Source organism: Microtus pennsylvanicus, chromosome 7 (assembly GCF_037038515.1).
Source record: "Microtus pennsylvanicus isolate mMicPen1 chromosome 7, mMicPen1.hap1, whole genome shotgun sequence".
Taxonomy (NCBI): Eukaryota; Metazoa; Chordata; class Mammalia; order Rodentia; family Cricetidae; genus Microtus; species Microtus pennsylvanicus.
In genome coordinates, this window is record NC_134585.1 from 112705224 (window position 1) to 112777131 (window position 71908).

General features: G+C 44.9%; 1 protein-coding gene across 2 annotated transcripts; it reads left to right on the top strand.

Annotated features, from left to right (window-relative positions):
* The first annotated feature begins 5597 nt into the window (after positions 1–5597).
* Positions 5598–58644, top strand: Slc22a15 (solute carrier family 22 member 15). Of its 2 annotated transcripts, XM_075981778.1 has the most exons (12): positions 5598–6060; positions 16558–16770; positions 25799–25931; positions 26576–26740; positions 31767–31896; positions 36412–36627; positions 38792–38932; positions 41296–41381; positions 53850–53970; positions 55608–55680; positions 57699–57887; positions 58424–58644. In XM_075981778.1, the coding sequence occupies exons 1-12, from the start codon at positions 5974–5976 to the stop codon at positions 58511–58513; spliced, it is 1644 nt and encodes a 547-aa protein (XP_075837893.1). In that variant the 5' UTR covers positions 5598–5973; the 3' UTR covers positions 58514–58644. The 2 variants fall into 2 exon arrangements, with proteins under 2 accessions (XP_075837893.1, XP_075837892.1); XM_075981777.1 differs by lacking the exon at positions 58424–58644 and having other exon boundaries at positions 5792–6060; positions 55608–55684; positions 57699–57817.
* Positions 58645–71908: the final 13264 nt, after the last annotated feature.

Sequence of the window (71908 nt, forward strand, 5' to 3'; positions counted from 1 at the left end):
CAGAGCCATTGGACCAAAGAAGATATAATGGGTACCATCTTCCTTTACAATCTGCTTTGGCCACTGTTTTGATTTGGGATTGATTTCATGTTCAGATAACAGAGCAACTCTGTAGTTCTCCTAAGCTACAACGTCTTCCTCTTCCTTGCTCTCAACCCTCTATCCCATTCAGCATTACCAGGAAGAGGAGGTCCTAACCAGGAGTCTAAGTGAGCTCTGTGGTCGGAAACTGCTCATTTGTTTCCCGGCCTCCCAGACCTGAATAGTCACACAGAAACTATATTAATTACACGGCTGTTTGGCCAATGTCTCGGGCATATTTCTAGTTAGCTCTTACATCTTAAATTAACCCATTTCTATTAATCTGTGTATCGCCATGAGGCTGTGGCCTACTGGTAAGTTTCTGGCACTCCAGCGTCTTTCTCCTTCAGCTGCTACATGGTGTCTCCTTGACTCCACCTACTCTCTCTATATATATCTATATCTATATCTATATCTATATCTATATATATATATATATATATATATATATCTGTTTAGATTTCCCACCTGGCTTTACTCTGCTAAGCCATTGGCTGAAACAGCTTCTTTATTAACCAGTGGTAATAAGACATATTCACAGCATACAGAGGGGAAACACACATCAGAGCCCAACAAGATAAGGACTTTACCTGGTTGAATGCTTTTGTTACTGCTAGAGCAGACTAGCTTTTACTGAGTGGGCTATCAGCAATGCTGCAATGATGGGAAAACGTGGGAGATTTTCAGAATCATGACAGTTTATTTCTGAGCCTGAGTAGACCAAGCATATTAAACTCCATCCTCTGAAACCTACAGAAATTTCTGTTTCCCAAAAGCAATAACATTGCTCTTCTCGATTTCTAAACCAATGGTGGTCAGCTCAGTGATACATGGATTATTTTCACCCTTGTGCAATACTCCACCGGCTGTGCTGGCTTGGGGTAATTCCAGTAAGTCTCCACATTTGATACTGGGAAACTGTGAAGCATTTACTTCTATACAGGGCAAATTTTCATCCATCCGATTGAATCATAACCTCAATCCATGGAGCCCATGAGTATAACAAATTCATCATTTCATTCTCTTTCCCCTAGTTATAGAACTCTTCGATGCAAGAAACAGCAGCAGCAGCAGCAATAATAGAAACAGCAGCAACACTGACGTTTTCATTAAAGATGGGCACTCAGGGATGAATCTGGTGAATTAAATGAATACCCTATTATCTAGGCTCCGTGCCTCTTGGACAACATGTAAAATTAGACTCTTAGCAAGCAAAACACTCTACTATCTAAATTCAAACATAATTAATGACTAATTTTCTCATATTTCATCTCTCTCCTGGATCTCAGCATAGGTCTGTTTATACTCTGATTTTACTGCTAAGGCTAGAGACCCAGAAATGGCCAGTTTCTCCATATTAATTGGGGGGGGGGTCCGTTTTAAGGCTTTTCACCCATTTGCAGTGGTTTGTGAATGAAAGTTGCTGCTTCAAGAGCCTAGACAAGAGAGGCATCCATCCCACTGGAAATCCTGTTTTCTTCTTTCTCCCTTGTTTTCCTGCCTTTTCCTCATTGACATCCTAGACATCTATCTGGGAATACTATTGGCTCCCTTGTGGCCTGTTCCCTCCTATCATTTATGGTATATGGATTTTTTGGGTCAATTTACTGCTGACACAGATATGTGTAGACTTGCTGTCTTTATCAAGGTAAGTTGTAATTGTACACTGCTCACAATATAGTGTTATCTCAGTGTGAATGAAGGTTTGGTCCCCCCATCCCCAGAGGAAAATGTTCTTCAGATGAAAGAGAGACAGTTGTACCCCTGGGTATATGTCGCTTGCTTAGAATACTCACCATACACTAAATCTGTTATCTCATAGATCAAACTTCAGTAGTCATCTGGGACACCAAACTACCATTGAGACAAAAGGCAGGCCAGTGTTTAGCAGCACAGGTCCACAACTGAAGAAGCCAATGATAGATTACATCTGCTTCAAGGCTGATCTCTTTCTTTCCTCTCATGAACCAAAGGGTATTTAATAGACACTATATTCCAAACATTGTTCAAATTTTTTAATTATTAAAAAAAATCAATGTGTATTGTTCCTGATTCATAAACAGAAGATACAGGTAGTATAAAATGATGGTAGAAAAAGAAAGACTTAAGGAAAATCAAAATGAGGTGGGGGGACTGAAGCTCAGAGGGGGAAAATGTGTGCTCAAAATGGAACTCATCGCTGGGAGCCACAGATGCAATACCTTGATCCTCAGGAGAGCTTTAATTAGTCTGGCTCCTTCCTGAGCGCATGCTCAAAGGCTCTGCTGCTAACTGTAAATTAGGGCATGGAAACACAGCAGGGGCCTGGCTGGGTTAAGAGGGGGGGGAGGGCAGCATCTTAAAGGGACAACATTCATTTAACAGAGCAATGGCCTTTGGTCCCACCTGCCGGAAACCTACTCCACAGTTAGGGTTCCTCCCTCAGTTGACAACACCCCAATCTATGAGTCTGGCTTTCAGGGCCCAGTGTGAAGGTGATGCGTGGCTTCACCCCAACTGAATTTGAAAATGTCATCTCTATCAGTTTGGGCTGACCACTTTAGGTTTGACTTTGTTTCTCCGTTCTGCACAGTTAAGATCTCCAGCGGGTCTGGCTTTCATTTTCCCACTGCTCTTACATGTGTTTTTCAGCTCACTGATGCCAAATTTAGATTATTGAAATCAGATCTCTCCAATTTAGAGCAACACCACAACCCGCTTAACAGGTAGGGCAGTGCCCAGCTTCTTGCTGCTACTGTTTTCAGAAGACCTTTTCTTCTTCTGGCCTGTGTGTCCATATATATATATATATATATATATATATATATATATATATATGTGTGTGTGTGTGTGTGTGTGTGTGTGTGTGTGTGTGTGTGTACATAGATATATATGAATGATTTAAAACAGGGACTATACAGAATAGGCTTTAGTCAATTTAAAATGTTTCAGTATTTGGGTATAGGATGCATGAGTACACCTTCTACATAAAAATATATTAATTTAACTATATGTCATATATAATGTTAATTTTATTTTTTTTCTCACTTAAACATTTCATGATGTCAAAGAAAAAGGTTTAAAGTTAAATACACATTGTTTCTGGATCTCTGAGTTTGAGGCTAGCCTGGTACAGAGCGAGTGCCAGGACAGACCCGGCTACACAGAGAAACATGCCTCTTGGTCCAGAATGGAATGAAGCCTTGTTAAGATTTCACGTAACTTGAGCACAGATGAGGGAACTGGAGGGAGACAAAGATGGCCCCGCAGCCTTTGAATGAACGCTTGCACACAAAGCATGAATGTCAGAGTGCTGTTGCTAGATTAGGCACCGAGTGAATTAATATCCCACAGGGCAACACAATCACAGATCATCTTTCCTGTTAAGTGTAATCATTCTCCTCTCTCCACACACACACACAATCTGTAAGCCGACCCATCAATTCCCAGTTTGTTGTTAAGAGCGTGTGGGCTTGGCCTGTTAAGCAATACACCATCATTACAATAAAAAAAAAAAAACAGTTGTTTTTGCCTTATCATTTCTATGTTAAGGATAACTAGTAATAAAAATTCCTGTTTTTCCTAGCCCAAACCCTTCACACGAACCTTGAGTCATTGGGTTAGAGATTTGGGAGCAGAGAAACTAAGACTAGTACATTATGCTCTCTGTTTTCCTTCATCCTCAGATGGGGACCCACATTCCCTAAACATGGTCCTCTCTGCTCTTCCTTCATCCTCAGATGGGGACCCACATTCCCTAAACATGGTCCTCTCTGCTCTTCCTTCATCCTCAGATGGGGACCCACATTCCCTAAACATGGTCCTCTCTGCTCTTCCTTCATCCTGAGATAGAGCCCACATTCCCTAAACATGGTCCTCTCTGCTCTTCCTTCATCCTCAGATGGGGACCCACATTCCCTAAACATGGTCCTCTCTGTTTTCCTTCATCCTCAGATGGGGACCCACATTCCCTAAACATGGTCCTCTCGCTGGGCGGTGGTGGCACATGCCTTTAATCCCAGCACTCGGGAGGCAGAGGTAGGCAGATCTCTGAGTTTGAGGCCAGCCTGGTCTACAAGAGCTAGTTCCAGGACAGGAACCAAAAAAACCAGAGAAACCCTATCTTGAAAATCAAAAACAAAACAAAACAAAAAAAAAAAAAACAAATGGTCCTCTCTACTCTTCCTTCATCCTGAGATGGAGCCCACATTCGCTAAACATTCACTTATGTTAAGTCTTCCTAAAAATAACCTCACAGACATAACCAGAAGGTTCTCCTAGGTAATTTTAAAACTTGTCAAGCTGGCAGTATTTATCAAACACTTCCGGAACCTGACATGATTATATTCTCCAGAGTTTTCTCAGACACAGATTCCTGAAACCTTGTATAGGTTTTTAGTCACTTTGCAAAGAGAATATACAGGTTCTATCTATATAGAAGGTATAGATATAAACATTGTGGAAAAGTGCATGGTTATGTAGGTGTTAAAAATGTAGATGTAACTTCCAAAACATTAATAGTGATGTGATCCATAGCTCCCAGAGTAGCAAAAGGAAGACGGATCACAAAAGTAGATATAATCCCAGCACTCAGGAGGCAGAAGCAGGTGCATTCTGAGATGAAGTTCATCCTGGTCTACAAAGTGAGTTCCTGTCTTAAAATAAATAAAATAATCCAACCGATGGTCAAGAAAGTTAAAAAGAAACACAGAATGGGATGTCAAAAATAGGTTTGACTATATACTTCACAATAAATAGAGATTTATTCTCCTACTAAAAGCCCTGCAGCAGTGGTATATGTCTTTAATCCCAGGCAGAGGCAGGCCAGTCTGGTCTACATATCAAGTTTCAGGCCTGCAAAGGCTAAATAGGAAGACCCTGTCTTCCTATTACTAGCTGCTGAAGCTCTTGGTGCCTCGACTTCCCCACAATAATAAACTGTAACTGGAAATGTGAGCCAAATAAACTTTCTTCCCTTGGTTGCGTCTGTCACAGTATTTTATAACATCAACAGGCAAGTTGAGTTATGGTTTTGATCAATGGTTCTCAACCTTCCGAATGCTGTGACCCTTTAATACAGTTCCTTGTGTTGTGGTGACCTCAACCGCACAATTATGTGGCGGCTACTGCTATAAACTGTAATGCAAATATCTGATATGTGATCCTTGTATAAGGAAGGGTCTTTCAGCCCTTGAAGGGTCCTGACCCACAGGTTGAGAAAGACTTGTTTAGCTGCTTTGAATAGTAAGCAACTGCTAAAAACAAAACAGGATTAGGAGTAGGGGTATAAGGGGATAAACACTGGTAATTTGTCCCCACACCTCTCCATCCAAACTCCACTGACAGACCTTGGCGACCATGACCACCTGCCCTGTCTGTCCCTTGTCCGTGGCCTTCCTCTGCTTTGTGCGAAGGGGCGAACCCCGCAGGACACGGCGTGGAGCTCCCGGCCCCTCCCGTGAATCCCCGTGGCCGCCCGCGCCGCACCCACTTCCTCTTTCCCTTCCGCGCGCCAGCCAACCGCTCGCCCCAAAAATTCCTGTCACTTCTGACAGGAAGCAAGGAGGCCGCGCACGAGAGACCAGCCCAGCATCTCCGGGGCGCCCCGGGACGGGACGTGGTCGGTCTGCAGCAGCGCCCGGCCTGGCCTTGGGCCTGGACCTGAACCCCGCCGGCTCCTCCACCCCGGTCGGCCAGGTCCTCGGTCCCCGCCTGGGCCCCGGTCGGCCCGGTGCTCCCTCCCTCCTGCCTGGCCCGATCCTCCCTCGCTTCCTCCCCGCCCGGCCGGGTCCTCCCTCCCGCCTGGCCCGGTCCTCCCTCCTTCCCTCCCTCCCCGCCCGTCCCGGTTCTCGGCCCCCTCTGAGCCTGATCCTCAGGCGCGGTGGCGGCCAGGTCCTCAGCCGCCAGCCCGCCATGGAGGTGGAGGAGGCGTTCCAGGCGGTGGGCGAGATGGGCCTCTACCAGATGTACTTGTGCTTCCTGCTGGCCGTGCTGCTGCAGGTGAGTCCCCGGCTCCCCACGGCCCACCGGGCGCTCCGGGCTCGGGCCCCAGGTACCGCGTGAGAGCGGGGCAGGAGGGGTCGGGCGCCCCGCACTGGCGGGCCAGCCACTGAGCTCTCCTAGCCTGTCACCCCAGCGCTGACACATAAGCGCCAGAGCTAGTTAAGGGATGAAAATCATTACCTGCGATCTGCCGCAAAAATGAAAGGGGATCGGTACCCTAAACCATGGCTCTATCACCTTGCAGTCTAAGACAGACGGTGCAGATCCACAAAAGGTCAGATCTGGAGGCCCTCTCTGAGCTCGAGGGGACTTATGCACGGGATTCATTTCTCTGTGGTTTAAAGTTCTACTGGGTTATTCAGCGCTGAGGCCAGCTTTGGTCTGGTGCTATAGGGAAATAATACCATCTACATATTGTATAGAATTCTCAGAACCCAATTGCACTCCTCAACCTAAAACTTGATTCTAGGGGGCCTTAGAGATTCTCTCTTGTCATCCCAACACTGTGGAAACTGAGACAGGAGGATGCCTCTCCTTTCAGGCGTATTGAAGGCCAGCATGAGCTACTTAGTCCCTGGGATGCAGGTCGGTGGTAAAGCCCTAGCATGTGCAAGATTCTGGATTTGATCCCTAGCACCAGGGCTGGAAGGTGAAGCTAGCTAGCTCCCTTCCCAGGAGTCTTGAATTCCCGGCATGAAGTGGGGCTTGATGAGGAAGGCTGATAGCTAAGCCAGTACTTAAGGTGTGATGGTGTTGTTCCAAGGGAAGTTCTGGATCTAAGACAAGGATCTAAGCAGAGCCTACAAGTTGCTTCAGTGTTTCAGTGATACTGATGCAGGAAAGGAGGCAGCGAGGTAAAAGCTGACTTACTCATTCTCTTTTCCCATTGAAACTCCAGAAATTCAGTCGACTTCACCACCAGCCACAGAAAATGGTTCCAGTGATGATATATGGAAAGCCTTCTCTGAGCAGACTGAAAATTAGTTAATACAGAGAAATAGACTTGTACCTGTGATGTCTGATCTTTGTAGAATGGTTTCTTTGACAATAGTCTGTCTAACCAGGAATTCCAAGTATATACTCCCTCTCTGGGCAATCCCTTTGGACCACCTCTCTATCCACCCTCCACTTCCTACGCTAGTGTTCTCTTTTGCTTAGCCAGGTGTCCACCAACTTAGAACAAAATTTTCTTGAGTGTGGTACTGAAAAGACAGCATTCTGGGCCAGGATCTGTTAACTTTCCTGTACGTTTTACTCCCCAACTGCCAGCTGGAGATCCAACCCCAGAACCTTGTGCTTTCTATGCCAGAGTTTTTCTGCTGATCTCCAGTCCACCCCAGTCCTCCCATACATGTATTAATGATGGACCTAGTTCGTTGTAGTTTGTTAAGGAAGAGTTCCAAGCCTTGATAGCTCACTAACCCGTGATTGACATATAGTCATTATTTGCCAGGTTTCAGGGTGTTGCTGGTAGTGGGTGATGGTCTTGTAGGTGTGGGCTGTCTCTGTCACCATGTCCCTTCCTCCCGTAGAGATAACTGGTTCTTCTGAAGTCCTGTTATAAACAAGAGATGAGGGGCATACCATAAGCATCAATAAAACCCTTAGTGAACCATAGTCTAAGCCCAGTCTGCAGCAACACAGGGCTTCAGCCATGAAGAGAATCTGTTCATATCTAGGGGCTCAGCTATAGAAATAATAGAAATAGAAAACCTATTTGTACCTAGCAAGAGCTTTCTAATGGTGACTCCGAAACATAATGGCTCATCACCAGGGTTCTCTGTGAATTGGGATATGTTTTATGTTGCTTCCTAACTTAGAACTTGATTGAGCCTTGTATTAGTCTGGGTTCTGTAGCGGAACAGAACTTATAGAATGAATATCTATCTTTCTATCTATGATATATATATGTGATATATCTATATCTATATCTAATCTATCTATGATATCTATCTATCTATGATCATATATATATATATATGATTTATTAGAATGGCATACAGGCTGTGATCCAATTGGTCCAACAATGGCCAACAAAGGTCCAAGAATGTAGTAGTTGTTCAGTTGCTGAGGCTAGATGTCTCAGCTGGTCTTCAGAAGCTCAAAGAAATAGGCTCTAAAGCCAGTAAAGGAATGGGCTTGCCAGCAAAAGCAAGAGCAAACAGGTGGAAAGCAAAAACTTCCTCCTTCCGAGTCCTTTCTATAGGCTGCCAACAGAAGGTGTGGCCCAGACTAAAGGTGGATCTTCCCAGTTCAAAAGATCTAAATTAAAAGAGGCTCTTTCCACTTCAAATGACTTAATTAAGAAAAAATAGCCCTCACCAATGTAACCAGCCAAGTGGGTTTTAGTTAATTCTAGATGTATTCAAGTTGACAACCAAGGATAGCCATTACAGGCCTCCTGAAGGTCATGATGACCAGGGGACTTTTGGCCAATTGTTTATACCACTTTAAGTGGGGGGGGGGCGTGAGCCATCCTTCCCTCAGTTACATTCTCAGGAACAATGGTTGCCTTGGTCTATGCAGGTGTATAGCACAGATAAAATTGCAAGTCCTTTAGATACCTTCCTTTTGGGGAGGCAGTAGAGATATAAGGGGCTCCAGGCAGTATAGCGGGCTTCTTAGAATCTGGGATATTTCAGAAGTAGAGTGTGGTTTGGAAAGCATCTAGTCTGATGCTTCTGCAGCATTTAGATCTCAGGAGCATGCTTGGCAAGGCCACCCACAGCTCTTTGACAGAGCAGGTGTCACCCTCCAAGGAAGCACAAAAGAAGTCATTACAAATGGGAAAGCAGGTGATGTGACTGGAGTAGAAAGAACTCTGGCCCTGGCATGCTATCTCTGCTGCAGCACGGTTGAGTGAGCTTATGCAAATGACCCTCAGTCCACACCCTGCCTTTGGAGGTGGCTGTCCACAAAAGTTCGCTTTGCAGATTTGGAGGTATTTCCCTAGTCCTTAGCAGTCAGTACTCTATCTGATCAACAAGACTATGAGACCAGTATAGAGCCAACCAAATTAATTAAAGAAGCATTTATAGCTATCCCTGTGGATTCCAGTTGGAAGTAGTAGTAGTAATTGGCATAATTCGTAGACCTTGAGGTTTTTAGAACATTAGATTGTGTCCTTACGACAGTTGGAAGCTATTTCATGACCAGTAGGTAATCAAACTGAAAGGGACACAAGGAGAGGAAAAAAAGAGAGGTTGTAGAGAAAAGAAAGAAAAATGAAACAGTTCTTCAAAGGGCCTACCAGGGTCACAGTTTGGTATATATCCCTTCAGAATTTTTATTAAGTAAATACGCATATAGCCCTTCTTTTGCAGGAATGTATATTACCGCCAAGTTTTGTCTCTTGGCAATGTTTAGACGCCTTGCTAGTGGTGAGAGGTAATACCATCAGAGAACACACACAGACACCCTTAAAACCCAATAGAAAGTCTATATTGCCAGCCAGCAGCTGCCCAGGGGACTTGCCCAAATCATGACGCCCCAAGCCTCAGTGTTCTTTTTTCTTTATGCACAAACCATCACATCCTAGCTGACACACTTTGGTTACTAAGAACAGTTAACAAGAAGCCAGAAGGCAAGGTTGATACACTTAGGGACTTTACTGGGTCCTGAAACTACGGACTAGGTCTTTGGTGGATTTGGTCTTTGTTCCTGTTTTGGTAGGTGAAGGGGCCTGCTGATGGGTTCTAAGGTCAGAATGGTGCTTTCCACATGGCATCAGTTGTGCTAAGGTTGGGAACCTGTTGCAATAGTCACAAGTCAACAGCTTCCTATTTTATTTTTAACAACTGTGGCATATGATCCATTTTATAGGACCATACCTTAGCCTGCTGATCAGTTTCTCGTTTTCAGTTCAAAACCACACCCTGTGGTGCTGGGCCCTTCTTTGTTCTGGACCTGACCTCTTGCCTGTTGATGGGCACTCTTCTTCTCAAACAGGGAGAAAACATCACCTAATAACACTCCTTTATTTCACTGTATTTGTTATTCATTCTGTTTAAATATTTTAAAAATTTTAAAGCACTTCAAATAATGTAGAATAATTCACAAACACCCATATACTTAATTTCTGGTTGAATGATACTAATATTTTTCCATATTTGTTTAAGATTGTGTTGTAGTTTAGCATGTAAGGCAGGACAAATAACACCTGAGGTGTGAAATTATGCATTAACTAAGGAATGACTGCCATGTTGGGATCTGACCATGCATTGTTACAGGAGCTGGTGTGTGTGGCAGGGCAGGCTGTAGGGAATGGAGGAGATGGTCAGAAGCCTGTCAGGACTGACTAGAGTCTGTACCCCTCCCACTGCTTGCCTTCTCAATGAAAAGGATGACTCTGATCATAGACTTACACATTTGCCTGGCCAAGGAATCAGAGCAGGTAAAGCAGATCCGGATGAAGGAGTGCTTGCATGCCCAGCTGCTGTGCTGGTCGACTTGAACCAGCTAACGTATGGCAGTGAACTTGAAACACAAAAGCACCCACCCCAATTCAGCACAAAACCAAAAATAGCTGCCCTTCACATCTACACCTCTCCCTCAATCTTGCTTGTAATATCTCTTTGCGGTCATCCTAGACAAGAACATCCTAGACAGCACTTGACTTAGTGATGCTGTAGGTACCTTTGGGAGTTCCATCTGTCAAATGACAGCTGTATTGATAACAAATTGTACTTTTATGTTGATTTACTTGCAAACAAACTTGAATTGAGGGCCGGTAAGTTAGTTCAGCCAGGTAAGGTGCCTAGTACTAAGCCTGAAGCCCCGAGTTGGATTCCCTGGACCCACACGGTAGAAGAAGAGAACCAAATCGTCTTACAATTTGTCCTCTGACCTCCATACTCACACTCTCCCCGCAGAATAAGTACAAATGGGATAAAACTTTAGAAATTGAATTGATTTAGAAGAAACTCGTGACTATAGCACATAGAAAACAGACCAAGGGCACTTGCAGGGACATCGCACGGCGGAGTCTGGAAGAAACTTGAGTTAGCTCTAGGATGTTTCCCTGGAAGCCTAAGCAGTGTTCTCTTAGCTCTCCCTCCTCTGACTGGCCTAGTGTTTTTGCCAAGGATTAAAGGCCTGCTTCCCCCACTGCCTGGCAAACGATACTTTCTTTACAGGTCTTTAAAAAGTTAGCGTTAACTCTTATCTATACACATGGTCATGCAGAATACCAGTTCCCCAGTAAGTGATGCACCAAGCCATTGACAGTAAGGGAGGAGACTGGGCTTTTTTGCAGTCTTCAGAAAGATGAAGCTTAGGTTTAGAGAGAAATTTGAAGGTCATTTTAGATGGAAAACACCATTGCAGAAGTGGAGAATACCGCATACCTGTGCTACAGTGCATATCGGATGGAGCTGGAGCGGCGACTCAAAAGTTAGGAGCCCTCGCTGTTCCTCCAGGGAAAAGTTGTGTATGTCACTCTGGGAGAGGTACAGGAAGGCTGCTGGGGAGTTAGTTAAAGTTTAGGGGAAGGAACTCTTGGCATAAGCAATACTCTAGTCAGAGGAGGGTAAGCAAATAGCACACTCCTTAGCAATCCTTGAAAATATCCTAGAATAAACTCAGTTTCTTCCAAACTCTGTCATGTGGTGTCCCTGCAAGTGCTGGACCTGAGTTTGCTCCTCAGCACCCATATGAGGCAGCTCACAACTACCTCTTCTGGTCTCCACTGACACCTACACACACACATACACACACACACACACACACACACGCACGCACGCACGCATGCACGCACGCACTCACAGTCACGCACCACGTGGCATACATTCACAAAGACGCATGCACACATAAACTCCATTAAAACAAACAAATAACCAAGTGACACAGAGTCTATTCTTAGATCTGGTAAGAGACAGTGTGTCTTCGCCCTGACCATGCAGTCTCTGCTGATTAAAGTCTGGGAAGTCCTGGGTCACACTGTTGGCATAGTACTGTACTACTTACTGTTCAGAAGACAAGCATCCCATTGGACCCTCTGGAGAGGCTGGTTAGATAGGAGTGCATGGGCAAAGACATACCGTTAAGATCCAGTTGTCCTTCGAGAAGTCGTGAGGTTTGGAGAACGTGACTGTGGCTAAGCCTCAGGCTCAGGTTAAGACCTGTGTGCCCTCACAGCTCATGGTAAGTCATGCCTGCGAGTGAGTAGGCCAGTGCAGACCTCTTCTGTGTGAGATAGTTAGCAAGTGGGTCGTAGGAAGATAATCCCGCACCCATTGATCTGACCAGAGCAGTTTGCTGAGGAGTTTTGGGAATCTGAGCTGGTGATGCGGTGTAGATGGATGAGAGGAGAGACGAGAGGCACCGGTGATTTAGGATGTGTGCATACCACACTTTAAACCTCTCAAATACATCCCCCTCAGCAAGTCCCTCAGTCAATAGCTAATAATGCTCTCCACTCCAGACGCCGGGCATGTGGTCTTGCTTTCACGAGTAGGGGCTTATCCACACAGTGCTTCTGGCTGACCAGTTAAACAGCGGAGTCCTAAGTGCATAAAATGCCAGCAATGGAATCAACTTTGATTTTTGTCCTTTCTGCTCCCCTGAAAAGGATCTGCCCCTAAAGTTAGGTGAAGCCGTTCTCATCTTGGTTTTGTGGCTAGAGGAACCCTTGAATGGTTTTTAATTGCCCCGTCTCTTGTTCCGACTCACAAAGTAAATGCCAGACATAACCATGACTTCACAGTCTAGGGTTGGGATGGTTTCCTGGGAAATATTATGAAAGCCCATAATGGTGTTGCTACAAAATTACTTTAGAAACCTTCAGTTTGAGACACTTAAATTTTCAATGCCCTTGAGTCATTTTTGTAGTTGTAATTACACTGGGGCGAGGGGCAGGATGGGAGGAATCCAGTCATCTGTGGCACTTGTTCTTCCCCGGAGCTGGACCCGGAGGAGATAAGGATTTATGTGAGATGCTGTTCGTCCCACGCGGAAGGAGAATAGATAGTGGTTTCTTTACTGCGGCCCTAAAGCACCTTCGCTGATAGGTGTGATTTCATTAGACAAAAATGGGGGTGAGTGGGCACATGGTAGTGGCCGAGTGATAGTAAAGAACGAGAGATGGCTTTTGTTCCCTGGTGGGGAGCAGAGTCCGATGTGTGAACTGTGGGGAAGTGTCACAGTCAAAAATGGCAAACCAAGGAAAGGCACCCCTATGTTCCGTGTGGGTGATATAGCCCAGGGCTGCTTATGTCACCTTTGACTTCCTATGACCATGTAACCCAGGATGTACCGCAGTATGGAAGACCAACATTAATGTAGCTATGGGTTTGGGGCTCCACCTCGCTGACCTAATCTCACAGTGCTCTTGTATAATGTCTATCACACAGCATGGCTGCTACCTGCCTGCTGTGTCTCCCTGGTGAGTAGCAAAACCAAGCATGACCATTGGCTGGCACTGCATAGAAGAGCTGCATAGTTTTTTTAGCCTCTCTGTTAACATAAGATGATGAACCCATGTATTAAGGACCTTGAACATATATGCCTACATGTATGCATGCACACGCATGCTTGTTCATAGAAGGGTCCCAGACGACATGGTGAGAGGTGGGAGGAGGGCAGAGGGGATGAGAAAGATAGATAATAAAGCTTATTCTGCTTACAGACAGCTAGGAATGAGGTGGGGGTCACACTGCTTCAGACATGCTGATTAGCTGGTTTCCATCGTTCCCTATAAATAAAGCAATATAATGGCACCCCTTCATTTTGAACCGCTTTCCCCAAATTGTAGTATATCCCCTGAACAGTGACCTTCATAGTGAGGCACACCTCAGAGGAGAGATCCCTTTAGAGCATTTTCTCTTTTCTCTAGAATATTGCTTATCCTAGAACAATCCAGACAAGAATATTATGTGCTAATATATATTCAGCAGAGACCTATCCTAGGAATGGAACATAGCCAGCATTATAAAAGCACATGCTAATGTCCTTCTCGGTCACTTATGCATCCTCCTGTTGAATAGGGGGACCCTGGATTATTTACTTTGGAGGCCAAAAGGTGAATCCGACAGAACCAATGTGCAGGAGCACAGCTTCTGGGCCACTGGAGAGGAAGCCGAGTTGGTGAGGAAACCAGTCAATGAGGCTGACTTTCAGAGGATGGGAAGCATTTTAACATTGCTGACAGGAGATGGTGCCTTCAGGGAGAGGAGCGGAATGCACAGCCGTAGAAGGGGGCACAGTAGAGCGGGAACGTGGCCGGTTTGTTTTGCCTGATGAAAGGCTGCGCTTTGAGTCATCTCCTGTGTTCCCTCGGCCCATGTTTTTCATTTCTGTATACCCATCAATTAGATCTCAGCAGATTGTAATCAGAGGGGCAGTCACTAAATGGATGAAAGCGGCTCCGTGATTATAGCTACTGCTAGATGTGTAATCTATTTGTTCTTGTGATTATTAAGGTTTTTATTTTTATAAGCTGATTGCCTCCTCTTCTAAAATGTCCTTAATAGTATGCAAACAAGGTCCAGAGAGCATGGAAGCCTAGGAATATATTTTCCTTTGCACCTTATAGTAATCTCACAGTGTGTGGATCCATGGTAGCTTTGCCCTTCTCCCAAAATGTCCACAGTCCATCCACTCAAAATAGTTTGGGACGGCTTTATGTCCCCTCAGCCTTACCAAGAGGGGAAGAATCATAACCCTGGTTTTGCATTAGCTTCTAAGAAATGCACAGAATGTCATGACTCCTTTTCTCTTCTGGACTAATTCCATTGCCTACCACTGATAAATGCCCCCACTGTGGGCTTCTGCTTGTCTACTGGGCAGAACATGCCCCCGATGAACAGTGTGCAAAGAGCCCCTAGCTAGAGTTCTTGGTAAACTGAACAGGAATCTTCTGACAAACTGTCTTCATGTGCCTCGGTAGCTCTTACAGTGAGTCAGCTCATGGCCAAACACTGATAGGAATCACATACTCTGTATTTTTTTAGACACTCTGTTTAGCAGTATTTTAGGCCAAGTTCAAAGTTATCAGGGATCTTTTGTTTTTGTTTTTGCTTTTTTTCTTCTTTCTTTTTTTTTTTTTCTCAAGGCAGGGTTTCTTTGTAGCTTTGGGCTCTATCCTGGAATTCACTCTGTAGACAATGCTGGCCTCTAACTCACAGAAATCTGTCTGTCTCTACCTTTCAAGTGCTGGGATTAAAGGTGTGTGCCACCACTGCCCGGCTTTGGAGAATCTTATTTTCTTAAAATAAGATTGTCGTAATTTTCACACTAATTATGTATTTTGATTTTTAAATCTGAAATAATCATCCAACAGTGAGAGCTAACATAAACAAATATCCATATTAGTAAAGAATGGCTGCAACATCCCATAAACCCAACTATGAGAAGTCCCCAGATCTACAGCAATTGGCAGATGGCTTATGTATTCAATAAATATTTCTTAAATGAATTGGTGCTTTATTTTTTCTGTTAGTGGACAGTTATGGTTAGATTAAACCAAGATTGTACAGCTACAAACTGTAATCTGAATATGCCTGAGATTCTGAATCCTTCTACATGTTATGAGTTGCATGTTACATTTTAAAACAATGTCCTATTTAGGTTATGAGTCCAAAGGCAACAGCTCCAGGTAAGTTATTATTTGAGCTGAAAACACTGTGCCGAGAAGGAAAATAACTGGAATACAGTCTTTTAAGCCAGAGCCAGTGACGCGGGCTTTGCTGCCAGTGTTTACAGTATCACACAGAGCCTGCAGCATCAAACACATCCCAGACGTGGAAGGAGAACTGACTGAAGAAACACAAAGTGCTCCCCGGTGGACTGCTGATGGCCCTCTCATAGCATGGGATGCTGCTTCTTCATGCTTTTCTTCCTGGCTTCTTCTGTAGCCCATTTCTAGCTAACACAAAACAAAATACAGAAGCAAGACACCTCTCTTTCCTCTTCCTCCTCTCTCTTCCTCCTTTCTTCTTCTTTCTCTTCCTCCTCATCTTTTTCAGTTATTTATTTTCACTTTATGTGTGTGCATGTTTTGCCTGCATGTATTTTGTATACTATGTGTATGTCTGGTGGCCTGTGAAAGTCAGAGAGGGGCATAAGATTCCCTGGAACTGGGGTTGTGGATGTATCTGAACTGCCCTGTGGGTGCTGGGAATGATATCTGGGTCCTCTGGAAGAAGACCTAGCACTCTTAACTGCTGAGCCATCTCTCCAGCCCTTTCCCCCTTTTCCTGTCTTCTTCCTTCTCTTCTATGCCTCTCTAAGTTAGGGTAGTGTGTATTTTAAGCTTTCTTGAACGCACTGTGTAACTGGGGATGAACTTGGACTTTGGAGTTTTCTGCTTCTACCTCCTAAGTACTGGAATACAGAAGTGATGTACCAGGCATGGTTTATGCAGCCGTAGGCAAGTGCTCTACCAACCAAGCCACATCCCTAGCCCAGTCACTGTATCTTTCAAGGTTTGCAGGCTTCCCAGGTTTTCCACACAGATGCCCACGTCTGCAGCATTGGATTCTCTGTGTTTTCTTTCAGCTCTATGTGGCCACAGAAGCCATCCTCATTGCACTGATTGGAGCTACACCATCGTATCACTGGGACATGGCCGAGCTCCTGCCCAACCAGAGCCACAGCAATCAGTCGGATAGCAAAGAACAGGCCTTTGGGGACTGGCTCCTGACCGCCAACGGCAGTGAGATCCATAAGCACGTACATTTCAGCAGCAGCTTCACCTCCATCGCCTCCGAGGTAAGCAGGCCACCATTAGGCCGCCACATTAGCCAGGCGACATGGGGATAAGTTCCGAAGAAGCCTCTCTTGACTGTAGAATCCTTTTAAAGGTAAATTAAAAACTTGTGTCTCTCTTACTACAAAGCAAAGGGACTACAAGTGGCCTAGCTGTGCCTCCCAGAACTTGTGTTTTGGTCCCATGCTGTATGTAGACACAAGACACCTTGACCACACAAGATAAAGTACAGATGCCTCCCCGAGTATATGCAGGAAGCCCTGCTCTGGGGGTCCACTGCTGACCAAGAGACTCTGGTGCAGCTAGACACCAGAGATGATGCAGTTGAGAGCTGTCTGCCGAGGGTAGCCTTAAGAAATCCTGCTTTGATCTTTGTATCTCCATGGCCCAGTAGCAACTGGTAGCCGCCCCACCACTAGCCTCTTAAAAAGACAAGTAGCATCATTGATTGTTTACTATAGAGCAGACATTGTGATATTTTATAGGTTTGTCTTATTTACTCAGAGCAATTTTATGGGGTGGGCCGTTCTCTCCATTTGGCAGATAGAGACACCAAGACTGAGGTCAAGCTTGAATCCTAAGGACAGTGTTGGTATTTAAATAGATTTGTGCTGAGGAGCCTGTGTTCTTCATTCCGTTTCCAAGAAAGAACATGCAGTCTGCCTCCAGACTGGGTGCACATGGCTTAGGTTCTTTTCGACTGGTAACCACAGCCAAATATTTTTTCTACTTACCTGAGAATAATTTCAAACTGACAGAGCCGGGAATATAGCTCACAGTAGTAACACGCTTGCCTGTCATATGGGAAGCCCTAGGTTCTATTTTTAGAACTCTTCTCTTCTTGGGGGAGATTCGGGAAGACATAACAGGCCTCTTCTGCCTTACCTTTTCATCATGGAATTGTTTGTTTTTCCCAAAGACTTACTCTGCGTCTGCCGTATGCACGCTGTCTCCTCATCCAGACTGCGTGAGTCACATGTGAGCTGTTAGGCTGCTCCTGCCTGGCACCTCCGAGGCCTGTCGGGGTTGATTGAATTGGTCGGTAGAGGTGGCTTCCAGCCTCCCTGTTGTTCCGCAAAGCACCATTCAGGCAAGAACTGGCAGCAGAGATTAATGGTTCGTGAGCATGGCTGGGAGCTCAGGCGGATGGCATGCTGGCCACTCACAGGTCTATGCATCACGTTGGGTTCATTTTAATTGCAGTTGAGACGCAGCCCCAAGCCAACCCCCACTCCACTTCTTAGCACTGATTCATTTTCGGTTCCCCCTCCACGTTTCAATTGTTTCCACAGTCTTCATTTTGGCAGTATTGCAACAGTCTGTGGTATATGCATCGTCTGAGACATGGCTCTTGGTGAAGTTCTTTAGTCTAAAAATCAACGTTTAAAAGCAAGGTCTTGGGCCAGCATGAGAATGACTCAGAGGGTAAAGGCACTTGTTGCTTAGCCTGATGGCCTGAGTTTGATACCTGAACCCACATGCTAGAATGAGAAAACCAACTCTTGCCAACTGTCCTCTGACTTTGACAAATGCCATGGTGGGGCATACATGTCCCCCACCCCACTAAATAAACGCAAATAAAATAAAATAAAATAAATAAGAACTTTCATTTGCCTGTGTAGAGAGAGACCAAGCTAGTGTTTATAGAGCTTTACAGTCTAGGATAATGTGTTAAAACCCACAGGTTATAGCTTCTACCAACATTTTATTGTACTTGATCTTGAAGGAACTGTTTTATGGGGGGCTTGCAAAAGGTGAATAAAGGGTTATGTGATTAACACGGTATTTAATTTTTTAAAAATCCTCTAATCCAGGAGTCTTGACTATTCTCAAATGAGCTAATAGCCATTGGGGTGGATTTCTGTGGCAGATTGCTGTCTGCTGTATTCAAATTATTCCCTGAGCTCTGAATCCTACAGAAAACACCAAATATCATGGAGACACACAATTATCATGCTTAATTAATGTTTGCAACCAAAAAGTGCAAGGTTGGAATCTTTAATATCATTGTGGATATTGAAGAGCTGAAGTTGACTGACTATTATCTTGAGATTAATATATTTTTCCTCAAGCAGGACCCTGGGGTCAAAAGACAGAGTATTAAAACTATTTGAAATATTCGCTGCAATTAATTGCTGCCGGGGCTAATTTTTTTTTAATGTCTTGCTTCCTTACGCCTGTGCTACTGATTGTTATCGCCTGCACACTTCACCCATTAAGTGGTAATTCAGAATGACAACTACATGGAAATGAAGCGAGTTAGTTAATCACCATGAAACCGCTCTGGAAATGCCCTGTCCAAGTACTCTCCAGTCGCGGGAGCGCTCACTGCCTGATTGGCTCCCGGAGGGAGGCTCCCTGCACAAAGCTATTTGTGATTTTCTTTTTTTTTTATTATGGAGAAGACAAGGGCAAAGGGGTCGGTAAGGATGTTTGTGTGGACTTGTTATCAGTACCGCTCAAGGTCCTGGAGAGCCCTCAAGGTCGTTCTTCGGGCATTTTAGGGAGCTGCTGTTGGCTCCAGCGGTGCAGTCATGAGATACCCACAAGATAAGAGTCTGGCCTGCAGAAGTGGTCACTGTAGTTTGGTTTTTCCCCAAGTGTGACTTCAAGCCGCAGGGAGCTGGATCAATGGGCATAGGCCAATCTTGTTTACCCTTGTTTAGGTGGCCTGCCATAGCAACCAGGGACATAGCTGCCTTTGTCTTCCTTTGCGTTTTGACCTGGTGGGCTGAACAGCCACCGCTCTGCCCCCATTTCTTGGAATGCTGAAGAGGTACTTGTGAAATATACTGGGTCCCAGCACAATCCACCAGAGAGCCATGGCCCCATCAGCTGAGGGATGGCATGGCTCTCAGGCCTGCTGGAGTCATTGCTCGCTGCATGCTCATGGCCATTGTTCTTAGTAGAAATCCTTGTTCACTAATGAACAGGCTTTCATGAGCTAAATTAAAACACAGTGTTCTTTAGATGTCAGATTGGGTATTGAAAGGATAGCCCCTCGAATTCCAAATGTCTCCCATACTTCGTTTGATGAGAATGCCACCCAGTGGCTCTGAAGTAAAGATAGTCAGGTAGTCTTTGGGTACTCATAAACCCTAGCATAAGGCTTGACGTAATGACACCACAGTGCTGTCGGTGTGGGGCCCAGTAGCACAGGTTGGAATCCCAGCAGTCAGGGAGCAGAGGCAGGAGGAGCACTGCTGGTTCAAGGTCAGCCAGAAACAAGAATCTACTGTTTGTGAAGATGCTCACTCATTGCATACATAATTCAGTGAGTGTTAATTAGTGCCAGCAGGCGCTGTAAGATTAGCGCGCGGGTTACAAATGTGCCCTCAGGAAGCTCAGTATCATTTGGGAGAGACCAGGGAACACATGGCCCACTGCATCAAGCAGAGGAAAGTGTGGGACGATATGGCAGGGAGGAGAGAGGGTCAGCTCCACCGGGGAGTGTCAGACCAAGCTGGGATGTGGACATTGTTACAGAGGATGAAGTGCAGCAGGAGGAAGCTGGCTCTGTGGAGAGAGGGAGGCCAGGGCCTACCTATGTACAAAAAATGGTTAGTTCCCGACAGGAGTCAGGCTTTCTGGCAGAAATGGAAATGTTTGCTTCCCTCCGGGTGGCCATGCTCTCACCTAGGCTCCTGCAAAGCAGTCATGCATCACTCATATGTGGGTGATAGGGTCATCACCTGCCCTGGGCCTAAACAAGGAGAGCAAGAGAGAGCCAGGCCTCCTTGGAGGAGGGAAATGACCTAATACTTGTCAAAACCTACTATGCACATCTTTTACTTACCACATACGGCTCCTATGTTGAGATCATGTGTCTCAACTACTTCCATGAAATGCCACCATAAACTAAGAGGATGAGTAGAAGAGAATAGGCCGTTTAGGCCACAAGGGGAACACTAAGCAGATAGACCTGTGACTTTCCTGATTGGCTGAGAGTCAGGCTGCCCACACTGAAGTTCTCAAAGCTAGCAGAGAGGTCCTTCTGCTCCCCGCAGATCGCTAGGAGTATGCTTGCTGGAGGGGCATGCGCTGCCATGTCCGTGCTCTGGGGCCGTCTGGGAGCACGGGGCAGTCTGGGAGCGTGGGGCGGTCCAGAAGCGTGGGGCGCTCCGGGAGCGTGGGGCGCTCCGGGAGCGTGGGATGGTCTGGGATCGTGGGGCAGTCTGGGAGGATGGGGCGGTCCGTGACCGTGGGGCTCTCCGGGAACACGGGGCGGCCCGGGAGCGTGGGGCTCTCCGGGAGCACGGGGCAGCCCAGCAATATGCAATGTGGAAGGAAAAGCGGGCATCTGGGGCCAGTGTCATGTGGAGACCTGAGTATAGCACACAGACTGCAAGTCAGTGTCACAAACCCAGCTCCAAACCAGAAACTGCATTGGGCATCTGCATTTAAGATATACACACCACAGACTAAGGCACACTCTGGGGCATAATCCTAGCCGAATATGAAAACTTACAGTAAAAACTGCTATGGAATGTAACTCCAAAGCATTGTCATGTTTGCCCTCCTGTCAAACTTCTGTTTTCTAAGCAGAGGGCACAGAGCATCTACTGCCTTTTCTCTCGCTTCCTTTCCAGCAATACCTTATACTTTTCCTCCAAGTCAATGGTTCTCAGCCTGTAGGTCACGACCCCTTTGAGGTCAACTGACCCTTTTACCGGGGTCATCTAAGACCATCAGGAAACACAAATATTTGCATCATGATTCATAACAGTAGCAGAATTACAGTTACGAAGTAGCAATTTAAATAATTTTATGGTTGGAGGTCACCACAACGCAAGGAACTGTATTCAAGGGTCACGGCCCTAGGGAGGTGGAGACCACTGCTCTAAGTTACAGGACCTGCTTATCCCTCCTTTCCTTCCGATGGCTGATTTTCCCGCATGTTTCCCGAGTAGAACAAATGCTGAGGGCTAAAAATAGAAAGTCTTTCCCCAGTATATTGTCGAGTCTGTGCGAAGGGAGGCTGTGGGGACAGGAGGAGAATAATGTGTAGAAGTCGGTTGGATAATTATCTAGCTGTAAACCGTGCAGCCTGCCTTTTGACAGCTCTTTGATGTCTGTATTTCTCATTACTTGGCTGCTAACTTTGCTTTTCGAATTATGCCTTAGCACGGAGTCCATTTTGGGGAAGTGCATTGTTTTTCTTCCAGATGACCATATTTCTGCCACGTCAGAGAAATCATTGCTTCAACTTGACATCTCCATAAAGATGAAGGCTTGATGAATTGAGGGCATGTTGAAGACACATCTATGGCCCCCTTTAAAACTCACCACTAAGCTTTCTTCCACGTTTGGTTGGCATAATCCGCTCCAGCAGGCATCCGTAATTCCTATCCCAAGAGAACACAGCCTCTCTGGACACCAGGTCTCCATGCCTAGCTTTTGTCCGCTCTCTTCCAGAGGCCCCCATTCTGCCCAGGTCAGCCTAGGCTCACTCGCAGCCTTGGACGAGCCTTCCCACTGTCTGCTTGCCATCTCCATTCCACACTCTGTGTCGCAGCCAGGGTAGGTTTGTCCTCCGTGGATCCGTACTTAAGTCCCGTATTGGGACACCCATTTAATCTCAGCCTTTAAACAAGTAAGAATGAAGTCTGAACAAAATCCTCTCCCAAATATGTCAGTGATAGCCGGCCAAGAGTCAGTCTGCCTTCACTCTCGTCACCTCTGCTCTCCCACCTTTCCTCCCCTTCAAAGAGCTGGAAGGCTCTGCTGAGCACCTGTGCTAGTCCCGCAGCTGTGCGCGCCATATTTATACTCCTTTCAGCCTTTATGGTGGGGGCACCTGCTCTTGTTTCTGCCCTGAATTATGCCTGACCCGTTTTCTGTAGAGTGAACGATGATGTCTCTTTTTACCACTAGGCCCTTCCAGTCCATTTTGAAATAGAATATAATAAAATACTCATAGGGTCTATTTAGTAATTAGAGAAGACATATCTATAAAAGTAGTTGTCAGGTAAACATGAGAGGCTAAAAATATTTGTCTTTATAGTCTTCCTTTCCTACTAATACATGTGGAGAGAAAGCGGGATTTTGCATTTTGATTTGCAAGTGATTTTTTTTTCAACTTGAAATGAATTAGTATAAAAAGGACATTCACTCTCACTGCTTTAGAATTTGGCCTTCAATTAACAAAAAAAAAATAATAGGAGAGTCACTACTTTAGTAATCTCTAGCCAATAAGAACTTGAGTGACTTATACATTTTGATTTTTAAAATCTGAAGATTCATGAAAATGTTTCTGGAGAATGTCAGAGTCACAATTATATTTTGATTGTTATAGCTTAATTTCTTATGTCCTGGTGATTTCCTGGTTTGGATATTACTTTGGTACTAAATAACAACCACAGAGTAAAAGAATGAGCTAACAACTGATGGTCTTCCAAGACACTCCACGCATTGTGTTAAGATACAAGGGTCATCTCTTACTGAATCTTAGAGAGTTTGGACAAAGTAAAACCATTCTAATCACACGATAGCTAAGTAATAAGAATTAACTGATGCTTTAGAGGATTTGAAAACAAAAAATGTAAAACAGAGTCAGGGTAGAGCTGTGGAAAACTTTCTGTCAGCTGATGTTCCTAAACACTCACTCCCCCGTGCCTCAGCACTGAATTCATGGAGCTCTGCTCAGGAGAGACCCCAGACTCTAGCTAGCCACTCTCGAGTTAGCTTTGCAAAAATCTGCTTTTCCGCCTTTATGCTCATTCTTGAATGTAGTCCAGGAGAAATGGGAGGGTGCCTTAGCCTAACCAGCACTGACTCGGAGAAAAATTAGTAGAAATTCCTTTCACACTTGGAACTGGCAGCCCGAGAAGCAGGATTTGGAATTTGCTGGTTAGCCATCCCTTGGGCCATTTCTTCAGAAAATCCTTGTCCAAGCTGACAGCTATTCAGTTGCTGAGGGATGGCACTGTAGCCTTCTTAGCGGCTATGAGAAATTTGGTAAGTACAGTCAATGGACTCGTCGTTTCCTCCTGACTGACAGACCTGACTCCCTGTCCACCCGAGTATCCTGTAAACAGACTGGAATCCTAAAGCACAGAGAAATTAAGACTAAACTTTCAAGGCAGTTTTTAAAAGCGCGTTAAGCCTGAGCACGAAGAGCAGGATGGAGATAGCAAGTGTTTGAATTAAGAGGTTAATTGCACTTAAGAGCCATTCCATTTGGCCCTGTTTCGTCTGTCATGGGAGCAGGGCTGTCCCTGGGATGGATGCTGAGCTGGCTTCTCTAGGACAACATGGCAGCTAACGTCTCATTTTCCCATTTCGGAATATGTCACCCTAGTTATTCCTTCCGCATTAAACATCCGTCTACAGAACTACCAGTGTATCCAAAACGAATTAACTTTCCGCAAAGCAAAATTCTTCTTCAAATGCCAGAGCTCTCTTCATCTCTCTCTAATATGAAACTCTAGCACGTATTATAGCCCTGTCTGTCATGATCCTTAGAACGGACTTATCGAGACCTTCATCAACCCAGGCTTATAGGAGATACAGAGCAAGGAGAGAGATTAGATGTGCTTCTGAGACCCCAGAGAGTCGTCAAAGCCTGGGGAAGGGGTAAAATAAAAAACACAGACAGGCACCCAGAAAAGTACCTCCTTGTGCCTTCTCAGTGAGAAGGGCTCTTAGGTGGCTCCGCAAGGGGGCTAGGAAGAGAAAAGGCACACCTTTGCGTCCTCTGAGGGTCCACCTCTGGAGCGTGCTTTACTGCCCTTCACTGGTGACCGTCACTGGCTAGGATGTCAGAAAATGGTGCTGAGCAGAGTGAGGCTGCCTTGTGCTGAAGTAGATCACAGCCCTCTGGGACGTTTTCATCGTGCTAAAGATGCATGGCACAAAGGTTGCCATTTTAGTGTTTAAGTGTGCAATTCTGTGGCCTTAATATATTCACATTATTCTGCAACCATCACCGTGGTCTGTCTCCAGAATGTTTTCATCATTCTACATGGAAAGTCTGTTCTCGTTAAACAGTGACTTCCTTGCCCCTCTTCCCCTAACCCCTGGAACCACTATTCTCTGGGAAGTTCACTCTTGCAGATACCTCAGATGACTAAAGTCATGCAACATTTATTCCTTCTAGCCTGGCTCGTTTTTATAATGTCTGAAGTTCATCCAGGCTGTAGCCCCAATCAGATTGCATTAGTTTTAAAGGTTGAGTAATATTTTATTTACATGAGTATGGCATTCTACCTGTCTATTGATCTGTTGATTGACGCGGGTTACTTTCACTTTGATTATTGGAAAGATGATGTGTTAACCTGGGTGTTGACAGAGAACCTGAATTTAGAATATGCTGCTCATGGATACTCACCCAGAAGAGAATTGCAGGTTCTAAATTTGTGTTATTTTTCTGTGCCCAAATGTTTTGCCTGCATGTATGTCTGTGCAGAGCCCTCAGAAACAGAAGACAGCATTGGATCCCCTGAAACCAGAGCTACAGACAGTTGTCAGCCACCATGTAGGCCCTGGGAAGCAAACCTCTGTCCTCTGCAAGAGTAACCAAGTGCTCTAAACCTTTTGGGTCATCTCTCCACCTCCCTCTCCCATTTTAATATTTTGAGGAATGTGTTCAAGGAAGTTTAAATATACTAATCTGCTAAACAAAAGATTTATTCATTGACTACTTCATATGTGCCATGTGATGTCTAGGCATCAGAAAAATGGAAATAGAACAAGGCTTCTCCTCTCTGGACACTGCCAAGGAGGACTTGGGATAAGGCCACAGTCAGTAGTCACACGGGTAATTAGCACCTGAGTGCTGTGTTTAGTTCTGTTAGGAGTATATGAAGAATATTCTAGAAGTATACTGTAGCATCAGTGGTTCCCAGTGTTTCTGAAGCTATCTCCTTGGATGTTGTCTATGGTGAATATTGTACCAGATCTTGGCTAATGGTGACGGACGCGGTGGAGTTCCAGTGTCCGAGTCTGTGTTAGATACTAGGCTTATTCGTTCCGTGTATATATTGTTCTCTGTGGCCTAAATGGACGCCTCGTGTTTTTTTTTTCTTCTAGTGGTTTTTAATTGCCAGCAGATCTTATAAAGTCAGTGCGGCCAGCTCCTTTTTCTTCAGTGGTGTGTTTGTTGGCGTCATCTCCTTTGGTCAGCTTTCCGATCGCTTCGGAAGAAAAAAGGTCTATCTCACAGGTAACCTGTCACCACGCCCTTGCACTGACTAAGAGGTTTCGTTTCCCTGATACTCTCGGGAAATAATAAGCTTTCCTTCAAGTTCTCTGAGTCCTCAGGTGGACAGAGCTTCTGTTAATACCCTAGCGAGAGGCCACACTGCAGCCAGCCATGGCTCTGGCCAAGTGGTTTTCCGGAACGAGCTTATTTCTGTTAAACTACATTTTTTTTGACAGTGCTTTCTACAACCCCCAAATCTGAGCACTGCCCTGCTTCTAAAGAGAGCAGTGGAAGATTGCCACAAGATTGCCGCAGCTCCCCTTCCTTTGCCTGCATCTCCCTGTGTTGGTTTATTTCACGTGCGCTCTATAGGCTTTGGCGTAGCGGTCTTGACGGGCAGAGTATGAGCAAGGATTTCCCTCTCCTAGCATTATTATGAATAACCGAAAAGGGTGTGTGACTGACAGAAACTGTAAAACAAAGAAAGCAACCCTGGCTTTTCTTTGTAGTTTTCAGGGCAAATTGTTAGTGGGGAAATGAACAACAAAGCTCAGGACATTTACGTTTGCAAAGGTTTGTTTTACAAACTGATGAATAGAATTTATTTATTTTTTTCAAATGCTGCTTTGCTTCTGGGTCATTGAATATTGTTCCTCTCTTCCCAGGTTTTGCTCTTGACATCTTATTTGCTATCGCAAATGGATTTTCCCCCTCCTATGAATTTTTTGCAGCGACTCGCTTCTTGGTGGGCATGATGAATGGAGGAATGTCCCTGGTGGCCTTTGTCTTGCTCAATGAATGTGTGGGCACCGCCTACTGGGCACTTGCAGGTACTGCGTCACTTGGTGCCGCTCTGGGTGTGAGTGCCTCTGGGAAGCCATGCTGGGAACCAGCTTAACCCGAGTCTGAAAACACACTTGGACTTGAGGCATTTCGTATCTCCAGGTTGAGTATTCCTTACCCTAATGCTGGGGGCCAGAAGTGTTCCACATTCCACATTTCTATGCATGACGAAATACCTTGGAGATGTGGTCCAATTCTAAACACAAAATGCATTTCCATTTCATAGATGCTTTATGCACACAGCCTGAAGGTGATGTTGTGCAGTATATTTAGGTCTCTATTTTGGGCTCAGACCATCGCAACCAAGGTAAAATATGGATTTTTTTCACTTGAGGAACGGTGTTAACTCTCAAAATGTTTCAGCTTTTGGACCATTTGGAATTTGTTTTTTTTTTTGTGTGTGTTAGGGTTGCTCAGCCTGCTCAGACTTGCCTTCTCCAGTGTGTTCTCAGGATGCCAACGATCATGGTCACATTCCCTGGCCTGCCTCACAGACGGTGTGGCGGCCACCCACCTCATGACCTGTCTGCAGATGACTGGGAGTGTCCCAGTTCTCAGAACAGCATTCATCATTTTCCTCTTCCCCTGGGAAAGAGTGTAGGGCGGGAAACACTGGGTGTTGTCCGCATCCTATGGACCCTTACTTATTTCATGGATTTCCTCGTTTTCACTCCTCTCTCTGGTCACTAGAGGGCATTGGTGTAGCATTTCTTACTGAGGCTAAATTTCTAAATCGAGGCCATTTTCTGTATTATTTCTAATCATTCCAGCATACTCTCAACGCCACACATATACCAAAAAGAATTACTTGAAATTTTTATATTTATTTATTTCACGTGTGTATATGTGTTCACACGCACACATGTGTGAGCACACGGACTCGTATGCGCATGGTCAGAGAACATCTTCAAGAGTCAGCTCTCTCTCTCAGCCCCGTGTGGGACTTGGGATTGAACTCAGATCATCAAGCCTGGACAGCAAGCGCCTTTACCCACTGGGCCATCTCACTAGCCCTTTGAGAGGTCGTCTTAGGTAGAGTTTCTATTGCTGTGATAAAACACCATGACCAAAATCAGCTTGTGGGGAGGGGGGAAGCGTTTATTTCACCTTATTATTTATAGTCTATCATCCGGGGAAGCTAGGGCTGGGACTTAAGGCAGGGAGGAACTGAGGAAGAGCCCATGGAAGGGTGCTACTTATTGGCTTGCTTTTGATGGCTTGCTCAGAGCACCCAGGACCACCAGCCTGGGGGGGTCATGTCCCACAGTGATCTGGGACTCCTCACATCAATCACCAATCAAGAAAATGCACCGCAGGCTTGCCCATAGGCCAGTCTCGTGGGGGGTGTTTTTCTTAGTTGAGGTTCCCTCTTTCAAAATGACTCTAACTTGTGTCAAGTTGACATAAAAACTGGCAAGAATAGAGGTTGGGGACTGGAGAGATGGCCCAGTGAGTAAAGTGTTTGCTGAGTTCAGATTCCCCAGCCAGGCATGACAGTATGTCTGTCCCTTCTGCTAGAGAAATGGGAACAGTAGATCCCTGGGGCTCGCTGACCAGCGAGACGAAGTGAAGTGCCAAGGTCCTGATTCAGTGAGAGACCCTCCCTGTTCCAGACTATACTGTGGAGAGCAGTAGAGGAAGACATGGCAGCCTCTGACCTCCAAATGCACAGGGACATGCCCCTGCACACACACACACACACACACACACACACACACACCCCTACACCGTACACACACTCAGACACATGCACACATGTGCATGCACACACATAGACACACACATTATGTGACTTCAAATATTGTCTGAGAATGCCTGTCTAAACATCTACATCTTAGATTATAAATTTGCTCTGATAACTTTTTGAGATTTAAAAAAAAAACTTTCATTGACTTAGAACTAATTCACTTATTTAAAATATTTCAGATTGTAATTACGTTTCTTCTTTCTCCCCAAACCGTCTCATATGCTCCTCCCTACTCTTCTTCAAATTCATGCCTTCTTTTTTCTTAGTTGTTATTGTATGCACATATGTATGTATGTATGTATGTATGTATTGGCATACATATATATTGGATTTTTATTCAAAATGCAGAGGAAGGTCTTGGAGCTTATGTTAGGGACCTCATACAGAAAGATTGTCCTCATTGGTCGGTGACACCAGAGAAGAGAAATATACACTGAAGGATCTTTCAGGGGCTGTGTGAGCCCAGGGGTGGTTCGGGCAAGGTGGGGGCTGTAGCAGAGAAGGAGGGGAAAGACTGAGTTGGATTTGGGTGGCCATGACCTGGAGAGGAGTCAGCAGAGAGAGGCCTAAGGGAGACTTTAGGGTTTGGGTCTGGAAACTGGGACAGTCATTGGTACCTTTCACACAATAAAGTCAGAACCAAACAGTATTTTCTGATCTGCCAACATTTAGCCAGGTTCTCACTGAGCAGGGACAGGAGACTTGAAATGTTTAAGAAATAAGTGGCAAACCAATGTGAATGGAAGCATAAAGGCCCCCAGGTACATAGACATTAAGTGAACTATACATGGCATTCCAGAATTATAATAAAGGACTTGAAATACCAAATTTTTCATGGTTTCAGCCAAATTTCCCAGAAGGACCTTCTTATCTGCAGCTCTTTGCCTTATGCCTGCATTGACACCACCGTCTGGACCCCTCCCTCTGTTGTCATCACACTGTGTAAGGTTGCCAAGTGACGACATATCTTTCAATCATCTCCTCTTGCCCACCATGTCCTTTTGGTGGTACCTTCTTCCATTGGCTGTGGCAGAGTTTAGCTCTAAAGAGGCAGATCCAGGGCAAGCATTTGCTCAGCATCTCACGACAGTGTGGCTGTGCTTCGGAGGTTTCTGAAACCAGGAAGTCTGGTGTTTTCCACCTCTGCTCTTCATCCTCTCTGAAAACTTTCTCAGTCGGAGATGAGACCCAGAAGTTCCAAGGGCAGTTTTTGAAATTACAAGTTCTGATTGGTCAAGATAAGGTTACTCTTACAGCTAAGGGAACTGTGATCGGTTCTCTCGAGCTACACAGCCAGCTCTCCAGGATAGTGTGGTTGAGAGGTTGACATTAGAAAGGAAAGTAAGGCAGAACCATCTTCTAGAGTGGATGCTCATAACCAGAGGCTTCCAGATGTCCTCCCTGCCCCGCCCTGATTAATGGCGAGAGAGTGTAAACCCAAACCCACACTGTGATAGGGTGCTGTGGTAGCTAACGCAATTATCAGCTTGGTGTGTCAGGAAATACTTCAGTGAGCACACTCTGGGACATGTCAGAGACTAACTGAGGAGCTACGACCCACCCTGAAGAAGGTGGCACCAGCCCATGGGCTAAGGGTGCAGGCTGAATAAAGAGGAAAGCAAAAGAGAAATGAGTGCCAGCATTCACCTCTCTGCTTCCTGCTGTGCCCAACCCGGAGCAAGCATCCTGACATTCCCACAGCCAAGCTTCTCCACATGACAGACTCCAACCCTCTTGGAGTTACTGCTTCCTGAACAGTAAACGCATCACCACGGCGAGGAGAAAGGCAGAGAGACCACGAGCATAGCATTGTGTGACAAGCATTAATTTGAGGAAATATTGGTAACAAAAACTACCTTTTGAGATCAGTGTTGTTATGTTTCGGTGATGAGAAGATGGACGCTCATGAAGACAGTGACTTGTTCAAAATCACACTGCTGCACAGTGGCTCTCAACCTTCAGTACAGTTCCTCATGCTGTGATGCCTTCCAACCATAAAACTGTTGTTGTTGCTACTTCATAACTGAAATTTTGCTGCTTTATAAGTCATAATGTAAATATCTGATAATGCGGGATATCTGATATGAGACCCCTTTGAAAGGGTCGTTTGACTCCAAAGGGGTCGTGACCCATAGGCTGAGAACCAATGCTGTAGGATTTGGCAAAACTCAGGTTTCAACTTGATCCCTCTGAAACCAGCCTGTCCTGTCCCCCGACTGTGTTCCTTTTGTGTGTGTCATCATAGGTGAATACTGCGTGGCTGGGGAGCCTTGTCCTTGGAAGCCAGCCAGGTGCTATTTGATGCAGTATAATAAATCCAAACAGCTATTGATTGTCTTAAATCTCCAGGGGACTCCATACTGTCTCTATTCCTTTACTTGCTGAATTGCTACACACACACACACACACACACACACACACACACACACACACTCTTTGGCTCTTTCTTTTCCTAGACAGGGTAAACAGTATATTAGTCATCTTGTTGTGTCATACAGTGATAACCTCTGAATGGTGATCAAAGAAAACATTTGCTTATAAGATCGTCATAGAAAAATTAAGATGAAGACAAGAAAAGCCCATCCAAAAGCCGCCTTTCCATAGAAACAAGAGAGGAGAAGGGAGTGGCTCAGAATGCCAGTGGACCTTGTACAGAGCCGGGCTTTGCCACGTACGGCACACTGTGTCGCAGACACCTGCCCTGCCCCTCACGCTGTTCTATTGCTTGCTCTGACTATGAGAGTTTGAGCTGTGGAACCCACATGGTGGAAAGAAGGAGCCAGCTACCACAAGTTGTCTTCTGACCTACTGAAGTGCACCATGGCACCGTGACACACATAAGCCACACACATAGAGACACACGTACAATAAATACAAATAGAATAAACCTTTAAAAAAAAAGATTAAGACCAGCATTGCTGGAACTGCATGAATTGAAAATCCCATCACCCACATTGAAAAATACCTCCAGCTTCAGCCACAGATGCAGGCAGAAGTCAGGGCAGCAACCAGTCCCTACAGCACCTGGCAGAAGCTTTGCACTCCATCCTGTCCACACCAGCTGCCTTTCCTCCAGTTTACATGTTTCTGGCCCCTCTTGGTGTTATAAATTGAAGCTGGGCGCCTGCGTAGCCTTTCCCTGTGTTCTGCCGCACACATTAATAGGGCAGGACTGATGACTCACAGGAGGGCCTGCACATTGATCAGGGCGGGAAAGGGTGCTGTGGGTGGTCTTCGCCAGTGACAGTTCTCTTTCCCTGCATTAGGATCCATCGGAGGTCTCTTCTTCGCTGTTGGCATCGCACAATATGCCCTGTTAGGATACTTCATCCGCTCCTGGAGGGCCCTAGCTGTTCTGGTCAACCTTCAGGGAACAGTCGTCTTTCTCTTATCGTTGTAAGTAGACTTTTCTCGTGGAATTTTTGTTGCACAAACAGAAGTATCTTAGAAGGATATGAGCGAGCAAGTAAGCAGCGTCTCTCCTTTCAAGAGCTTGCCTGCAGTGAATTCTGGGAAGAGCTAAACTGCAAACGCTCAGTTCTTGTCAGCTCCTTGGAAGAGAGAGATGCTATTTAGTTATCTTAGGATGCAGGTGTCTCATGTTTAGAGTCATCAACTGCATTTGGCCTTCAGGGGATGGACATTCCTTTCTTTTTTCCTTCCTTTCTTCCTTCCTTCCTTCCTTCCTTCCTTCCTTCCTTCCTTCCCTCCATCTCTCCCTCTCTCCCTCCCTCCCCCCTCTCTCTTTCTCTCACTTTCTCTCCCCCCCCCTTTCTCCCAGTGTCTTAATCTTAAAGCTCTTCCATCCAGATCTGGCCATGTGTGCAGCCGAGGTCTGACACTGCTGTGGAGCTGAACATGTGTCCACAGCTGTTCCTCTTGCAGGAGTCTCAGTTCAGGGCCTCTAAGTGCAAAGTCCACATGAGATCCCTTGTCAGCAGGAGAGTTCTGAGCAGTACCAGAATGATTCCCCAGCCAGGGCGAACTCCAGTTCCCAAGCTGGGGTGAACTCCAGTTCCCAAGCCAGGGCGAACTCCAGTTCCCAAGCCAGGGTGGGCTCCACAAACAGTGACCCAAATGTCACCTCATGGTGCTTGGCCCCACCTCCAGTCTACCTAACCAGCTTTAATGTGGCCAGTGAGCGCTGTTTCTTCCCTACAGCATCAGACTAAAATCTTTTGTGTAAACAAGAATTCCATCCAGTGATATCTGGGGTCTCTTTCTTTTGTGACTTAAAGTAAAACAGACCTGTGGTAGTATCTTAATTTCAGTTGCTCTGAAATTTGATAGCCCTTTCTTCAGTTTCTAAGTTGAGGTTTGATGGGATCTGAACCTGAAATTCGCTTCCATGGTGTCTTTGAGAACAAGAGAACTGTTAAATGCAGACATGAACATATCAGAATAGTTAACCTGTATTTTAAAAAAAAAACTCCATTAAAGGATTGAGTTTTGTGAGCTATAGCGAGGTAGTTTTATTATTATAAAGGGAAATAACATTTTATTAGCTTGCACACTGGACATTTTTGAAAGTAATAAAAGTGTGCTCCACATAGTGCATGGAGTTAATAGGCAGTCATGTAAATATCGGTGAGTAAATGAGTTTTCTTTTCAAATATTTAACAAAGCTCATGCTCCTGCACCTAGCCTGGCTCTCATGGCTCCTTCAGTCCAGGCAAATTCAATGCGTGATGTGAGCCGTTGGGCCTTTCTCTCTGAGTCTGCAGTCTATGTTAGTAACTGCTGAGTGTAGATGAGGAAATGTTCTCACTGAGAGATGAATTCAGGACGTGAATAAAGGAGGGAAACGGACTCATGAGTTCTAAAAGTATTCCCACTCTCAAATGTCATTTTCAATATGATTGGTGAAGTCTTGGGTTTTTATTGCTAATTAATATGACCACTGTTGGCCACAGACAATCATGCCAGGATTTTGATATGCTTCCTGCTGGTTCTTTTTCACTCCTTACAGTTCTGTCCCATTTAAATTTTGTTTTCATGTGTTTCTGTATATAGGCAGGTCAGCGGTCTTCTTCAAATCCTTTTTATTTATATTACGAATAAATTAAATCATCGTTCACAGTAGCTCTATATTGTACACAGTAGCTCTGTATTGTACACAGTGGCTCTATATTGTACACAGTAGCTCTATATTGTACTCAGTAGCTCTATATTGTACACATTAGCTCTATATTGTATACAGTGGCTCTATATTGTACACATTAGCTCTATATTGTACACAGTAGCTCTATATTGTACTCAGTAGCTCTGTGTTATACATGGTGGCTCTATATTGTGCACAGTAGCTCTGTGTTATACATGGTGGCTCTATATTGTGCACAGTAGTTCTATATTGTGTACAGTAGCTTCCAAAGAGCAGTGTTGACTTGGTTGTGTACTTACTAGTCAATAACAATAATTAAATGCCAACAAGGAGGTGACTAAAGGATTTCACCAGACATTACAGGTGACTTTGATTAATAGTCCAGTGTTTTGCATGAGTGTCCTTGTCCCCAGTGGGTAAGTTCTGTGAAAGCTCCTTTTTGTCCCAGCACCTTTCCTCTCAGCACCTGTCATAGTGCTCTGTGTAAAACGGAAATGCTCACGGAGTGGCTATTGACAGAACGACTGTCTAATGAGCTTCTGGATCCTGTAGTTTTATTGCTCACTATCCTTCTTGAGAAGTATCGGGAATTTGAGAAAACAGCAATCTTGTTCTTCAGATGATGTTCTTTTTACTGAAGGCAGAGTGTCAGACTAGATTTTTTAAAAATAATGTGATTTGGTTTTGTGTTTAGTGAGGAAGAAAGACTTCTAGGTTGCAAAGATAGCTCAGTAAGTAAGAGTGCTTGCTTTGCACACCTGAAGACAAGTTCAGATCCTAGTACCCACATAAAGGGCAGAGTGTGGCCACATGCCCTGGTAACCCAGCACTGAGGAAGGCAGAGAAAGGAGAGACCATACTAGTTCCGGGTTCAATGAGAGACTCTGCCTTAAAGGAATAAGGCAAAGAGTGAACAGATTAGAGGACCTGACATTCTCCTCTGGCCTCTAAGAGCACAGCATATGAACTGGTGCGCACACATGCACAGGCACACACGTGCACACACGTGCACACACGTGCATACATGCACGTACACACATACACACTCTAAATTTTTTTAAAAAGGCTTCCATTCTGTCATGGTTTTGTCTTTGGGACAAAACCTCTTTAAATGTTTGCAGAATGGTGAAGCAAAATCTACAGAGTATCTAAATTTTGAAACTGTGAAGACGCTAGTGGCATCCCACAAAGTGGTTCAACATTCCATGGCTGTGTTAGGAAACCCCTGTTGTTCTGTAACTAGAACTTACCCGGGAAGTAATTGTATTCTTTACAGTCTTGGTGAGACAGGAAAGGCCCTCAGGACACTCTGAAGCTGGCACATTGGATTACAGAAGTGGCAAAGATGTGTTATACCATGTCATGCTTCTGTGTAGTCTAAAACTAACATCTCTCTCCTAAATAACATGCCATTAAGTTAAAAATACCTTTGAAATGTTTTGTTTGATTAGATAATAAAAATTTCTTTCTTTGTTTTTTTGTGGGGGGTTTTTTGTTTGTTTGTTTGTTTGCTTTTGGTTTATCAAGACAGGGTCTCTCTGTGTATCTTTGGCTGTTCTGGAACTCACTCTGTAAAGTAGACTGGCCTCGAACTCACAGAGAGCTGCCTCATGAGTGCTAGGTTTAAAGGCGTGCACTATCACGCTTGGCTGATAATGAAGACTTCTGTCTCAATGTGAGATTTTCCAGAGCTTAAGAACCCAGTTGATTAGGCATGGTGGTACAGGTCTGTAATCCCAACACTCTGGAATGTCTTAAATTCAGGACTATCCTGGACTATGTAGCTAAGGCCAAACTGTTCTACATAGGGAGACCATGTCTCAGGAAAAGAAAAAGCAAAAACATAAACCAAGGCTGTGCCTACTGCTGTGTTGTCTACCAGCGTGTAATGGGGATGCAGAGTGTGCCTCATGTCTGACCTATGCTTGTGAGGAATGTGCATCATACAGTACTGTAGAGGCAGGTGGATCTCTGTGAGTTCAGGCCAGCCTGGTCTATGAGAGCTAGTTCCAGGACAGCCAGGACTGTTACACAGAGAAACCCTGTCTCAAAAAAGCAACAAGAACAAAACAAAAACAAACAAAGGTTTGCCATTCACTTACTGAAACTTAATTAAACCGAGATGGAAACTATTTACTGTAGTGATATTTTGTTTGTGTTGTAACAAACAAAGCTTGCCTGAAGATCAGAGTGCAACGCTAAGCCACTAGAGGCCAGGCGGTGGTGGCTCACACCTTTAATCCCAGCGCTTGGGAGTCCTACACATTTAATCCCATCACGAGGAAGGTGGAGACAGGAGTGATCTGGCTGGGTGGAGAGAGAAATATAAGGCAAGAGGAGACGGGAGCTCATTGAGTCTCAGGTTTGGTGGAGACAGTTGCAGTCTTAGGATGAAGTCTGAGGTGGCGGTCTGAGGACAGGATCGCCCCTTCAGTCTGAGGATTCAGTAGAGGTAAAAGGTCTCTCTCGTGGCTGGCTGCGCTGCTTCTCTGATCTCTCAGCTTTCACCTCCTGATTGCTGACTCTGGGTATTTTATTGTTAAGAACAAGTAGAATTGTTCTTAATAATAAAATTTATCTTTATTAAGGCAATATTTGAAATGCATGTTCTCGGTTCCAGCTAATAAAAGGAGCCACTGTTTACCATCGTCCCCCTTGTTCTCCCTCCTGTGTCCCTGGGGAAGTCATATTTCAGGCTTGTGATGGAACAGAGCTGTGGTGAGGAACGCCACCTACAGAGGGGGGCTTTGTCTCCTTCCTCTGCATGCGCACCTGTATGAATATCCAGCCTTTAATGACGTCTCTTTCAGATTCATTCCTGAATCACCTCGTTGGTTATACTCCCAGGGTCGACTGAGTGAGGCAGAAGAGGCTCTCTACCTCATTGCCAAGAGGAACCGCAGGCTCAAGTGCACGTTCTCACTCACATGTCCGGCCAACAGGAGCTGCAGGGAAACCGGAAGCTTCCTGGATCTCTTCCGTTACCGGGTCCTCCTAGGACACACTCTGATCCTGATGTTCATCTGGTAATTCTGGGGGATGTTATGGAACCTTCAGTTTGAACGCTAGCGGGTTCCTGACAGCCTGGTCCTTCCACCGGGCTGCAGGAAGAGTGACCTCTTGTCACTGTAAGGCTGCCTTGTTAAAACCCAAACCAGACAAGGCCCCTATCCCTCAGTGCTTTCTGTGTGGAATCCTCTGATATCTGGGAAATGTTATCTCTGGCACTGATAGGCTTACAGGAGGTTGAAGGAATGGACAGAACCACACATCAAGTCAGTTGATGAAGGGTTGCCACTCTGAGCCTGATACTCAGTTGCTTAGTGTATTCCAGCCTGCCTCTCAGAATGCTTCTGAGTTGGATAAGCTGCATACAGGATTCTGGGTGACTCCTTTTAAAGAATGAAGTTTCATGGAGACAGTTGAGGAGGTTCGTGTCCCAGGGTATAAGTGCACCGTGAATGGAGCTTAAGAGAAACTCTGAAAACCAAACCCGCAGTATAGTGCAGATGTTGCCAACTGGGGGTTCTTACTAGTTGGAAGCAGATGCCGAGTGCACAGGAACCCGGAGCTCTAGCCAGCTCTGAGTCCGCTCATCACATGGCCCGTCAGCTGCATTGGAGGAAGTACTCACGTGTAAAGCTCCCTTTTGTGGTCTAAGGGAGTGAACCTAGCGCATTATACATGTCAGGCCAAATGTTCTATGGCTTTGTCTCTCAACTGTGTCCATAGTCCACCATAGCCTGTCCTTCACAGCCCAGGACACTTGGCCCACTGCTGTGTTGAGGGAGCTGCGGGACTGCATTCCGCCACCCAGCTCCCGCCACTGGCTAGCTTTACCCGAAATAACAACACACAAATTGTATTCTTTTAAACACTGCTTGGCCCATTATATCTAGCCTCTTCTCGGCTAACTCTCTTACCTGGACTAGCCCATTTCTAATAAATTGTGTAGCACAGAGGTTCACTTACCGGGAAGATTCTAGCCTACGTCCATCCTGGGCCGGAGCTTGATTGCGTCTGCCTCAGAGAGCAGAGCTATTGCGTCTGCCCGGGAGAGGGGAGCATGACATCTCTGCTCCAGAGAGCAGAGCTGTCAAGTCTGAGCTGCTGTATTTTCAAGCTGAGGGAAAAATAAAGTGTTCCCTTTGCCACTCGACCCTGAAGCAGCCACAAACATGCCAGGCTTTTTCTAGCAAGAGCAAACTAGAAGCAAGCAGTCAAGGAATCTCTTTAGCAGGCACTGGCCATGGTCAACTGCAAAAGACAAACTAGTGGAGGTGGAAAGCCCAGATAGGAACCTGTGGGCTATCAGCTGGCTGCATTTACAAGACCAGTCTTATGGTCCTTAGGACCAGCTCTTCTGCACTGTGGTTTTAACACAGCAGCTGATGCTCCTTTCACCACCTCACTGGGATTTGGAGCGTCAGGTTGGCACTCAGCTCAACTGAACTCCTTGGCACATCGTTCCCCACTGCAGGACACAGACATGTGCCTGGCACAATGCCAGAGCTAGGAGGTGCTCCCTAAGTGTGAATTTCGATGATGGTGTGCAGAAATGAGTTACTCTCTCTCAAGAGCCTCGCTCCTTGTTGATCTTCCCCGAAGGTCCCGATCTGCTGCGACACTGGCCATTTCTTCTTGCTCTGGTTTCTGTAGTGCATGGGCTTGTTCAAGATCATGGATGGGAAGTGACTAAGATCCTAGAGGCACAGAGAGCTTGGCATTTGTGGCCTGCAGTTGACCTACCTGAGGATCCATCCATTCTCTAGCCGTCCCCTGTTGGCTTTCCCCATAGGAGGCTTAGTCCAGCCCTCCTGATAATATCAAAAGACACAGGCCAGTGTTTCCTAGATTGTTGAACCCAATAAAGTAAGAATAGGGCCATTGTTTCCACTTCAGTGCAAAAATGCTTGAGGAGGCAAGAACAATGTCTTTCCTCAAGCAGGAACTGTCCATTCATTTGTTTTATATAACACACGGACATAAATCACTCCCAAAGCCCCATTATGCCTTTGTTTCTTAATAGGATGAAAGTTTAGATCAAGGTAGAAAAGAAAGCTCAGTGGGAGAGTAAAACTCATTACTTGCAGCAGAGGGTTTTATATGGAACAGGTACTGTTTAATCTCCTGGAAAATCTTGTTTCTGGACTTTTCTCTCACCTCTCAGTCCTTCTATCCCCAATGCAGGTTTGTGTGCAGCTTGGTGTACTACGGCCTCACCCTAAGTGCTGGTGACCTAGGGGGCAGTATTTATGCCAACCTGGCCTTATCTGGCCTCATAGAGATTCCATCCTACCCTCTCTGCATCTACCTGATTAACCAAAGATGGTGAGTATGGATGGCGGCGAGGCAGACCTAGGGGCTATGCATTGTAGCACACACATCGTCTTCCATAAGTGCTTACCTGATTGTTACGCTCTCTGGCTGTAGACAGTGTATAGCCAGCACTGTTCATCAGTTTCTCTCAGGCTAAATGCAGCTAAGCTCACTTTTTATTGGAGTTGCTCTTGAGTTTTGTGTGTGTAAATGCTTATGTAGGCTTTAACTCAGTGTAAAAGGCACTACCATCTGAGGGGTTTTGAGTAGTCTATGCAGATTCATAGGCCTGAACAATGTGGTTGTTACTCCATGTAGATAGAATCCCGTCAACTCAGAATCCAGAAGACCTTATAAGCAGGAAGACAAAACTTGACAGAACCAGAAAGACTTCCTTTCTCCTAGGAACTACTTAGAAGGGGCAGAGTAAACCCTGCTTTTGCTGCTTGGGAGCAAGGGAGTGAAATTTCAACTGTTACTTTGTAGCCATCTGCCTCCAGGTCTGTTTATCCCTCTTGTTATTTAGTGAGCAAAAGAACCAGTTGAGTTCGGCCATTTCTTCCTCCTAGACATTGCACATCACGATTGATCAGGAAACCAAGGTTCCTTTTGGGTTATGTAGACTCATTAATAAAAGAGTTTAGGAACAGACTTGGAAGGAGTTTGAGAGCATTTTTTCTTAGAGTTTGAAAGAAAAATAACAGGGCAGGCAGTCTGGAAATCCAGGCAGGGGGAGAAGATAGAGAGAATGCAACATCTTTTGAGAATAGGGAAACAGCGCTATCCAGAGTGCCAAGGAAAATGTGCTTAGCCTTTGGCCAGTATCTGGGGGAGAGATAAAGAGAAGGATCCAGAAGCAAATGCTAAGTGCCAGGCCAACCTGTTACAGGTTGTTGTTTATTTTTATTTTTCAAAAGCAAAGAGTAAGCACTCGGGAGGCAGAGGCAGGTGGATCTCTACGAATTCAAGGCTAGCCTGGTCAACAAGAGCTAGTTCCAGGACAGAATCCAAAGCTACAGAGAAGCCCTGCCTTGAAAAAGGCAAAAAAAAAAAAAAAAGTAAAGAGTAAAACCTTACTGAGCATAGGAGTGGGCTAGTGACAGAAGGAAGACAACAGGGAAGCACTGGGCCATGAGCTGTAATATCCCGACTCTCCTGCCACAGCTGCCAGCATGTTCCAGCTGAGAGTCCTGCAGCTCAAATGCAGAACTCTGTTGAGCTGGAGGTTTTTCTCCTAGACAGCATTGCAGTTGCCTTGTCTGAGTCTTCTGCTAGTGACCATCACTGGGATCATCATGGTCCCAGAAGCAGATCAGCCATCGCACCCAGCATCCCTCTAAGAGTAGTACATCTACATCTTCTGCAGCTAGCTACAGGCTCCTCTGTATGCCTCTGGTGGCCACTTCCAGTATCGCCAGGGAACTATTCACGTTTAGCCTTTGCCTGGGGCCTGCCCATTGTGTTCAGTGTTACTCAAACATAGCCTGGAAATAGCTGTCAAAAAGACACCAGACCTTTCCTGCTCTCCAGCAGCTACTGCCTCAAGGCAGGGCTGGAATACGAAGAGGACAAGGTCGGTGCCTTTGGGGTCAAGCAGACCTGGGTTTCATTCTAGTCTGAGCTACGTGTTAGCTTTCCAACTGCAGTGAGCTCCCCCACTAGGCTTCCATTTATAATTATTCTAAAGCCAGCCATCCTAAAGTTACCCTGACAGATTAGCTAACAGAATTACAATACTGAAGTTTCTAGCAGAGGACCTGACCTTTTGCGTTCCCTTGGAAAGTGGAGATTAGCGTAGCATCTTTCTTCTAAACCTGAGCCTCTTATTTGGAAATCAAAGTGTGTAGTACATTTTACTTAACTAGAAACCACTAACAAGAATTTTTTCCTGTTTATATTTCTAAACAATTGAAACAAATACAGACAGACAAAAAAAGGCTCCCCCAAACCCTGTATTTAAAATTTCCAACCCCATAAGAGTTGGATAACCAGAGATCAACACAAACTAGACGACTCCATTCTCTTCATCGGTCTCCATCTCTAAAAGATGGGGCGTGCAAGAGCGCATGCTGCACGGTTGTTATTGGGACCGAGGGAGGTAACAGGGGCGTGTGGTAAGATAGTCCTGCCACAGCCTGCACTCTATGAATACAATGGTTCTTTCCCTGTGGACGGGATCTGGCCCGGCCATGTCCTGGATTTCCTTTTCGTGCTTCTATCTGTCCTGGTCTGTCTCCTGACCAGCTGCATTTTCCACCTACTCAAAAAGAGATTAAGTGGAGGACACTTGAATAGGAAAGTTGGAGGATGGAGGAAAGGGAAGATGAGTTTCTAAGATTCCTTAGAGAAATAAGCGATTTCCTTCTATTACTTAGGTTTGGTCGGAAACGGACACTAGCAGCCTTTCTGTGCCTCGGAGGACTGGCCTGTCTTATTGTGATGTTTCTTCCCGAAAAGAAAGGTATGCCTCTCGCATTTCCACGAGGACTTTGAACGGCACTTCTATTACAGTGAATCTCAATGTAGTGAAGGGATTACCATATGCCACGCTTCGTTTCTATGATTGCATATTATTTAGCAATTGTGTGGGCTATAAATGGGCCAGATTCTTTGCATTGCCTGAACCACTCTCTGGGTGAATAATGTGCTCAGAGGTGTGCTATTAATTCTTTCAGGCTATTAAGCTACCATCTGGGGTGTCTGGGATGCAGCACTGGCGACGCTAGAGTTGTCTAGTTTATGACAGGGAAGGCCAAAGCCTCTTCTGCGCTAAAACGCCTTCCTAGCTGCAAATGAAACTCACACTCCAGCCAATCTCAAGACTGGAGATTGGACACTGGTTCTCAAAGGTAGCTTTGGAACCCCTACATGTCTCCATCTGGTACCCCAAGGTTAATAAGTATAACAACAACACCATAAGAGTTGCATTCCCTGCCCATCACAGTGGTTGTGCTCTTGGCCGTTTTAAAGTGTGAATGAGGGCTGCTGAAATGACTCGGGTGGTAACGGCCCTGGCCACCAAGCCCTGTGACCTCAATCTGATCACTAGTGTCTTTATAAAGAAGGAGAGAACAGTGCCTACAAGTTGTTTTCTGACTCCCACACACGGGCTGTGGTACACACATGTGCAGACACATACACACACAGAGAGAGAGAAACAAATGGATGGACATAATTTTAAAAACTAAGTGCAAATAAAGTATATTTGTAGGAAGCTTTGGTGTTTTTATACCTCTTTAGCTTTACTACACAGCACAGCTTTAGATGTCCCTCTGGGAGGGAATGTAGGTCAGTTGGAGAGTGCTCATCTAGACGGCAGGAAGCCCTAGCTTCAGTCCTCGGGACCATATAAAATGGAGGCATGGTAACAAATGTGTAACCCGGGCACTCTGGAGATGTAAGCAGGAGGATCAGAAGTTCAAGACCATCCTTGGCCACATAACAAGTTAGAGGTTAGCCAGGGATACATGAGACCAGGCCAAAGATCTTTTCCCCTCACTTCTTTGCACATTCAGGTAGCCCACCTTTAGGACTCTACACATGACCCTCCCTAACACACACAAGTGATCTCCTATCCAGATCAGCCATACGTCTTCATCTCCATCTGTCCCGAGAGTTGCTGGACCCCTCTGTGGCTTGCGCCCCTCTGTGGCCATGGCTTGAGACACAGTGAAGCAGTGTTTCCCACAGATTCAGAGAATAAAACATGGCTGTTATGCTTAGAGAAAGTGGACATCCTGTTAATTTTTCAAAATTTCCTAGGAAAAAAAAATTCTATAATGTCCCTAAATAAATCATTTCTGTTTTTAATAGCCATGACTGCTAGAATGGTCCTCTTCCAAGATAGCCGAGCCCACTTCCTCTCATTTGATTCCTCACCAGAAATAGGGAACAGACGGCCAACTTTTCTGTGTATAATCCTTGCTGTTCTTCCTGGAATCCTCTCTGAGCTTAAAAAATTCTTCAAACTATTCATATTCACCCTTTAAAATGTTTTGTTTGGTTTCTTTTACATCTGTTTGTCAGAGTTTTAAAGCAGAGGCTGTAAAAGTTCTGTTAAGTATGTATTAAGGAAAGGCCTAGAGTCTGCTAGCAGCTCATGTGAGCTTGGAGACCATGCTTTTCTCCACCGTGTGCCTGTCCGCTTCGCTGAGTGTCCCCACCAAGCATCCACACCTGTGTTCTCTCCTTTCTGCAAGCTCAGGTGCCCTTTATCCACTGGCTTCCTTTTAGCGTCTGCACATGGCTGTGACTCTCAGCTTCTGGGGCACTTGTGGATGCTGTGATAATGTATCTCTAGGAGACACAGAAAATAAACTGAAGACCAGATATTTAGTAGCCTTGGCCTGTGCCTTATAAGCTGAAATCTACAATGTTCCAAACTCAAAAAGTTTCAACACTGAGAATTTTGAGCACTAACAAGCGTGGTGTCCCACATGAAAGATTCCACACTTGGCCTCCTGTGAGGGGTCACAGTACAGGTGCACCGCAAGTGTTGTATGAAAATACCTCCTGGTTCTGCGTGTACAAAGTTTATAACATGACTAAATCTCTTGCTTAGGCTTGGGTCCTATGCTCAAGACCCAATTTTGCTATGTATATACAAATACTCCCTAATCTCCCCAAACCAGAAACACATCTGGACCAAGCACTTGATCAAAAGACCCCTCAGCCTGTGTTAGAGAGACGCTTCCTATCCATATGTGTTAGCCTCCTGGTCCACTCTCCTCTGGGAATGTCAGCAGGAGTCACTTAAAATTTTACAGAGACTTGTCATCGGGCATTTTACTTGGCCTATATTCTTGCTTAGAGGAGGATCCTAAATAATCTTACATCTTTCAATATTGGTTGCTGTTTATAGAGTGTTGACTGAGTGCTGGATTCTCTCTATGTGAAAGTCATTATGTGTCACTTATCACAGGGGAACTAAAATTCAGACAGGCCAGGTAGCATATCCAGCTTTCTAACAAGAGGCTGGAATTCCAGGCCTTCCTGACTCACGACCAAAACCATGGAGACGCATTGCCAACATAATCACAAATGTTGAGACTGGGGTGTCTGAGCATTAACACTGTGTGATTAGTGCCAGTTCTAATCTCAGCAGTGGCAGGCCTAGTGGAGACTAACCAGGGCTTAGAAGACTGAGTTAAGGTAGCACTGACTACCTGTAGACATGGCTCACGGCAGCTGTGGTCTCTGGACGACAAAAGTGGGAAGGAGTGACATGAATGGGAGGACCACCAGACAGGAGTGGAGAATGTCACGAGATAGGACTGGGTAGGATCACCAAATGGGCAGGGAGGACTGCCAGACAGGAATGGGGAGGACTGACAACCATGAATGGGGATCATGAGATAGAACTGGGTAGGCCACCAGATAGGAGTAGAGAAAATCTGACAGTAGCAGGCAGAGCCATCCCTAGAACCCAGGCCCATCAATGCTTTTGCATGTGTTAGCTAGACATTAAGCATTAGAGGAGACAGCCCGGACTAAAATAGCCCTAAGTAAAAGGCTGTTATCCCTAAAAGTGCTCAACACAAACACTGCAGGATCACTGGTTCGGAGTAACTGATCTGTATCAGAGAACAAAGTCAAGGTAGCATTCAGAAGACATTAACAGCATGCAACACCTGGCCAGGGAACTGTCACGCATGGCTTTCAATCAGAATTTCCAGACACACATGTAAGCAGGAGAAAACCTCGACACAAGGAGATCAACAGAAATAGCCCAGGGGTGCACTAGGAAGTGCTGTAACTATGCCCTGTGTGCTTAAGTAGGTGAATGTCAAAGCAGCTACTGTAACTATGTTCCATGTGCCAAAGTAGCCAAGGTAGCCAAAAGTCCAAACAGCTACTGTAACTATGTTTCTTGTACTTAAGTAGACAAATGTATACTTGGAATGAGCAGAAAAATGAGGCCATAAAGAAGACAGGCATAGAAAAATCTAAAGAGCTACTTCCAAGAAGAGGCCAAGAGAAGAAAAGGTTAAAAAAATCCTAAAGTGTGGGGCTGGAGAGGTGGCTCAGTGGTTAAGAGCACTGACTGCTCTTCCAGGGGACCCGGGTTCAATTCCCAGCACCCACATGGCAGGTCACAACTGTCTGAAGATCCAGTTGCAGGGGATCTGACACCTTCACACCAATGCACATAAAATAAATTAAAAAAAAATCTAAAGAAGAAGCATGCAGCTTACAAAAGCAATAGTGATGGGACCCACAACAGACTGTATACCATGGAGAAGAGATCCATGAATTACAGACATAGCAAAAGAAACTGTTCACCATGAAATGTAATTTAAATGAAAACAAACTGAATAAAATCTAATGAGTACCAGTGAATTGTGGGAAAATATCAGGCAGCCTGACATGTAACTATGGTCTCATAGAAAAATATTATCTGCAGAAACAATGACTAAAAGCTTCATAAATTGATAAAACTTTAAACACATGATTGAAGAGTGGCCAACTAATGACCATGTAAGTATGTTGAAATAGGGCCACTTGTTGATTCCTGGCTGCTCAGCCCCAAAATAATCACACAGAAACTGTATTAATTAAATCACTCCTTGGCCCACTAGCTCTAACTTTTTATTGGCTAACTCTTACATCTTAATTTAACCCATCTCCATTAATCTGTTTATTGCCACGTGGCAGTGACTCACTGGCCAAGTTACGGCATCTGTCTCTGGCAGGTCTACATGGCTTTTCTCTGACTCTACCTTCTTTCTCCCAGCATTCAGTTTAGTTTTCCCTGTCTATCTAAGTTCTGCCCTATCAACAGGCCAAGGCAGTTTCTTTATTCGCCAATGGTATTCATGGCATACAGAGGGGAATCCCATAAGTATCCCAAATGTGTGTGCCTCTCATTCAGAGTACCCAAAGCAAAACTATGCAGAACTTGCCTCCATCCTTCAATTGCTGACACAGTGCCTGACTGAAAAAGGATAAAATCGAGACACAGCCAGCATGATACAACTGGTTTGTCCACACCTTACCCTACTGCAAGGGAACATGACTTTCATTTGAAGAGCCACAGAACGTCTATGGTGAGATGCTGTAGGTAGTCTGGGCTATAAGACACATATAAATAGAATTGAAAGGACTGAAGACTTATAAAAGCATTACCTGATAAGAATAGAATTAAACTAGAAATTAGTAACAAAAGGATATTTTGAATACTAAACAAGAAAGCACACAGGTCAAATAAGTAACAAAGGAAGTTAAAAGATATTTTAGTTAAACCATAAATTAAATATGCAATATTATGTTTAGGAGGCCACTTGTTTGTTCCCACCTGCTCAGCCCTGAAATAATCACACAGAAACCATATTATTTGCAATACTCTTTGGCCAATAGCTTAAGCATATTTCTGTCTCACTCATATCTTAAATTAACCCATCTCCATTAGTCTATTTATTGCCGAGGCTGTGGCTTACCAGGTAAAGTTCCAGTGTCTGCCTCTGGCAGGACTACATGGCTTCTCTCTGACTCTGCCTTCTTTCTCCCAGCATTCAGTTTAGTTTTCCCAGTCTAGCTAAGTTATGCCTTGCTATAGGCCAAAGCAGTTTCTTTATTCGTTAACCAATAAAAGCAACACATAGACAGAAGGACCTCCCACACCAATATTAGAACTCATGACGTGTAGAAAAAGCAAGGCTTAAGTATCAACATTTACATGATTATCAATGATCAAGAGAACAGATTAGTAATCTCAACTTCTGTCTCTAAAAGATAAACTTTAAAAGGTAAATAAGGCAATCAGATGAATGAAAATTAAAAGAAATATAAGAAAAAAATAAGGAATGAAAACAGAAAAATGATTGATAAAATCAAGAAAATCAAAAGCCTGGTGTTTAGAACCAACTAAAATTATTAATAAACCTCCAAACTAATAAAAAATAAGGAGACAGAGATCACAAATTTCAGAAATTAAAATGGAACCACCATTAAAGAAATTTTAGGCATTAATGGGAAAACGTGGTGACTATTCTTATACTAGTAAATCCAATTTAGGTACAGTCTTTATAGAAACAAACTAAGAAGGCTTATGTGAAAGCAAGCAGATGATGCTTGTAGCCCTTTGTCTGTTAGAGAAACTGAATGTGTTGTTAGAAACGTTCCCACGGAGGACTGCAGGCCCTGATGGCTTTGCTCTTGGGTTCTGTAAAGCACATATTTCCCAGAAGGTCCCATTAGGCCAGCAATTACCCTGAGGTCTACGCCAAACAAAAGCAGGCTTTACCCCTCAAATGCAGCCCCCATCAGTGTCATTCACCATATTAAAAAATCCAGAAAGAAAAAGTTACATGATAATCCAATATAAGCAGAAAAGACACTTTTTAGAGTTTATTGCTTATAGTGATAAACCATTCACTATAAGCAATGTTAGCCGCTGAAAGCAAAGGGAATTTCTTTAACTAGGCAAGCAGGGTCAAGGGAGGGTCTAGCCAATGCTTCGTTTCCCACTAAAAGAGTGACTAATACTCTCTTGATCAGGATGTCCTTTCTCCGTGGCACATTGTCAAGAACATACCAGTAAATGCAAACAGAACAGGGAGAAGAAGGAAAAGGGACCCATGCTGAGACAGAGTGAAACAATAGAGAATTCTGAACAGTAAGCAAGATATCTACTAGAATTGACAAATGAGGGCTGGCAAGACGATTCAGCAGGTAAAGGTGCTTGCTGCTGAGTCTGGTGATTTGAGTTCAGTCCCTGAACCTACATGATCAAAGGGGAGAACCAAATCCACAGAGATATCCTCTGACTACCACACGCATGCAATGCTATACACACACAAGTAAAAAAAAATTTAAATTTGAAACAAAGAATTAATCAATGAGCTTGTCAGAATAATGTGACACATAGTTTTATTTCTATATATTATTAGCAAATAATATAACATGCAATTAAATAATGGTACCGGTAATAAAATTTTAAATTGTTTAAAGATAAAATTTCTGTAGCATTTGTAACATAAAAACCATGGAAGTTTGCTAGGAGGAACTAAAGAGGGCTAAATAACTGAATTGCCAATAGTAACATTCACAGATAAGGGGGTCACCATGCTCAAAGGTCAGGGCTTACTTAAGCTCTCCTCTCTTACCAAACTAATTTGTTGTCAACACAGTATCAAATGTCCAGGAAGATTATTTTAGTCATAGGATAAATTTGTGCAATAAACATGAATACTCAGAGGATTTTAAAGTAGCCAAAATAATTAATATCAAGAAAAACACAGTTGTAGATCTGCTTTCACATATTCTACAGTCATAGTAATCAAGACAATGTGTTATTGATGGGATAGATCAGGGAAAAGAATTGAATATTAAAAAGAACCACGATGATGAAAACAGAGTCATATTGTATGCAGTAATATGCTGGAAATGGATGCCAGGCCTCGGTGCTGAAGCCACACAACTTCTCAAAGAGCATACAAGGGAGCAGAGTAGTTACTGGGTTATTCAAAATTTCTTTTCCTTTTTTTTTTTAAAAAAAGGATACTTTTAGTCCTTTTAAACATGAATTAATTTACATATGGATGTTTTATCTGCATGTATTTCTGTATACCATGTGTATGCCTAGTGCCTAAAGAGACCAGAAATAGGTTTTGGATCCCTCAGGACAGGACAGCTACCATGTGTTGCTGGGAATAGAACCTGGGTCCTCTGGAATAGCAGCCAGTGCTCTTAACCACAGAGCCACCTCTCCAACCAGGCAAAAATTTATTAACTAGTACATTAAAGGCACTAAAAGAGAAAAGAAGTATAACTTAGACTTGATCAAAACACAGACTTTATAAAAGATTCCACTGACCAGTGATTGTGGTGCATGCCTTTAATCCCAGCACTTGGAAAGCAGAGGCAGATGGATCTCTGAGTTTGAGGCCAGCCTGAGCCTGCTCTACAGAGTGAATTTGAGGGCAGCCAAGGTTACATGGTGAGATGCTGTCTCAAAAACAAACATAAAAGAGATTTCATTGGACCTAGGATGTAGCTCAGTTGTTAGAGTCCTTGCCCAGCACACACAAAACCCCGGGGTTTAATCCCCAACACCCAACACCACATAAAAACCAGGTGTGGAGTCAAGGCGCACACCTGTGATCCCAGCACTTGGGAGCTAGAAGCAGGAGGACCAGAAGTTCAGCTATATAGTAAGTTCAAGGTTAGCCCTAGAGTACATGAAATCTTGTCATAAACAAAATAAACAAATAACCACAAAAACTTTCTGCTGCCAGGTAGAACGGTGTATGCCTGCAGTCACACCTATTTAGAGGCCGAGGAGGTCAGGGCCGACTAAGGCAACATAGGGAGACAGGCCTCTTCAAACAAAGGAAAAGCATCCTTAAAGAGATGAAAAGTAATGCACCGGCCAAAAGAAAACACGTGTAAAATAATGCATAATTAAGGATCAAATTCAAAATAAGGAAAGGAATCTTAAAACTCAATAATAATAATAATAACAATGACAGAATATTTAATGAGATACTTCTCCCCAAAGTCGTTAGAATAGCAAATGAGTATGGAAAGAGATGCTTAAACCCATCGCCATTAGGAAAATGACAAATCTGTGCTGAGATACCCATACACACATCAGAACAGCCAGAAATGGAAAACCTAGTCACACACAGCGAGGGCGGCGAGGGACAGACTGTGCCGCCGTCGCGTGTTTGCAGTGAAGCAGGGAAGGCAAAGGCTCTGCTGCAAGAACTCCTGGTGTGACTGACAGTAGACCCAAGCAGGAAGGAGCCCAGATGCCCACCAGTTGATGACCAGATAAACCACCGTTATCCACCCACATTGGACAGTACTCAACAAGAAGACATGACCTGTGACCTACACAACATGAGTACCTCTCATTATACCAAGTGAAAGAAGTCAGACACAAAGTCCACAAACTGTTAGTTTGTCCAGGTGGAATTTTAGAAAAGCTGAGACTGGTGACAGAATTATGTTGTTGTTGTTGTTGTTGTTGTTGTTGTTTTAAGAAGCAAAATGGGGCTAACAAGATGGCTCTGCAAGACAATGACACTTGCTACAGAGCCTGGTAACCCCAAGTTCAGTCCCCGCCACCCACATTGTAGAAGGAGAGAACCAACTCCCAACAGTTGTCCTCCAGCCTCCACACATACCCAGACACTCGTACACACACACACACACACACACACACACACACACACTAAATAAATGTAATCAAACAACAAATGGGTCTGCTGAGTGACTTTGTAGCAGAGTACATTCTTGAGACCCCAGGTTCAGTGTTCAGTACCTGAAAAGGGAGAGGCAAAGCTAAAGCAGAGGAGCTGTGTCTGCCTGTTGTGCTAAACTGCAGGACATATAACTTCTTACTGTTTCTAAACATGAACAGCCAAAAGTCTGCAAGCAGAGATACCTGCAACCCAGTAGTCAGGAGGAGATACCACCAGGAGTTCAAGGTCAGCCTCGACCACACAGCAAGTTCAAGGACAGCCTGTGCTACCTGTAACCACGCCTGTCTCACAACACAGAAAAACAAAACAACTTTGCTTACCACCGTCTGGTGAAAGAAGAGAATGACTGAGAACTGAGCTGAGGTTTTGTATTAGGAACCAACAGACTGTTGCTTGAACCAGGAGTTCAGGGCCAACCTGGGCAACCAAGGGAGTGTGCGTTGCTGAGAACACCCTTAAAGAAAAAACACAAGGCACAGAGTAGAAGAAAATGTTCATAAAATATACACACGATGAAAGATTGAATCAAAAATAGAGAATGGGTCTTACAACCCAGTAATAAATGGACAAAAGAGCCATTTATTCCGATGGCCACAAAAGGACTTCTGAAAAGTTTGGTACATTAAAGATACATGTGTTTTGCAAATCCACATTTTTAAAATCATAATTTCATTTTGATTTTCCTTTTAAATCACTTGCTTTTTTCCCTGCACATACTTTGACCACTCATCGGTAATGACTGACTGGCAATGTGGGTCAGGAAGGCACGAGACTGGCTCAGTGGCTGCAGAGCCTTCCGGAACAAAGCCAGCAGAGCAGCAGCTGCACGGGCAGGAATCCTAACAAAGAAAGCTGTCTGCTGTTGACATAAGCTGTCTTGGGGGAGAGGTGGAGTCCCCGCAAGAGGTGACTGCAGGTGTGTTGGCAGGAGCAGAGGAGAGAAGGTTCAAGCAGCAGATGGGGTTGCTTTGGCCTGTGGCCAGAGCCAAACTCCCCAGATGAGCTATGGCTGGAGGTGCCTTCCACCTCACGTGGGAATCCTCTTGCAGCTTTGGACCCTGTGGGGGTTAGATGACAGTCTCTGTGTCCTCTGTGTGAATTTAAATGTCCAGATGGCAATCTTCAGTCCTGTTAGTAAAGATGTAGGGTGCCTCCATGTGGTTTTGAAAGATGCCACTGTGCCTGGGGCAGGGCGTGAGGGAAATCCATGCCTACCAAAAGCCATTTGCAGTTAAAAGGTAGCACACGTCAAAAGGAATAAGAGATATCTTTATTCTTGAGTCAAATAAAAATGACCATGGTCCAGGAACCTATATAAATGCAGGGTGCCCAGGATAACACGTTCCGTTAAGGAAGCAGCTGCATAGGCTTTTCCTAGTCACAGAATAACAGAAGTAATAAATACATCTAATGTTTGCATTTGTGGGGTTATAGCAGAGCGATTAAAACAACAGCAGTTCTGTTACAGGTTTCACATGTTCTCTGGTGGCATTCTTGTCCTTGGGGTTGGTAGGAGACATTGGTCCACTAGAATACATTTCAGAGACTTTTCTTTACAGTCAGGAGGTGTTGCATCAAACACAGGGGTGGGGATCCGTGACTAGTGAGGCACTGAAGGAAGCCTGATGATCGGACTGCGCACCTGCACTATTCTAACCCATTGCTCCTAACGTGTAGAGTCTACCTGGGTGTCTTGTTTGTTTGGGGGGAACTTCAGTTTACACAAACAATTAGACATGTTTATTTTGGTCAGTGCTACTCCGTACCTTTTCCAGACTCAGTTTTCTAGAAAATAGTGATGAGACTCATATATATCCTCATTATTGGTTTACATGAAGTATATAATCTCATAAATTGTTACCAGAAGTGAGATCTGGTGACCTCAGAATCCCAGACACATACCTTGGAGCAATTGCTTGTCTTTCTAGAAAGACCTTGTAGCTTAAGTATATACTGCTTACTCTAGCAAAGAACATTCCCAAGTATCTTGGCAGCATTGAATGCAGCCCACATGGTTAAGATGCCTGGTCTGGTTGTGGTCTGATGGCGCCATGCTAAAGTAGATGAAGCTTGGTCTCACAGTGAAGCAGGAGAGGAGCATGGTTATGGATGAGGGTGTGCTATGCCCTCCTCACTGGCCACTGAGGCAGCACAGACACAAACTATTCCCACAACATTCACGCCAGCTGGAGTCCCGGTGCCTTTTAGCTCAACAGACACCTGGTAATCAACCGTGTGGCCTATTCTACAAGGGATTCTGTGAGTCCAACCGGTATAAATAAGATGCCAAGATGGCATGAAATACTGTGAGATATCTTTTTGGCAAACAAAAAGATGGAAAGTGAGTAACAAGAAGAGTGCCTGAGGCGTGCTGGTCGGCAGGTGCAGGAGGAGTGGCTGTCTCATTGAGATAGTAAGGGAAGAGGGGCTCACATGAACCACGGAGTCACAAGGAAGGGACAAGCTCTTGTATCTGGCGGGAATGTCAAGAAGAGAGGCAATTGCATTGGTAATCAGAACAGTGCGCTGGGGAGAGGAGGGCGGCAGGCAGGCCAGAGGCTGCAGCTAGGGAGGAAGTGCAGGGGCAAGGTTGAGAGTGACGGGAGGAGGCACAAAGGGTATGAGCATTGCTTTCTTCTCACAAGGAGAAAACTGCATTTTGAAGGCACAGTTGCATGGATTTTTGAAAGGGAGACATTCGGTATGTTAGACAGGTAACAACTATAGAATCCAGTTAATAAAGGAAAGAATCAGGATACTAATATTTTAGTAAAGAAATGAAACTGAATTAATTTTGCATTTTATATAAATAGATTAAGGAATTCAAATCTAATTACCAGTTAATAACCCAAGCAAGAAATTGAGGAGAAAAGAAAATTAGAAGTTTTTCCAAGTTTCTTTCATCTTTTTTTCCCTCTACAGTATACTGTTATATCTCTCAAAACTTTAATGAGATATTGCTCACCTCAATGGAATACTTGTATATTTTAGATTTTGAATATCCCACAAAACCCACAAGACCTGTGTTTGATCTCCGTGTACAGAGTTCCCTCAGGAGGTCCTCACCATTGGGAGGAAGTGAGGCCTCTGGGAAACATACCCTTGAAGGGGATCTTGAGACCCCGCTTCCTTTTCCTCTCTTGCTTCCCGGCCACCATGAAGTGAACAAGTCCCATCGTACATTTCCACCGCCATGCTTTTGCCTCACCTCAGGGTTAAAGCAACAAGGCCAACCAGCCATGGAGAAACCCTTAAAATCTTGAACCCAAATAAACCTTTCCTCTCAAGCTGACCACTTTAGCTGTTGTTGCAATGAAGTAAAGCCAGCAAACACAAATATCCAGGTAGAACTGCAGACAAAGGCGCTCAGTCTTTCCTTCCTGAGTAAGAGGTCAGGGACAATAGCACCTGTGGCAAGTATGCTTACTTCCTGTCAGCACAGACGTATTCGGGGCTCCTCATGAATAAATGAACCTCACATGCTCCTGAATCACAGACAGTGTGTCAAATCACAGGGGTAGCACTGTGTGTGTGCGTGAGTGCCTGTGTGTGCGTGTGCACACCCGCATGCATGCATGTATCTGAGTGTGTGTGCTGGGTAAAACCTTGTGGTAGGCTTATGGAGACGAATCTGAATGTTTTGTGCTCCTTCACAGTAAAATGTGTCATTTGAAAGGCCTGTTCTTGCTGTCGTCTTCACAAGCGTTATCTGTCCTCCTCAGACACAGGTGTGTTCGCCGTGATCAACAGCCACTCCTTGTCCTTGCTGGGGAAGCTGACGATCAGTGCCGCCTTCAACATTGTTTACATCTACACCTCTGAGCTGTACCCCACTGTCATCAGGTACGGGGCTCGTGTTGCTGCATCCCATTCATGGCGTCTGGGCTTTGTTAACTGTGCTTCTAAGGGCAGAGATGGCCTTCCGTACCTTCACATGGGCATCTGTCAGTCATGAGAATATTTAATCACCCATTGTCTAGTCACTGTTCTATCACGGTGAGAGACACCATGGCCAAGGCAACTCTTACAAAAGAACACATTTACTGAGGGGCTTGCTTACAGTTTCAGAGGGTCAGTTGTTTTAGATGGGTAGCGCCTGCTTATGTAAGAAAGAACATCTTCTATCCTAATGTCCCAGATTCAGGATGAGGCTGTAGCCTCAGCTCTGCTGCCTGGGCCCTGGGCTGGTTCTCCCTCTGCCAGTCCTGTGCTAATCTCCTGAGGGATCATTTGAACGAGCCCCTTCTGTTTCCTCATGCAAGAGCCCTAGGGGTGCTTTCCACCTGTTGACTTGAGGTCTCTTGCCAGAAACAGCTGGGTCTGCAGTTGTCTGCTTGTCCCTGCTTGTTTCTGCAGCCTGATGTGGAACTTGGGTACCACGCGGTCCTCACAGGCGCACATTTCATGCTGGCGGTGGGGCTGAGACAGAAGTGGATGGCCACCCTAGCTGGAAACAGTTCCCTTCTCTGCTCCCTCTCTACCCTTTCCGCCTAAACTGTCCGTGCTGCTCTGGGTTACCTGACAGTGTGCACACATCATTTCCTGTCACCTGGCAGTGTGCACACAGCATTTCCTGTCACCTGGCAGTGTGCACACAGCATTTCCTGTTACCTGGCAGCGTGCACACAACATTTCCTGTTACCTGACAGTGTGCACACAGCATTTCCTGTTTACACACCTGGCTTCCAATAGTTAGCTGGTTTTTAACAAATGGGCTGAGTTTTTGGGTCACGGAGCCCCTGGTCCTCTGGCCATAGTATCTGATAGAACTAAGTCCTTCTTTATCCATAAGACATGCTCAGGTGCTCATTCCATGTCATGTTCTGTCTAATATGGCTGTTACTATCCTTGTGACTATTTCAGTTCATGAAAATTGCAGAAATCAGAAGTAGCTCTATGGTCAAGAGCCCTGGCTGCTCTTGCAGAGGACCCAGGTTCAATCCCCATCACCCCCACATGGTGGCTCACCACTGTCTATAAGTCTAGTTTCAGGGGATCCAACACTTTATTCCACCTGCCAGGGGTACCATGCGTGCACGTGGAGTGCATACATGCAGTCAAAACATTCATACACTTAAAAATAAATATAAATCTTTTAAAAATAAATCAGTTTCTGCTGAATATGGTGGCCCATATCTTGAATTCCAAAAGTTGGGGGCAGAGACAAAAGGATTGCCACAGTTCAAGACCAGCCGGGGTCACCATAGCAAGACCTGTTTTTTAAACAAAACTTCATTTCCTTATCCTCATGAGTCACATTTCAAGGCCTGAGAGGCCTCGTGTGTCTAGTGAGCTCATCGTGGTGGTGACCCCACAACTCTTTGGCCTCAGAGCAAGGTCCAGTAGGAGCCTCTACTTAGGAATTCTTTATGATTTTGAGCTCATTGTATTCTTCCAATCCAGGATATTTAAACTATCCCCCTGATACTTAAAGATTTTATTTGATTAGTTAATTTGTTTTTTTTTCTTATGTCTTCCAGGAATGTTGGCCTTGGAGTGTGTTCCATGTTCTCCCGAGTGGGCGGGATCATTGCCCCCTTCATACCCTCACTGGTTGGTTTGTACCTCCTGGTTCTGTTCTTCCTGGTTCTCTGCTTTGGAACTCATGTGTGCTTTTGTGTAGAAAGAGGTAATGAACAGGTTCAAACAAGAGCAGCTGCACAAACGTGAATCTTGTGCCTTTGCCATGAAGAGCCCAGTATTCTGTCAGACAGATGGATTGGGGCGTTTCCCCCCATGGGTCTGGCTTTTTGTTCCTCTGGACTCGCTTTAGGGTCTGATGATACCAGCAATCCCCTTCCCATAGACATTCAGAACTAGTTAATCAATACTTATGACGTTCTGTGGTATGCTGGGCTCTCTGTGAAATACTCCACAGATGTTACTGCTTGTAACCGACAGAGCTGCTGCAAGAGCTAGGCGTTGTCATCCGCTCTAAAGATGAGACGTGCCTTAGAAGCGGATTGAATATATGCTCACCACTGGGAAAGAAAACTGAAGGAGAGAGACACCTAGCAGCATGTGTGCCCCTGTCTTCTTTGGCATTTGGGGATCAGGAGAAACAGTGATCATTTTAAAATCCTTACAGCCTTAAAATGCTCAGGTTCTGTGAAAGCCCTGGGGCCCCTGCCCGTCTCTTCTTGGTTTTGCTAGGTAGAGGATAGACAGGAGCAGTGGAGCTGGGAAAGGGTCCTACAGGGTTCTGTTTTGTGAAGTGGAGCTAGGAAAAGCGTCCTACAGATAATCTAAGCCCTGTTTGTGAAGCCTGACCAGCTATTATAGAACCCAGCTTTCATGATAAAGACTTTAAAAAAAAAGTAACAGACTATCTTAGCCCTGAAACAATACATGTCTTAACTGATAAATGGTCATGAGATCAATCACGGGCCCTTGAGCTGTCTCAGGAAGGACTCAGACACGTGGTAACCAAGAACACTACCATTGCCTCCCAGTATTGTGTCTTCTGAGGGTCAGAATGTCCCTTTGCTATTAAATTTCCTTGGGGCTGCAGTTCAGGTTTTCCTGCCACAGCAATAACTAAGGATCCAGACCATTTTCTCACTTATACTAACAAAGACTCTGAATCTTAAACCATTTATACAAGAGACTGGAGAAATGACTCAATGGTTTAAAGCCAGTCCGCTGTTGGCGAGAACCCTGGTTTGATCCCTGCAGCCTTGTCAGGTAGCTCCCAACCGCCTATAACTTCAGGGGATCCAACACTGCCACAGACACCAGCCCATCTGCTCGCATACCCACATACACATTAAAAATCCAGAAATATTTTAAAAATATATGTTATTACATAATAAAATACCATTAAAATATTACTTATACTATGGCTTTGACACCACCTTTGAGGGATTTTCTAGAGGATCTTGAGAAGAAATAAACTAAACTCTACCTTTTAGTTTATTTTTTCTCAAGATCCTCTAGAAAATTGTTGGGAGCCTGTGCATTGAAAGAAAACGTTGACTTGCCCTAAGAATACCTTTTGAATCTCTGAAGCAATTGCTGGTAGCACCATATTTAACTCAAGTAGTTTAAAACTCTGTGTACCATAGGACTTTTTCTTCAGTTTGTGCTCCTTTGATCTTGGGCCTGTCAGTGGTAATGTTACAACCCACTTGACAACTTCCAAGTTCATTATCAGCAAATAGTTCAGGGCCGTCTTCATAGGAAGAGAACACGGAGTTCACTGCGGTGGGAGCAGACTTCTTCAGGTGGAAGTGGACTCGAGTTCCTGTGAACTCTGCCTGTGAGGGCCTCTCAAGCTCACAGAGAGCCATGGCTGTGCCTGAGGTGTCTGTTCCAAGGCTTCTAGTCCATATTCTCATGCCGCCCTTTGGCTCACTCTGATCCATCTCTGCGTGCCCGAGGAGACATTCGGTGACTCCTGGGGATAATTGTCTTAGAGCCCAAAAAACCAAAACCACGATGCATGGTGTCATCTAGCAGGAAGGTGCTGACCAGGCAGTGAGCATGGCAGTCCTCCGTCACAAGACGGCTGATGTCACCTGCTGAGAGACTGATAGGTTTCTTTGTTTTTGTTACACTCCCTGTGCCCACAGAAGAACGTGCAGTGGTCTCTGCCCTTCATCGTGTTTGGAGCCACCGGCCTGACCTCAGGCCTCCTGAGCCTGCTGTTGCCAGAGACTCTGAACAGCCCTTTGCTGGAGACGTTTTCTGACCTTCATATGTACTCCTATAGGAGGCTAGGGGAGGAAGCCTTGTCTCTGCAGACCTTGGACCCTCCACAGGTAGAGAGATACTGCTGTAACCATCCAGATCTTCCACTTGGGCAAAAAGAGTTTCTGAAAAAGGAAAAACAAAACATAAAGTTCAGATTGAAAATAGACTAAAAATCAAAGGTGAACTGAACAGCAGATGTTTTAATAAATAAAGATGGTAGTGGATTTGTTAGCTTTCTTAGAATACTCTACGTATAATTCCTTAGGAAAACAGCTGTCATCAAGATACGTTTGTCGGGGTTGGTGTGTAGTTCAGCGGGAAGAGTTTTTGTGCTAAATGCAGAAGGTGCTCTGGGGTTTGACCCCTGGAACTGGGAGTGGTGGTACAGACAGACCTGTAAACCCAGCCCTTGGGAGGTAGAGGCAGAAGGATGAGAATTTGATCTCAGCTACAGAGCAAACTGAAGGCTAACTTCATTTAGGTGAGATCCTGTCCTCAAATAACGACAACAAAGCTGTCACGTGAGCATACGGGTGGTGACTCTCATTTAGGCATGTCATGACATCATTTTACTGCCTCTCCAAGATCTGCTTTGCCATTTCAGGCCCTGGACAAGGCCAGCCCCCTGGGGAGTGAGAGCGAGGAGGAGGAAGAGTTCTATGATGTGGATGAGGAGACCCAGATGATCAAGTGAAGAGCCCCCATTCCAGCCCAGAAGCAAAGCCTCATCATCACGAGTGCCTCGGGGTCGGCTTAAACACCAGTGAGATCCTCAGCCCACTGACACCTTCCAGACACAGAGGAGGCTGGAGGAGAGAGTCTAAAAGGGAGAACCTTGGCACACCGAGAGAATCATTGCTAACTGTTCAGAATTGAGGCTGAGCTCGCTCAGCACCATGCCTCTGGTCACACAGCTCCAGTTTACTGTCTAGGTGACTAACTCTATCCCATGCTGCTTCCCATCCTTGGGTCTAAGAGCAGATGCGTGAAACTGCTCGCAGATTTACTAGGGTTAGCCAGAACTCCCCCCAAGATGTCATCCTCCTAGTAAACTTGATGTCTGTCCCTGTCACTTGCTGCTCTCCACCAGGAATCTTCTGGCGCAGGGTGACATGTCCAGAGGCCCCAGCTTTCCATCAGTTGACCAAATGAGTCTTCAGCTGCTTCCCACCACTGATTGACAGACAGCGGCGCAGCTTGTGCCTTTAGTATGAGATCATTTGCTAGTGAAAGCCAGAATCAACAGAGCAGTTCACTGCCACCAGAGGACTGGCTGTGACTTGGTAGCTCCCTTTGACACTTGTGTTGTGCAATGTTTCCAGTTCCCATTTGGAAACACTTGGGAAATTTTCCTTTGTGAGATTCTAGGGTCAGCAATAACTTTCGAATCATGTGCAGTTCATAATGAAAGTCCACAAGCCGGGGAAGTCAGCAAGCGATGTGCTGACACTCTTTACCTGCGACTTAACCAAGAGTGTTTGCTGTCTTTGTGTGCAATGAGGGGTCTGGACGGCACGCCAGGCCCTGAACTCTGCCCTACGGAGCCGCTACTTGTTTACTCAAAAGGCGTGGCGACTTTTAAAGAAAAAGATGAGTTTTCATTAAGTGCTTCCACTGATTTCCAAATAAATCCAAATCACACTTAATATTTGTTTCTCGCAAAACTTGAACTCTCTCAGAGAGGCGTATGCACCGAGAGCCCATGTGTGGGCAGTTGATCACTTTTCCCCAACCCGGGAAACTGCTGTGTTTAGAAAGTCTGTTTATGCTCACCTTCTGGGAAGAGAAAGCACATAAACGTGCAGGGAAGGTGCCCTGTGGATGCTTCTGGAAATCATGGAGACCTGCATCCTGTGGCCTCCTCCATGTTGTCTTGGTTTCCGCTAACACTATACCCACCTGCTCCTGCGTTGTTTTCCTTTACGCCCTTGCTGATGAGGGAGCCATTTCTACCACTGTAGAGAACATGGGCATTGGCCATGATGCAGGAAAGGCCCTGATAGGTGACACTGTGTCTAGCTGTCAGGGAGGTTATGGAAGCATCGTGTCTGCAAATCTCAGCAAAGTGTGCCCCACACCCCCAAACTGTGGAGCCCCGCTTCTCTCTTCTTTAGAAAATGGAGGTCAGCTCTCCTTAGGAAAGGAAAAAAAGAGCTTCCAGAAACACTTGGTTCTTGTCAAATAAAGTGTTTAAAATAAAGCAGTAAATTTATATATATAATTTTGATTGGTTTAATCTCTCTTTTAAGAATAATATAACCCATTACAGAAAATTTCATATTAGAAGTTGGAAACTGTATCCATCATCCAGCCCCCAAAGCAGTGCCATGGCTTCACTTCCCACGTATGTTTTTCTGCTCTCTGTTGCCACTGACGTTCCTGTGGCGTCCGGCTGAGTAAGTGAAGGTCCTGTCCTTCTGACATGGTGTTTGTTTTTTCCCAATTAGAAGAAGGTAGGACAAACCTCAGTTTGAATTATGTGTTGTGTAATAAGGCTGGACTGGCTGTTGGCTGCTCTTGTTGGATATATTTTGTTCTTCTCCCTGGATAGTCCTCTAGCATAGTTTAATAATTATTTCCACTGCCTTCAAAGATGGATTTCATTCCCTATGATAGCTGTGAATACATATTGATGGAACAGAATGTGCACGTGTATATACGTGTGCACTGATGCAAGTACCAGAAATCTTCCTTGGTAGCTAACATGTCTTCTTTGTATAGATAGTCCACTAAAAAGCATCTTTAAAATAACAGTAAGGGTATCTGAAAAGGTCATAAGGAATCATACTATTAACTATCTACCTAAAAATACCTATAATACATGGAACTCAGTGTATAAATAAACACAAATAGTTTAAATAAAATTTTTCCATCTGATCAGACAGTGCTCCCACCAAGAACCATAGACTAACAAAAAAACCTAACATTAGGCTGACAAGCCCTCTTCTGAGTTTGTCAAGGCTGTCCAAGACATCTCCTAAAACATCATGGGCTGTTACTGTTACCCTTTGGTGTCCCCACCCCCAGAAGTGGAAGGTTGCTGAAGACATCGTGCGCTTTGGATGCAGACCCCTGTGTGTGTGTGTGTGTGTGTGTGTGTGTGTGTGTGTGTGTGTGTGTGTGCTACACATATGTAACAATAAAAAGATGCCATGAATTTGGGGGAACCATCAAAAGTAAGGGATTTTTCCCTCACAGGTGACAAGCCAAATGAAAGGCACATAGGAAAACTTCAGGTTTCAGGCCCACAGATCTAATGGCTCGTGCGGTTGCCGCACTGTGTGGTCCACTGAGAACGCTGCACTTCGCTTTCTGAGTTTTCATTTAAACCATGGCCCCTGAAGTGCCAGAGCTTACCTGCTCTGAAGCAAGGGAGGTTTTCTTCACCTCTCAACATGACGTTAAGAAAATGCAAGAAGAATGGTTTCTGGAGCGTTGTTGAAGTGACTTTGGCCCAAACAGGCACTGTCATTGCTGTCACCAATGAAGATACTTTCACTATATAGTTTATATTCTTTGCACATAAGTGTTGAGTAACTGTCACTCAATGTTGGAATTGAAATCCCACTTTTCAGTAGCACTTCTTCATATGCTATTTTATCATTGGTCCTTAAGTTGCAAAAGTAACAAAGATGAAGGGATTTTTAAATTTCCTTTCTTTATTCCTTCCTTCCTTTCTTTTTCTTTCTTCTTTTATTCCTTTCTTTATTATAACAGTTTCTTTATTAATCCTTTGGGAATTTCACATCATTTATCCCAAGTCTACTCATCCCCTACACACCCCTATATTCACCCTTCACCCTTGCGGCATCCCCCCAAAAAAGGAAAATTAAAAAATCAACACAAAAACAAACCTTTTGGCTCCTCCGTCTTTCTCCACCTCTCCAAACTCTTCATCTTAGCGACACCGGGAGCCTCAGTGTGTCACACAGCATACACTTTTGTCCAGTCAGCTTACTCACAATGTTCACTGCAGTAACTCATTGGTCTGGTTCAAGGCCTCTGGTTTCTGGTGTACCACATCACTGGATTTTCACCGGAACTCCTCCCAGACATCCTGTGGCCTCCCTGAGTCATGGCGATCCTGATGGCATCCACAGGACAAGTCCCTTCACGTATTGCAGCAGGTCATAAATGGGGTAGATGTTAGGGTGGGAAAACACAAAACCCTAGATGTAGGCGTGGGTAATAACTGAGTGGGTCATTCCAGGCCACTGGGGCCACCCTCCCTCAGGCAAAGGGCAGAGCAAGAGCACCCAAGCCTGAGCCATCAGGGCCATTTCTTCCATGCCTGTGGTGAGGGGTGGGACCATCTTTCCCAGGAGCAGAGAGGGGCCAGCTTTCCTTGGGGGGTCAGGGACAGGTCTCTTTTGCAGTATCCAGTGAGGATTATGGCCAGCTTTCCCAGGGCCATAAAGGGCAGGGCCGGCTCAGCATGGTCCTCAGATTTTTCATCACACGTGGCTACATAGGAACCCCTGTGTAACATAGGGTCCCCTGTGGTAACATGGACCACAGACATCAACACAGACCCCAGTTACAGCAGGACCATGGACCCAGACATGGCCCTTGGCAGCAGCTTGGGTCCCTGTAGCAGCTCAGGTCACCCAGCTCAGTATAGCCCCAGCAGCAACATGGCTCTCAGACACCAACATGGTCTCAGCTGACTCTCCAAACTCCAGACATCTGCATAGCCCTCAGTAGAAACAGGAGCCATGGACATCAACTCAGACCCTAGCTGCTGTAGGGCTACCAGAAGGGAAGTATTACTGCCCTCCTCTTGTGAATTTATTAACGGACCACAGAATACAGGCCTTTTGTTCATACGAGCGCATTAGTAATACAGTAGCAACTTTGACAAACACAGAACCTGCTAGAAATCTCAAGTGCTATATGAGATGGGTTGTAAGTAACAAGAGAGCCCCAGGAAAACAGTGTTAAAGAATACAAAGATGATGCATTGTGAAAAATCCATGGGTGTGGCACATGAGAAGAGACAGACTTGTAGCCACTTCAGTGGGTACGGCATTCAATACTCATTCCAAATGAAAGCTATCAACAGACTAAGAATACAGGAAGCACTAACAGGATGGCTCAGGCTGAACTTTAGTTCAATGCCTGGAACCCATCTAAAGGAAGCAGAGAACTGGTTCATGCAGGCTGTCTTAGGGTTTCTTCATGTGCACACGCATGCACAGCGGTCCACGTAGACATGCAAAGTAAAAATACAGAAGGCTGTGCTAGTAAAATAAGGGGTGTTGTAGTAGGTATGATGAGGACGCACAGCACCTGTGTCCCCTGGTACCTCAGTCTTCAGACTTTCTTGATCCTAAACCACAATAAAAACTGTTATGGAGCCAACAGGATGGCTCAGTTCCTAAAGGCGCTTGCGGCACCAGCCCAGTGCCTGACTTTGGTCCCCAGAAGCCACGTAAAAGTGGAAGAACTGACTCCACAAAGCTGTCTTCTGATATCCACACGTACACTGTGGTATGCACACACCCACACACATACATCATGCACACATACGCAGCAAGTGCACAATTAAAGACACATTTATGTATGTGCTCGTGTGTGCAAGTGTGCACACATATGTGTTTCTGTGGGTGGAGCCCAGAGGCGGATGTGGAGACTCGCCCTCTATCAGAGTCTCTCACTGAATTGGAGCTCCCCACTCCGGCTAGATTGGCTGACCAGTGAGGCTCCGGGGCCCACCTGTTTCCACCTCTGAGCAGCACAGCCACAGATGCACGCTGCTGCGTTCAGCTTCTACACAGATGCTTGGGATCCTGATTCAGTTACTTATATTTGCAGAGTGTGCACTTTACACATTGAGCTACCTGCCACCCCAGCCCAAAAAATGCTTTTATATATTCTCTCCTGTCTCCTTAAAGATATATGAATGTGCATAAAATGGAAAGTAAATTTGTGTATAGCTTTTATAAAGGATAATTCACCAACAGTTTTGTTTTTCTTTTTTGTCTTTTGTGACATAAATCAATTTCAAGATCCATTAATAAGTTGTAACACTATTTGAAAACACTATTATTCTTGTATTGCAGAGGCTCTAAGGCCAAAAAATGTACACTGCCTGGACTCGCAGCTCTGCTTCTTGATGCAGCCTAGGCCAGCCAATCAAACACAGAATTTAAAATATTGACGTGAGCGAGAGATCTGCTTTATATGGCTGGGCTTCATAGTGGTGGAACCATTTGATTTTTTTTCAGGCACTGTTACCAGAGATGTTGATAGTCAGTGGCCATGATAATTAAAATAATTTTTATATAGACTGAGATAATGTCAGAATTCACATTGAAAATTAAAGATAAAAAAATAAAGAAAATCCTTAACAAGTAGTAAATAACCAGACTTCCCAGATATCAAAATGTGAGTGGTAATCTTGATCAAAGAAGATGGGTAATACAAAAAAAAATCCAGAATAATTAGTCAAATACTGAAACTGAAGAAAAAGGAATTGACTGGCATCCTGATAGAAGCATAAACTTATTCAACTGGATTTTTAGCAAGTCAGGTTGAAAGTGTGTCTATTCCATAATTATGGACACTTTTCCCCCTCAGTTTCATAACATGACTCACTGCAAGAAACATAATTTTGCACAGTGACAAACATCATGTTTGAACACACATGCAAACATAATTCTATAAAATAACTGCCTCCGTATCCACACGGTTCCACGCTTTCTGCTTCACCTTAAAGAGCAAAGAATACTGGTGACAATTCTGAGATGATTCATGACTCGTGAGGTCAGAGCATGCAGCTGTAGAAAGCAGGCATGCTGTCTTAGCTGCCGTGGTTCTTGCCTAGTGCACATACATGCAAGGAGATGTGTGCAAAAGAAGTCCCATTGTAGCGTGATTAGTTGTTTCAAACAAATGAACGTATATATGTATATGGACAGCTCGGAGAATGCATATACTCTGTTTTATATGCCCATGATGGAATAATAACAGAAGTTTAAACACCGAGGTGAGAAGGTATCAAGAGTGAGTGACTTTGGGGTAAGGAGAGTCAGTTTTCTTTAAGGCTGAAGCTCTGATAGATCAACCATGTTTCAGTGGACCCCCCCCCCCCCACACACACACAAGTATATAGATAGCACAAACTATAGTGGATGGGCTATTAAATTTCTTAAAGGGGACATGAAGTTGGGAGGGGGATACAGAGGATCCGGGAGGAGTGGGGGGGGGGTGAATATGATCGACACACATTGTATGAAATTCTCAAAGAATAAAGTTATTTCTTCATAGAAGAATGAGTGATTGGGGTGCTTACTAAGTGAAGAAATTCCTATTTGTGCCATGCTTCCTAATCAGGACAATTAGTATTGTGTTATGCAAATGTAGACGCCTTGTGCTTATTTCTCCCTCTTTGTAGAGAAGTCTGTCCTTGTGGCTACACGACAGCCTAAATTTCTCCTCAAAGGGAGACTTGCTTCTGTAGAAACATCTGGACAATTCTAGCGCTTTTAAAGGTTAGAAGAGCTTATGTATTAGAAATAGTAAGGGCAGATTTATCCAAAAGACCTCAGTCTAGACCATGTCAAATAATTGCTTCTGAATAAAACTGGCTTTCAGAATCTCTGTCTCAGAGCATAAGATGAAGAAATGGAATTAAATGATTGTGTATAATGTGCGCATGCACACACGTGTATGCTCAGTTTAGAGAAGAGTTTAAATAGAAGAGTTTCTAATGCAAGGGCAGAGGAGTGGGCAGAGCAGTGAGGAGACACCTTGCAGGACCTGTGAGGCTCACCTCGGGGAGCAGCATCCAGACTGAGGTGTGCCAAGATACCTTACGTATGCCAAAATACCTCTCCAGACACTCAGAAGTCGGTGAGTAGCTGTCCCCTCGGAAGAGGAGGGCTTCAGAATGACTGAAACTGTGCCTGTTCTTGGCTATACTCATATCAGATTCCTGTTGCTTCCTAGAGCCTTGTTCATTATTACAAACTAATTTTAGCAAGCATGTAGCTGCTTGCATGCCTCCACTGTGTGGCAGGTAGCAGGCCCATGTGTACCTGAGTCTGAAAGAAGAGGTGCTTAATACCGCGTACAAATGGAGTTCCATCTGCCAGACAACCCCTCCCACAACATCCTAATGCCCTGAGGTTGCCATCAAGGTCTTATCTCACCACCCTGAGGAAGCTCCTGAAAGGGAAAAAAAAAAAGATTAACCATGGTCAGCAAATGCTTTAAACACCCCACTTCCTTGAGAATACAAAATAGCATGAAAGTGGCCTGGAATGGATGGATATGCCTATAATATGCGTGTTCTGGTGTCGCAGTTAGAACAGGAAATTTAATTCTGGTGTTCCCAGGGAAGAACGGGGCAGAGGGCAGAGCAGGAGCAGTTAGCCTTCAAAGGGCCTTCTCAGGATTCGGGAAATCAGCGCTGCCAGTATAGTTTACTGGGGGTCAAGGAGGAGAGGCGGGGGTGGTGCAGGAAAGACCTGATGGTTAGGAAGTACCCGCCACTTACACATCACATCCCATCACCTCCAAGGGTTTCACTGGTCTTCGGGAGTGATGTGGAGGTGTGTGCAGGGGTCAGGGAGCGGCCCCCATCTCCCTTTGCTACTGGAACGAATTACCATACACACCCTGAGTTCAGACATGATGGTTCTGGAGGTCAGAACACAAAATGAGTTTAAAACTCCTTCAAAATGAAGGCGTCTGCCCGCGGGACTGTTTTCCACATTCTCCAGAGAAAAATTCATCTCTTCCCTCTGCTCTGGCTGCTTCCCTAGGTTGCAGCATTCCTTGGCCTGATGTCATCACTCATGTTCAATGAAGTGCCCCTTTGTCCCTCTGACCTCCTGCCTCCCACGAAGACGGGTTTCTGTGTATCATTATCAGTCTCCCCAGGGAATTCAATCTAATCTGCCCATCTGCAGGTCTTAGCCCTAAACACACCCCAGAAGTATCTGTTGTGAGAAAAGATAATGTTCAGGAGTTCTGGAGATTGGAATGTGAAAGACTGAGCCATTCGCTCAGCCCGTCACCTCTGTCTGTTAAGTAGAAAGAGAACATCAGAAGCTCAGGGATGCTGTCAGTTTAGTTCCAAACATTTGGAGATCAATACATTAAGAAAACAATCACCATTTTTAAATCAATGTTTAGATTTCTTCTGTTTGTTTTCTGTTTTCTTCGAGACGGGGCTTCTCTGAGCTTTGGAGCCTGTCCTGGAACTAGCTCTTGTAGACGAGGCTGACCTCAAACATCTGCCTGCCTCTGCCTCCCGCGTGCTGAGATTAAAGGCTCGCACCACTACCACCTGGCTCAATGTTTAGATTTCTTTATTAGGTCTCAAATGCTGGCTTTCATAGACTAACTTAAATACAGATAACCTTAGGGTAGACAGAAAAAGGAACCCACATCTGAAAATAGCTGGAATTGAGGCCTGAGAGGACAGCTCTATCTAGACACACCCCAGGGGAGAAGTTTTTTATTCCTTAATAAATGGGCCTCAAAACATCTTTGTGACAAAAAAATACATCCATATTTCACTGTGCTGTGGAATTCCACACCACTGATGTGGCAAGACCCTAGCAGAGGTGCAGCTTCTCAAGGAAGGAATTTACGATCCCAGCCTTTCTACAGGGCAGGGAAGGGCTGGACCCTAGTCAGCTGATTAGGAGAGGACAAGGTGGGGCCTGAGGCAGCAGCCACCCTAGGGCATGCTGGAGGGTAAAATTAAAGGGAGGGAGGGCAAAGGCTGCTGTTTGAGTCGCGTGGAATCAGTAGAACAGTTTATTCAGAGAAGGGACTGCTTAGTCAATGCAATTGGCAAAAGCATCCATCTCATGATGCTGTCTGCAGTGAGGGGACATCCATCCTGTGATGCTCTCGGGTGAGCAGTGAGCGGGCAGTCCAGGGGCCCTATGTCTTGTCTCATTCAGAGCATCCCAACCTGCCTCGTGGAGCTGGAAGCTTATTCCTGTAGGGCTGTGTATAAATGATCCGAAGATCCAAGTTGCTTCTAGAACATGGACCCTTTTAGGAGGAGTCACGTTGACTCAATGACTGAGCCAGCGGCAGCTGCACCCCAGGGCTCCTGGGAACAGGTGCTGGAATTGACAGATAACTTGTATTTGTTTCCCCCCTTGAACTCGTTTTTCCTTGGACTTTGTTTAGCAAAGAGACCTGACACACTGTCGCTACTGTTCAGAGTGTCCCAAGCTTCATGTCACCTGACAAAAATATTCAGGCTTCTGCCATATTGTCCTCGGAACTGTCAAGTGGGTGAAAACAGGGGACTAGGGACAGCAACCCTGAGTAGCAGTGTCGAATCTAGTTTTGTGGGGTGACAAAACTCACGCCCGTACTTGCTCCTCCTGCTTCCATGAGGGACAGATTTCAAGAGGGAGCCATGCTGTTTGGAAGACTGTTACCCACATTCCCACCTTGCCCCTGGCTCCTTGAACACGGGGCAGCTGAGGAGAGCAGGCACAGAGAATTCAGATTAGTTAAGGATTCCCATGTTTGTGGGAGGCATGGAGATTTTTTTCTCTCCAGTATGAAACAGCGAAGAAAGACGTTTGTCATCCAAACATCCATGCCTTCACGGCAGGTAAGACATCATCATAATTGTAGACTTTTGGGGTGTCTCTAGAGGTCGCTCTTATTAATTGATTTTGGGCACACTGTTGACTTGTGTTGCATTGGGGTCCATTCAGAAATCTGAGGGCTAAGGCATTGTAAGTAGGCGTGGGACAATCAAAGATCAGCGAGGCAGGTGTCTCAAGCTGTGAACCTTCTCGGTCTTCCACCCGACTGGGGTACACGTGGCTAGGGAAGGGGGAAGACTGCAGAAGAATCTGTGGTATTTCAGGAGGGAAAAGGCTAACGTGAAACTCGAGGGAGACCTCGGGTATTCCAATCCGGGCAAAGGGCTAGTAACAGCCACATTTGCTTCCTAAGGAGCACGAGAAATGAGATCATCTTGAGAAATGAGATCTTGGAAATTTTGGCTAAAATTTTGAAGAATTCTGTGACTTCTAATCACCCCTCCCCCAGCACATTCATCATGACTAAAAACCCCTGCTATGGAGAAGAAACACGAGTAAAAGCGTGGGAACATTTCCTTCTAGAAATGTCCAGGGCAGACCACCCGGCCTGCCAAACACCATCAAATTTTTTTTCATATTCCACAGGAAATCCATTTATTTTATGGCCAGTATCCTTTAGCCTTAAAATCGCTCAAAATATTCCCTAAAGACACTTTCATGCCTCCTAAAGTCTTTGTAACTGATCTGGTATAAATAACAGCCTTAGCCTCAGAGAAGCACCCCCATTTTCCTCATGCAACATAAATGCTAGCAGCCTATGTTGTAAATCTGCTTTGATGATTGCTAATTGTTTATTAAAATCTTGCTTAGTAGGGCTTACAGTAAGGTGTGCCGCTCAAGCCCTGTGAAAGAGCTTTCAAAAGGGTTTGAACTCAGAGATACCCCTGATTCTGCCTCATCAGTGCTGGGATTAAAGGCTTTTGAATATACTTCTCATTTTGAACAGCAGCTCTGCCTACAGTGGCAGTTAACCAGGAAGCTTGAGACAGGATGGTCAGCTGAATCTAGCAGCTGCCAGTCATTCTCAGTAAAATCAAGGCAAACAAAATAAAAGGCTTAGGGTGTGACTGGGTCAGAGATTCTGTGCTTAGTGTAAGAGAGAGGCCCTGGGGTCAATCCCCAGTACTCCTAACCTTGGTGGGTTTTGTAAAGATTTCTTCCTAAAGTGGCCTCTTTGATTAGAGCCCCTTCGTTTGCCAACTAAACAAAGTAACTGAGAAAAGTGGCGTTTAAGAGGTCATTTCCCTTTTGTTTATGGTTCTGGAAGACCTGCCATTTTCCCTGGAGGAATGCCTGTGAAACTCCCTCCCCTGGGGCAAGCTGACTGCTCCTCCCACTTTTTGGAGGAGTCCTGGGCTGGAGATTACCCAGAAACACACTTGCTCAGTCAAAGGACAGCAGACCTTCGGAAGCAGGTTGAAGGGGTAAGTGTGGATGAGAGGGAACTGCGGGCTCGTGTGTGTGTGTGTGTGTGTGTGTGTGTGTGTGTGTGTGTGTGTACCCATTCATCTCTGCATCCACGAATGTGAGCACATATACAGTGCAGGAGAAAACCCGGCACCCTGGCTGAGGTCTGCTCTACAGAGGGAAAGGCGGCAAAGGTTTTTCCTGACTGCAGAAGAGTGTTGCCCTTGTTTAAATTGTGGAGCCCAAGGGAGTCTTAGGTGATGATCGGGAGACAAATGCTCATGCGTGCTATGGCTATCACTTCTAGGGTGGATGGGCAGACCACATCAAAGTTCATTGGCAGGCCGCCACAGCTCGTTCACAGAAGCTGGTTCCGCCTGTATCTTTGCCATATGCTCTTTTTCTTTTTACTTTATATACTCGCTCTGAGCAAGCTTGGCACTACCATCCTGGAATATTGAGTTCTGTGATTTGTAATATTCTTTTTTTTCCTCTTAATTATTGGTTATAAAAATATGTTGGGTAATACAAGAGAAGCTAAAATTGAAAACGCTAGCGAGGTATGGAGGTATAAACCACTAAATCCTACCTCTGGAGAGACTGAGGCTGGCAGGTGGCGAGTTCAAGCCAGCCTGGCATACTCAAAGAACTTAAGGCAATGGCTCTCAACCTTCCTAGTGCTGCGACCCTTTAATACAGCTCCTCATGTTGTGGTGACCCCCCCCAACCATAAAATTATTTCGTTGCTACTTCATAGTTGCAATTTTGCCACTGTTATGGACTATAATGTAAAGATCTGATATGCAGGATATCTGATAGGTGACCTCTGTGGGGGTTGCGACCCACAGGCTTGAGAACCACTGGGGTAAGACCCTCCATCATTCAGCTAAAAGGGAGACCCCGTCCCAACAAAACAAAGAAAAGCTAAGTACAGACTGAGCAGCTAGCGATAGCCCCTCCTAAAGTTTTGTGCACGTGTGGGTAATGCTTGTGATGCTTCTCACTAGCACTCCTTGTAGTCAATATCTTTCTAATTTACTCTTAAAGCCTGCAGAGTTTGAGGCTGTGTTGTAGTTTACTTAGCCAATGTCCAGCTGTTACTTATTTAGCTCCTGTCTAATTTTCCTGTGTATAATGAGGCATGCAGAGAATGCCCCTCCTGCTTTTCCTTCTAATAATGTCCTGGGTCAAGGCACACAATTTAAAAAGTTTTAATGAAAACATCTATGTAAGATTATCCTGCTACTTGTGATATATGAAGGCCGGGTTCTCACAGTCTCTTGAACACTGGGATGTTTTCTGCCTCTTTGTCAAATTATCATCTGTGGCAGGGATGTCTGCCGGGTGGATAAGGGGCTGTCTTATTGGTAGGGCTGAACTTTGCACATCAACATAGGTGGCTAGAGATAGGGCCTTTTTAGGTTTATTAAACATTTCTATTTCTTCACTTGAAGATTGCTTCTTCAAATTTATGGGTTTCTAATTTTGAAGTATATATGTGGATAACAATATAAAGTCAATCTTATAGTCCATGAGCATGGGATACATTTGTATTTATTTATGTTTTAATTTCTGCCAGTGATGTTTTATAATTAAATCTATTCCTATCTGTTTTCTTCTCTTGGGAACGACCACAGATGAAATTGTTGCCTTAATTTCATTTTCAAATTGCTCATTGTTAGCATAGAGTAACAAAACTGACTTTGCTTCCCTTTGATGGTTCTATCCCTCAGTTTAGCGGCTGTGTTTATTGGAACTAATAGGGTTTTTTTTTGTGTGTATGTGTGTGTGTGTGTGTGTGTGTGTGTGTGTGTGTGTAGATTCCTTAAGACTGTCTGTAGGCCAGATAAAGCAAGTGAAAATAGTGTTGCCCTTCCTTCCCAATCCAAATGTCATTCATGTTTTTACGTTGCCTAGTTACCATGGACAGACTAGAGAAAGATTTGGAGCAGCAGTGCTGAGAGTGGGCATGGCGGTCCTGTCACTGATCTTAGGCTGGAAGGTTCCAGCTTTTCATTAGCAAACTTCTTAGCTGGGCTTTGAATAGTCACCATCATTTGTTGAATTTGTTTGCTTAGTTTTTGTTTGTTTGT

What these genes read in the sequence shown, in the direction of transcription:
- Slc22a15 (XM_075981778.1), top strand. Translation starts at nt 5,974, where the DNA reads ATGGAGGTGGAGGAGGCGTTCCAGGCGGTGGGCGAGATGGGCCTCTAC. An exon ending in AAAAAAGGTCTATCTCACAG is followed by an intron (nt 25,932 to 26,575) that starts GTAACCTGTCAC and finishes CTCTCTTCCCAG; the next exon opens with GTTTTGCTCTTGACATCTTA. An exon ending in CTGATCCTGATGTTCATCTG is followed by an intron (nt 36,628 to 38,791) that starts GTAATTCTGGGG and finishes TCCCCAATGCAG; the next exon opens with GTTTGTGTGCAGCTTGGTGT.